The sequence below is a fragment of the Lytechinus variegatus genome, chromosome 7 (assembly GCF_018143015.1).
Source record: "Lytechinus variegatus isolate NC3 chromosome 7, Lvar_3.0, whole genome shotgun sequence".
NCBI classification, from domain to species: Eukaryota; Metazoa; Echinodermata; class Echinoidea; order Temnopleuroida; family Toxopneustidae; genus Lytechinus; species Lytechinus variegatus.
The window spans coordinates 23,915,273-23,987,361 of record NC_054746.1 but is presented as its reverse complement, the minus strand read 5'-3'; the positions used below and the strand labels follow the sequence as shown (position 1 = coordinate 23,987,361).

General features: G+C 35.6%; 1 protein-coding gene across 1 annotated transcript; it reads left to right on the top strand.

The window, feature by feature from the left end:
• Positions 1 to 36,474: 36,474 nt before the first annotated feature.
• On the top strand, positions 36,475 to 70,961 carry LOC121418806 (sodium/potassium/calcium exchanger 3-like). The gene is made up of 16 exons (XM_041612953.1): positions 36,475 to 36,675; positions 48,803 to 48,879; positions 53,596 to 53,670; positions 54,650 to 54,734; positions 57,642 to 57,745; positions 60,415 to 60,515; positions 61,711 to 61,764; positions 62,135 to 62,238; positions 63,944 to 64,037; positions 65,023 to 65,119; positions 65,494 to 65,618; positions 66,636 to 66,724; positions 67,522 to 67,803; positions 68,613 to 68,725; positions 69,709 to 69,774; positions 70,255 to 70,961. Exons 1-16 carry the CDS (start codon positions 36,612 to 36,614, stop codon positions 70,399 to 70,401), a joined length of 1,677 nt encoding a protein of 558 aa, XP_041468887.1. The 5' UTR covers positions 36,475 to 36,611; the 3' UTR covers positions 70,402 to 70,961.
• The last annotated feature ends 1,128 nt before the right edge of the window (positions 70,962 to 72,089 follow it).

Sequence of the window (72,089 nt, the reverse complement as noted above, 5' to 3'; positions counted from 1 at the left end):
ATCTCACCGTCATCCATCAATTAACTGAATCTATGAATAAACAATGTAAACCGATGAGATAAGGACATCATTTTGTAAATGAAGATAGGGACGGTTTGGGTTCATGCCTTGCATTGTTCATTTACGATTCTTCTAAGTCATGTAGATGATTTCATTGCCAGAAAGGTGTCCTTTCAAGGTTATATATCCGTCAAAGAAAGAAAAAAACAAATGTAAAATCACACTGGAAGGACAGATTTTATGCGATTATTATATCTCAAGTCAAGTTGAGGTTGCCAATGCAGCCATAAGTCTTCCAACTATAACGTCAAGTTTCATAACTATTCTGTTAGTTTGTTTCATGCAACAGAAGGTAGGAGCTTGATTAAAACCTGATCTATCAATTACAAATATGAAATTGTCCAATGTTTCTTTCACCCCCTCCATATATACTGATCGTCGGTCTGGAAGGAGTGACTCCTGTAGATTTGAACCTTGGTCCCGCAGCAGTCAAATTTAGAGAGCTTGTGTGGTGATAGGCAATTGAGACGTTTCACACGAAAATTACGTATTCATATCCACCAGTAAATTGTCAGGTGACTTTCTTGGAATAGCTTCTACGATGTAGGTCACGCCTAAGGCAATATTTATGCAAATCTTGGATAGGAAGGAAGTGCGTAATATCATAATGAACTTGTGGTCTTGACAGTGTTATAACCATGAGGGACGGAATGAGGGGTGACATAAAAATTGAAATGAATGGGTTTTCAAATTATCGAAATTACGAGTTGATGCCGTTCACCATGTTCACATGCAACTTCTCAAAAAGTTAAACACTTTGTATTGACATGAGCGCATATGAAGTCGAACCTTATAATGATGCAATCGATAAGATAATCCAAACTGATCAGAATGACAAATATAATGTGATTTACTGATATGGTCTAGATTTATTTCCATTTATAATAGCCTACTGATTGATCAATTTGCTCTTTGTACTGATTGCGTAATGGGAATACATTTTAACGACCCGCGTTCATCAAATTCTGTCTCTCCTCCCTCTCTCTCTCTCTCTCTCGCTTTACGTCAATATTGACATGATCTATTGTTATCTCTACAAACGATCATAAAAGAAAACGTCAGCGAATTTGTTTTGTCGCCATTATTGTATGGTAAATTGGTAATGAATAATGGATCAATGTGTTAGGTTCTGTATGACTTCTGTTGAGGAAGTCAGCACGGGCCGACAACAGAGGCAAACAAAAACACGAGTGACATCCTAAATAAATTTGGTTCGACGAGGAGACAAAAATAAAACGATATCGACTTTTAACCATTAACAAACAATCAATAGGGAACATTAGCTGTACAATAGTTAGGGTTGGACTGGACATCTCTATAGAGTCACTTGGTCGCAATAGCGAGTTCTCTAACCGATCTATAATTTTTACGGTCACTTTAGGTTGAAGAGACTTATTTATTTTACATAGACACTTAGATGTCACCCACGTTAAGTATGTAATGTAACAGTGTAAGAAATAATACCTTGAATGAATCAATTCATATCTATTAAGGCACCATTTATTGTGTATAAACATATGTAACTGAATACATATTGTGTTGATCCAACCATTGGCAATATAATTTTGCCTTTTAGAAATTGTTCTTATATACAATCTCGGTTTTCTGAGCGCAATACTGACATCGACAAACCGACATGGGATCCGATAAGACTTTTGGCAAGCAATGCTACACTACGTGGGGGAGTGATTGTAGAGCAAAAGTTAGTCAAACGTATAAAAATCCCTTTGTATTAAAATGAACGAGATTCCATTTGCATATCAAAGTCAATCGATATATCTATTTCACCCTTTGAGTTATTATTATATTGTGACTTCTCAAATTAGCCTGTTAGCGCTTTTTTGCATGTGATTAGTCCTGTGAAGTTTTTTTCTCTCACTCTCTAAGGGGGGGGGGGCATTTACTTGCATAATGACGTTGAAACAGGCGGCACACATTCCCTCGATCTGACGTATACCTCTCCTTTCCTCATATTCTAAATTCATTAACAAAATAAAGATATGTACTTCTGATTAGTACTTACACTAATTACATTTCTGGTTATGTGTTTCCACCGCCTTCCCTGGACCATGTTAACGATTAAACATTTTAGCGAAAATCCAACTACGCCCGGGGGGGGGGGGTGATGCCATAAGACTTTCATCACCTTCTAGATTCCAGAACCATTAGTGATGCGATCCCATGCACATCTTATGCCCGTCTCAAGTCCGTCAGATGAACTTGGGGATCAAGGGAAATATTGGGTGTATATTGGGAGACGGAAAAATTAGAGGGTGTTTTGATGCGATCACATGCGGCAGTTTAGGTAGAATTGTAGAGTTGGTGAACGTCTTGCTCCGTGTCAATAGTGGATGGGGTTTGGGTGGGAGGGGCGGTGGGTTTTATCTGGCGGGTTTATGAAGGTGTATTGATGTGAATGGGTGATAGACCCTCCCCTTCCTATTCCTACCCCACCCACATCACATGACAGCAGTGTCCTCCGCTGATACCCATATAACCAGCACTGGGCCTTACCCATCTCGAATCACCAGACGAAGGATAAAGCTCGAACGCATAAGCTGCATACCTGGGATACTTGGGCAAGACCAGACCTAGGGATGAAATACAGTGATCGTCCTCCTACTCTTTGTCCGCCATGTTGCCCTGACAGAGAGGACACCGAGAGAGAGAGAGAGAGAGAGAGAAGGAGATATGGAGAAAGAGGACGACATGAAGCGAAAAAAAATAGAAATGGCACCTTCCATACTTTCACGTTGATTTACCATTTTGACAATAATAACAATAGACGGATTGTAATGTATTTCAAAACGTGCTTCAGATTATTAGACCGCATATTTTTACTGTATTGGAGAATCGAATCCTTTTGTCTTGGTTACATAACATTATTTCAACCAGTTTAAATGAATTTTTTTAAGATGACGCCTATTATGATAACACTTCTGCAACGTAAACCTGAATTCTATTTTATAAATCGTTAGTACTTACTAGTATCATTCTATAACAACCTTCAAAAATAGACATATAATTATCATTGATGTAGTATACTTAATTTCTAATATAAAAGAACTTACAAAAACTGTTAAAGCAAGAAGCAAAAAAAAACATAACATCTTAATTGATTTTTTAAATCATAAGATCTAAAGATGTTTCCAATTTTATTTTTTAAAAATCGTGACACATTGACGTTAGTAAACTTAACCTGATGAAATGGTTTTTATACATCAACCGGATAGGGTTGTTTGGATACCAGTTTAGAAATTCATTGTCTCAATGAACACGTGATTTCCTTTCAAAGTCATCCCCCTTTCCTTTGACGTAAATATATCATATTACAAGCAGAAGAGAGGTCTGATCGTTTCTGGAAAAAAATGGTTCGTAACCACCGTACAGGCTATGCGTCATTAAAAAAAAATTGCGTTTGAAAGAGAGATTATCAAAGACCAAGTTCACCAGAACCATGCCAACATCAAGTTTATTACTACCAGTTCTCAAAGATCGCGTTTTATCAAATTTTACGGGATTAGAAAAAATAAATCTAAGAGTAGGCCTTGTATGTTGTGGAGAAATATTCTTTTCGACCCAATTATCACCATTTTATAGGATATTCTATAGAACCAAATATTGAATCAGTGATTCATTCATATCGAAGCAAATTATCAGCATTTGCAAACATCTGTTTTTTTAAGCGAGATCTGTAATCATTTTGTTTGTCATTTTCCGCGTCTCCTTGACATTTGTGGCCTGGCAAACACGTGTGCTTTGCCATATCAACACAATCGTAACTTTTAATTGTAATCGAAGACGCTTGTCTGTTTTTATTGCATTCATGTGATTTTCTTTTAAGAAAAAACAATCATCAGCGTTGTATGGCAGGTAGAATATTCTCTGAATGAATTGAGGACTAAGATAGTTCTTGATTAGGAATTCATATGATTCTTTGAATGTAAAGATGTTATAGAAGACAAAGGTCGATACGTCCCTTGGTTGGCTTGTATATAGTGACTTACAATAAGGTTCTTCCTGTCTGTGTACTGAACGGAAGTGAAACACTTGAAACAGGAATCAAAAACCTCTTTAAATGCTTCTGTATGAAATGGACATGTTTCAATTTTGGAAACAGAGACAAAGAATCATAGTAAAATTACCAAAAGTGATATTGAATAATCTGATTTCATGGACATGGTATTGCTGCCATATATAACGATATTTCGATTCCATTTTCAGACGTCATGATACGAAGAATGAAGCCATAAATATATATCAAAACATCTTTAGAGAAACCCTCTCACATATTGAAGTCTTCATGAAATATGTACTAGATTCATCCATCATCGTCGACAGAATGATCGATGGATTCGACGACCTCTTCGAAGTGTTGTTCGTGATGAAAATATCATTTCGTTTCATTTGTTAATCTTACAGCACTGCCCCAAGTCATATTGCCACTTCTACATGCGTGAATAAATCTGTGAAGTCCTTTTCGAAGGCCTATATTTCGGGGCCATCTTCTGTTTTAAGCCATATCGTTTGACATGTACTGCGAAGTTCATTCTTCATTCTGAAGTCTGACGTTGGTGTTCACGCTTTAATAACTTTGATCTGATTGAGCACAATCCTTGTGAAATCCCATGACGTACAAAATGCATTCTTAATGAATACAGATTGGAACAGTAGGGGATGTTTCTCCTTCTCACAATTCTATTATCAATTGATAGATCGCATTATACGAGGATCTGACTCATGAATTAGAAGATAAATGAAGGGCGATGATTGTTGATCTCTGAATCGGGATCAAAGCTGAAATATTGATTTCCCCAAGTCGATAATCTATCATTGATCAGAGGACGTTCAATTACTGTTCATTTAGCACGCAGTCAACATATATCATGATGTATTATCGCTGTTTGTATAATGTTAACCGTACCAAGTGCTTGAAGTTTAAGTATGTTCATTTAACATCATAAGTAAGTATATTTATGCAATCCTTTAGTAACCAATGTTTGATAAGGAACAAGCAAACTATTAAACCAATGTATGTGTGTTTTTTTCAATAACTTTCTGTGTTTCTGTGTGTGGTAACTCCCGTAGGAACTCGGCAGGACAGCATTTTTTGCTGGTAAACGCCAAGCTGGTATATAACCAATCACCTTGGAAACATTTTACGTCTAGGTTAATCAGCCATAGAGGCTGACATAATAGACGACAGATATCACTCTTGGGCCTTTTTATCAGAGTTGGGAATCGAACTCACAACCTTGCGATTATGAGTCCATAGCTCAAACCACTGTACCACACGACCCGGAGAATTTACCTATATGTTTTCTTGGTTTATATTGATCAAAGACAAATCAGCTGATTATACATAAACAAGCCATTCATTAAATCAATTTTCATCTCTATATTGCATTTCGATATTATTTGAATTTAGAGTTTGTCATAGAACAAAAACAAATATTAAATGGCCTTTTAATGTACAGGTATGGAGATAGAATCTGTACACGTCAATGTCTAGCAGCAATGATGTTGGCAAACGAGGGGGTGTATTTACATCAAAAGAGATAAATCTTAATCTTAATTTCCCAAGTGCTCAATGTTCAGGTTATATGTGGTTCAACCTCCTCATTACAGGCCCTATAATACACACATTCTTGTAGACGATCCGTGACTGATTCATCCTAATCTCCCAGACAAAATACCAGTTTCCCCAGGTTCAAAGGTTCACACTCAATGACAGGGCGTTTATCAAGGACCAATAAAGCCTCATTTCTTTTAAATCTAATTATTTGTTTATTATGTTTACATTGGGCTTGTATGGCTATTCACGATTTATGAAATAATCGAAATAGTGATTTAAACATATTTTTTTAACATATAGACTTATTTATCTCCCTTGTTTAGTAAAATAAATCGAAAAAAAGCATTATCCATTTTTATAGATGATTGCGGTATAAACCTACATACTCAAGACTGGACATGATAGCTCAGTGGTAGAACATACCGTCCTTATAGAAAGGAAGATCGCTTTCGATCCCCCCAAAAATAGTCACTCAGCATTTATATTGGAAAAGGGTAATGATATGATGTTACGAAGGGCCCGCTAGAAGAACGGTTCTATTAATTGAATTGGCTTCCCTATAATAAACGTTATTAATAGAAGATTCTACGTCTATTAAAGCCTTCAAACCCTGTCATGTTTAAACTTTAATAGACTCTTGAGTTTTCCAATTAATGTCTCTTTTGTTTTCATACATTCTAATATCAACTTTAACTTGGATTCACATAAAATATTTTCAAAAGTAAATACATTAAAAATTAACAAACATTCACATTTCAATCCAAAGACAAACATACACTATTCCATACAAAAGAACGTGTTCTATTGACTTAAAAAAAGAGTTTGTGTTCGTTTCGCAGCTTTTAAGTTCAGACATTATACAACATTTTAATTCCCTTTTCCTAATGGCATGATCAAAACAAGACGGTATCGTTCCTAAGGGAATTATATTCTGTTTCGAACGACTGTAAGACTTTTTTAATTGCTGACGGTTTCAATTCGTTTAGGTTTTATTAATGATTTATTTTTGTGTATTTGGAAAATCTCTTTTTTTTAATTGATATTTGACACTCGGAAAATTGAATATCTTGATTTTCATATTCGTGACGTTCTACTCATGTGTCATTGTCTCATACGAATATTGAAAATAATGATTTAATGATATACATCGATATACGAATTATTGCTTATTACTTATACGTCGCATTTCCTATAAGGCCCAAAGCGCTTACAATGAAAATACTTAAAATAAATTACATGTATATAATGCAAAAACTATGAAACTACGGAAGAGATGCGTTTAATGTTTTTTTTTAAATTCCTATTGATAGAATAATAGCAATCATGGAATAATAATACGAATTGATATTGATAAGATTGATATTACCATCTTAATTATTCTTTATCATACAGTTTAAACGAGAAATTGAAATCTTTAAAGGGAAAACACTCCACGATTAGAGAGGGAGGGGGGGGAGAGAGAGACACACACTTTCACCCCTCGCACACGCACATACACACACACACACACAAAGATCTGAGACAATAAGTCTTATTTCCCCAACTCAAAATCCACTTAAGGTTTGAGTAGCTATCAGAATAGTAGTAGAAGAGAAATAGAGACGGAGGCTTGGGATCATAATTGTTGTAATGATCAGGATTCCTACCTAAAATCTGTGCGTCATGTCTGAATTATCGTCGGCTAAGTAGCCTATTGGGATGGGTACTCGATTTGGTCCTTCAAATTATCCCTTCAGTAGCTAATTCTAGCAACCGTGTGAGAGTAATGACGTCATATTGACAGGCTTTTAGAAATATAGTCAAGTATGCCTTGCCTATTTTTAGTCAGACACTCTGATCGATTAAATAGTATTCATTGTGGAACCATCGGGTTGATGCCGCGAGGTAGATTTTTTTATGAAGCACATTAATCGTTTTACGTAATCCATCGATTTTTGTGCAATCTGGGGAGCGTTTCATCAATATTTTCAGCCGACAAGCTGTCAGATCTGACATCTTTCCATGATTTTGATTGGCTGGGAGGCACTTTTCCTATGGTAACTGTCGGCTAAAATAGGACTTGTCGGATAAAACGTCCGACAAGTCCTTTCATGAAACGCCACCCAGTTATCCTTTTGATGCTGAGAAGACTGTCTGATGTGACCAAGCAAATACCCACCTGGTTTGGTTACAGATAGGAGCACGGTGTAACATGTTGAGTAAGAAATCAGTAATAGAAAAAAAACACACATACAAACAAGAAGAGATAGAGATCGAGAGGATAAGCAATGAAAATGGAGTCATCCCTTGGTAGGGAACGAGAGGACAAGAACACCCTCAGCTAGCTCAGAATACATTTTGAATATATTTTTATTCTTTAATACTGCCAAAATAAATGATGACTTATGACATTTAGCATCCCATTCAGAGATGGATCCTGGTAGGTTTATTGAGATGGATTTAAGGTGCTCCTAGTGTCTTGGTGATGTGACTATTCAAGGAAGACTCGATTCCTTCGCTCCCTCACGTACCCTTTAATGTATGCTCACAATATCATGAATATTGCTTGAGATATCTAAAATTTGATTTATGTGTGCACTAAATAGGCATATATTGTAAATTACAGACCTTTAAAGACATATTTGAATGTCATCTTTGCAGGAGGGGGAAGGGAATAAAAAATATATTTAAAGTTTGCCCCTCCTTGAGTAAATGAGAATACTTTTTTTTTTACTTTTGGATTTGCCTGCATCCCACAAAATTCTCATTTTTTTTTCATTTCTCCAATCAATATCCCTCCAGGTGTAACAAGAAAATAAAGTATAGATGGCTTTACCAAAAGGGAATGCGCAATTTTTGTTTTATACCGAAAGGTGTATAAAGACACTGTTTAAACATTTTTAAGGGCCCCCGAATGCATCTAGTTTTACAATTAATCTTTTTTCTCTCTCTCTCAGTTACTTCTCTCCTTCCCTGTTAGATGCCAGTAATTCATAATTCATATTTGCTTCTTCCAGACTGTGGTTGAGTAGGTCGCTGACTTCGGAAGCAGTGAGTTAAATTTTAGCTATGAATATTAATAATTTCCGGTTTTACATGGGCCGACCGAATAAATATATCAAATCTTTACGGCAATCCAACCACTCGAAGAAGTGTGAAGTAAATCCACGAATTGATGATATCTTCCTGTTTAGTTTCCGTTCCACGATAAGTGACTTAAAACACGTGGATCAAGAGTAATTTTTCATTCTCCGAATCTCATTTGAGCAATTAGGCCTTTTTATTATTGCATTTGCATATCTGTCACATCTTTTTATTGATATTTATGTTATAGTTGCATATCCACGAAATACTAGAAGCTACTTTTGTCAGATTTGTGAATGGTAAAGTAATTATTATTTTTACGACGCGCTTGCGACGTCCCGACGTCGCAAGTGCGTCGTGAAAGACTTTGAGCAAGATCGATCTCTTGGACGTCGGTATACAAATGTGGAAGCTGATAATGACACATTTTCTTTATTTCCTGTGTATTTTATAATATGAATGGTATGTAGAATGATATATAGATTAGATCATAGAAGTTACATGATAAATCAAATATTGCGTTACGTGACTGCATGACAGCGTCTACTTTCATAATATTATGTTCATTTTCTTCATAATGTCCATTTGTTCATATGGGCGAAAGTTATTTACATCTACTGTGATGAAATCTTAAGTTATTTCGTTTGATTTCTATTTAATTCAATTCAACTCTTTGTCGGGATATAGACTTGACCTTAAATGACTTTGTGATTTTGACAGATGGGGGAAAAACCTCTCAATGCTATTTACAATAAATGTCCAAGTGCGTTTAGATATAACCCCATCGTCAGAGTATGCAAAGTACGTATTTTTTCTTCTCCTTAAATGCATGGAATATTGATCATGATGGTGATAATGATATTGATATTATCACAAATGAATGAATGATAGATAGTATTGGTAAGAAGAAGAACTACATCAACAAAATAAGATGATGATGATGAATGATGATAATAATACTTACATTCGAATAATGGCATTAAAGACATTTACTTTCATTGACAATTATACGCTAGCTTAAATTGTACGTGCTTTACGGCAGAATACGATGGCTTGTAAATTTTGAACAAGGTAATTTGCACTAAATAAAAGACGACTTTGTTTGAAATTCATGCGCAGTACTTGTAAATCTGGAATCTTGTAACCTACTTTTCGCTCTATAATTGGATATAGTTTAAAGATAAACGGTTTTGACTCGTGCCAAGCAGAAATGTATTAGTTGAAAAGAAACCATAGACAATGAGGTGTCTTCCATGGCGCCACTATTTCGAAATTGGCGGGAGATTCCGTTTTGTAGCAGCTATTTTTTTTACCGTCTATTACGTTCTGAAAAATGATTAGTTTTGTCATCGCCAATTTATTCTAATCACGGCTTTATTACAGAGAAAAATATGTATTCCTACGTATCATATACTTTGATCCATTTATACAATTATCTTCCTGAGAACCTTTTGATCTTTGGAGAGCATGTATGGCAGCAGCGTACCTAGGATTTAACAAAAAAAGGGGGGGGACAAATTTTTTGGAGGATATTTCGTCCGCAAAAAAAAATGACAAGCAAAAAAAGGGGGGTCTTCAACAGCTTATAAAGGAGGTTTCGTACCAGAATAAAAATAGTCAAGCAAAAAAAAATAAAAAGGGCTTTAAGTTCAAAAGAGGGGTCACACGTCTGTTTTCATTGCATTTTTACATTACAAATTATTAATTTTGCTTCTCAAAGGGGGAGGGGCACGTCCCCTGCATCAGTTGTGACTCGTCGCGGGGGGGGGGTGGGAGTCTGCCCCCTTATGTATGTATGGTTCAAATTAAAGGCCCGTCTTCTTAAAGGACATGTCCATCCCAACAAAAACTGATTTGAATAGAAAAAGAAAATCAAGCAAGCATAATGCTGAAAATGTCATCAAAATCGGATGTAAAATAAGAAAGTTATAAGATTTTTATGTTTCGCTTTATTTCCCAAATAGTTATATGCACTTTCTGTTCGGTATGTAAATGAGGGGACTGATGACATCACTATTTCTTTTGTATTTTATTTCATGAAATATTTTTATTTTCTCGTCATTGTCATGTGAAAAAAAACTTTCATTCCTCCCTGAACACGTGGAATTCCATTATTCTAACATTTTGTGGTTCAAGCAAGAGGCCCTAATTGTCAAATTCGTTTAAAAATGAAATATTGTATAATTCAAACAATAAAAAACAAAATAAATAGTGAGTGACATTATCGACTCTCTCATTTGCATATTACTGAGTTGAGCATACAACTGTTTTATGAAAAATTAGCGAAACTATAAAATATCATAACTTTCTTGCTTTACATCGGATTTTGATGAAGTTTTCAGCGTTAATCATATTTGATTTTTCTCTGTTTATTTAAATCAACTTTTTTCTGGGGTGGACTTGACCTGTAAGAATTTTAAGAGATTCAAATCAAATTCAAACAGAGATTGATCTCAAACTGTGTCTTTAGTAGATATGAATATAAATCAATTGTGATAAATCATAACTCTTTGTCAGTTTGGGTCCTGGTGGTTCGTAACGGTTCGTAAAGATACGCACGACTTTACGCTCAGTCGGCCACATGGGGTCATATCACTTAGACCAGCCCCTGGTCTGATGACCTATAGCTCATCTCAACATTCAGGTTTTCGCGTTTAACCGACATATTGATCCAATTGTCGATTTTGGCTCAACTTAACGTAGTTAGACTTGTCTCCATTGTGCTATTGATTTTCGTCAGTCGACCTATATATGCCACATTAGAACATTCAGGAATTCAAAATACCCGACACGGAGCTCACAGTCTGCAGAGAACTCCCCTTCGTAAACTCCAACAGCCTTAGATCAGAATAATTTGTAATGAAAATGCAACAGAATAATTATCAATTATCAGTAGTCCTAAATACGACCCAGTATATGGTTTGCACAACAAAACCCGAACACCCATTCACCCAACCACTATCCGGTCACCATACGCAGGCAATTAGTGTCGTGGTACTAGTATTTGAGAATATAAAAAACTAAGTGGCTGTTTTATTTTCAATAATACAAGAAATTATTCATGAACTTTTTACATACAAATAGGCCTATATAGATGCTTTGTCTGGAACAAAATACATTTATGGGGCATTGCAAGAAAATTGCGATTAATGGCAAGACTATTTCAAGTCCCTTAATTATATTTGTAATTAATTGAAAATTTGTGATTGCTAATCTGCATGCTTCATCCAATAAGGCGCGTAATCTGATTTGCTACTGCAAATATTTGCAACAGAATATTTTGATTGCAAATATTTTCTTGCAACACACCCCTCAGTATCATTCAGGGGGATATCTCGAGAATTTGCCCAAGATAAATCATATTGAGGACTTGTGTTAGGCTTATGTGTTTGTCCTATGTTATGATGAGAATCGGTTGACCACAACGTTGATTTTGATTACAAGACTACAAATTAAGTTACAGATTGATGCATACACACGTGACACTCTCTCCCACATGATTATTACCTGCGGTAAAGTAACCGCCACCACTCTGCATGCTCTATATAACTTTATTTTACTTTACGCACAGTTTTTGTTCTATTTTAAAAAGGTAAGATTTTATCATACTCTCATACAGTTGCAATACTCCAGCTGTCTGAGAAGCATGAACATTTTCAGAAATGATTGTGCCTTTTTAATTCTAGCGAGGTTAAGGTTAGCAGTGAATTCCTCCTCGAGACCGTTATTGTAGTCATCATTTTAGAAATAATTATTTTCATCACGTTTTGACTTTCTCTCCTGTCATATTGCCCCACCATGTTCCTTCCTTGTATGCATTCCCCATACTTCCCGTGTTCCCTGAGAAACTCCTCTTCTTCATTACAGTCGGATGAATATCAGATAAAGTCCTTGATCTAAGGCGGCATTAATCCACTCCGTATTAAACTCATCCCGAGCTTAATCTGCAATACAATCAAGATGGTGATTGTGGAGAAACCGAATCTTGAGACTAGCCCCGCGCGTCATTAAAGGGTTAAAGGATAGATTTTCATTTCCCAAGCAACGGTAATTGTAAGAGTAGATGCCTTGCCTGCACAGAAAAGTACCCTCAAGAAGAGAGAGAGGGAGGAACAGATGCGGGAGGGAGAGATACAGAGGGACAAGGAAAATACATTTTGGCTTGAAAGGATACAATTTTTATCAGATAGATGATAAAAAAATTTAGGTCACGAACAAGGTCAGATTAGTGAAAATTGCAGTTGATCAGCTACGTTCGAGATACATTCTTCTTTCTTAATGAAGGCTATATTCAGAATAATGATAGAGTTGCCTATTTAAATCCCCTCCGACAGAAAGAACGCAAAACACATTCGATTGGGGGTCTCTCAGGGATAAATTCTTGGACCTTTATTTTTAAATTTTTCAAATATTCATTATTGATAAGAAGTTGTGTTCATGGCCTTTCAAACTATTATTCTGTCCAAAAATAGTTCAACAATTAGAACAACTTTTACAATTTCAATAGATGATTTGGTATATTTTGTGGTGATCCTACAATAATGAAATCTACTCGATTCGAGAGATAGCGACACATTAACAAAAAACTGATTAAGGTTTTCCGATTTCCACTCTGTAAAATAAACATTGTTTACAATTTTGTGTCCATTTTTTTAGCACCATTTTTGCAATTTCAATGGCTGGGATTTATGCTACTAGCTATGTACTTTGTAGGGATATTTCCAGAGAGAAATCTTCTGGTTTTCGACATCTTATTATATAAGTCCATAATAATACTAACCTTGTTCCATATAGATTCATGCATGCATGGAAAAAAAGCATGGATGGGAGCACGATTTTTTATTTTTTCATGTTTTGAATTGGATAATATAGATCGCACAAACTCGACGGCGAAGTCACTAGCATCGATTAGCATGGTAGTTCTATGCGAGCGTGCCGTCTTCGACTTGTTTGCTGTGTACTTTGGTAGGCAATGTTGGCTCTGCCTCGCTCATCAATTGAAGATTGTCGCAGATCAGCAAGCAGCTGCCCGCCTGCACGTTAGGTACACACCACCAGAAACCATATCCCTGATCAAGGAGACAAGGGAGAAAGAGGAGTTGAAAAGAACGAGATGATAGCTGCAAAAGGGTAGTAATAGAATATTATTCAAATGAGTTTCCTCAAAATCGGATCCTTTCGATTGAGTATCAAAAGACAGGAATAACTGATTAACCAAGAAAATTAAGTAGGATAAATGTGATATTATCATGCATTTCATTGAATGAAATGCACATTGGAAAAACAGGTAAGATGAAATAGAGAAAAAGAAAGGGAGGGGAGAGAAAATAAGATAAAAGAGATGCAGTAGTTGATTATTAATGTCCCAAACCTTACTTTGTTGATGTTATTCAAAAACATGGTTTATGTTAAGGTAAAGTGGGAGTGATCACTTATAGTATAGTAGAAGTAGTATTAGTGGTAGTAGTAGTAGTGGTGGTAATAGTAGTAGTAGTAATAGTAATAGTAGTAGTAGTGGTATATAGTAGTAGTAGTAGTAGTAGTAGTAGTATAGTAGTAGAGGTGGAAGTAGTAGTAGTGGTGTTGGTGTTGGTGTCGGTGGTGGTAGTAGTAGTAGTAGTAGTAGTAGTAGTAGTAGTAGTAGTAGTAGTAGTAGTAGTAGTAGTAGTAGTGCAAGTCGTAGTAGTAGTTATAGTACAGCAACAGCGGTGGTAGTTTTACTACTGTATTAGAGAGATGGGTGTTCTTCTCTTTTTGTATTCCCCTAAATCTCCCTGGGAAATCTACAAATACTTTGTTTGGTGATAAAGTAAAATACTTGATAATCAGCATCCATAATTTTTTTCAGCCGATAAGCAATGCAGGTTTTGGGGACTGCATTATAAGGAAAAGCGTCTTTCTTCCCATGCGGTTTTTATCATGGTGATCAATAACCAAGCATTTGTGGTCTTCTGTCTCATGATAAACGTGACATTGGTTTTTGTAATACAGTGTATGTACTTTCCGCACTCTCGTAGTCGGTTTTATTTAAATGGCAGATGGTTCAAAATATTTTCTTATCAAAATGTGCGCAGCAAGTGGTAATGCATTATAAAAGTGCTTGATTAATGATGTTGATAAAGTTCGCTGATAAGTATTGCATATTGATATGTAAAGTTAAATGAAAAGTGTAATTAGATTTAGTATGTTACTAAAACTATCTGAGTGAACGGAGGCTGAAGGGTCACGTAAACTAAAGAAGGCATACACAAAACACACACACACAAAAAAGATGAATTAACGAACGAACAAATAACAAACCTGAAAGCCTAACATGTTTGATGAACGGAAGTCATTGTATTGTAAATAGAGTGTTTGTAATTTTTGTTTGTTTATTTACTTATATTTTTATTCATTACATATTATTTAAACAGGGTAGCCCCATCAGTTGTCATATACGGTTGTTTTGTCATTTTTAAGTGCTTATTTTGAGATTAAATTATAGCACTTATCCACGGGAATGTGATGCTTGTATATTATTTTCTCACATCACAGTGAATCCTATGGTTCTCAAATCTCAATGTTTCAGAAGTATATTGAACCTGCCGACCAATATGAGCGACTTCTACAATCCCGCTAGTCGCCTAGCTTCAAGCAGGTGCTACGGTAGCTTTAAAACGCAAACAATATGAATCTTTACTTCCGGGGTAGTGGTAATGAAGTGAAAATGTTGCATTGGTCCAGTACCATAAGCTGGCAGTTGTAAATGTCAAATCAATAGACTATTCGAAAATCGGTAGCCATTTCTTTTATTTCCAAGTTATACCTATCATTAATAGAAGCGAAACACCTGGATCGGAAGCTCATCGATTTTTGTTAGGTTTCAAGGACTTTGCTTTGAATAGACGCTTCTTTAATTCTAAATTCACTTGTTGCTTTTTGAGAAAAAAATGGACTAGTATGGTTTGTGCAAATACTAAAGTTATAGGCTACCATAGACTATTTTTTATAAATACACATGAGAAAACTTGTTATATTAAAGCTTGATATTTTCTCACTTCCTATTCAAAATCAAGATTTGATCCATTGTTGCCCATGTTAAACAAAGGTCTTAGCCCATTTTGAAAAAAAAAATCTAATAAGTTTACATCTAACTTAGATAACAAGATTTTTTCATGTTAGAATATGAAAATTATGAACTTTTACTGTTAAAAAAATCGATTTGCACTTTTTTGTCTACTTACAATATTATTCGTTTCCCCTATTTTTGTCTCAAGAAGATTATGATTATTCAACTTTATATTGAGCTAAATATCTATTTCACCAGATAAGGACATTAAATTCAATTATAAGAATTCCAAAGATTATGTATACCTTCAAGTGTAATAAAGTAATCACAATTTCGAATTCTGGATTCCCAACTAAGTAGGTGAAAAGAACTTTGGAATACCTTAGAAAAAAATAATATCTCCTGCCTTTGGCTACACCATAAAGTTATTGTTTCCTTAATAGGGCATTCGATTGGATTCCAGTTGTTTTTACTTTCTGTTCAGCCTGCTTATCAAACTCATTTGAAAAGTTATCCTGTATGATCCATCTCACGCTGAGCAAAAGGAGAACAATGACCTCGATGTTCCTCGCCTAGAGAAAAAGCTGATGAAGAAAACAAAATCTGCTGGATTATTTCTTCTGATGAGGTCTTTAGGCGTTTGCTGTACAACGAATTATTCCCCATTTCGGTCCTTTATTGCAGATTCAAATACACCGTGATGTTTATACTGAAAATATACATGAATGCTCTAAAAATTATCTGGAAATGATGTAAAAGGAGACAAAAAAGTGGAATAATGTAGGAGATGTTACATGAATCCAATACGTCGTCACAGCTATTTTATTTTAAAAAGTTTGATGATAGACCTTTTAAATCACGCTGAATATTTCAATGCATTCATTGAAAATTAATAAAGTGCGCTTTATTATCATAATTTTTGTTGTTGTTGCACATGCACTTCGTATTCGTTCGCTAAAGTAAATAAAAACCAAACAAACATTCAAAGATAATCATTAGGAAGTGAATTGGGTTTGACTTAAACGTGGAAATGACGTTAAATCCGCCCCTCACAGATGCAAATGTTGATTTAGAAATGTCGTCTCCAACCGGACAGCCATCAGTGTGGAGCTAAAAATACACAGGAGTTGCAAATTACCATCTGGGCGATTTATGCGTTGTATACCTTTGGAAGAAAATAGTTTTACACACTGACAGTTGAATGTATACAATCACTGCGTGAACAAAAGCATTATGCATCATGTAATGATAGTCACCATACTAGCACATACTAGTGCATGTGTTTTAACTGAAGTGTGTTGAGAAATACGGCACAGGTGCATTACTAGCACACATCAAGAAGGAGTTGACAATGGAATGTCATTTGAGGTTTTATTCCGTTGTGAGAAAAATTAATGTCCATGTCAGGTCCAACAAGCTCTCACATAAAAAAAGGTAATAGCGCTATTAAAAGTATATTTTAATATAAAAAGGTTATAATTATGACTACTTTCCGAGACTTTTGAAAACTAAATTATTGTTTCATTGAAATGTTCATAGAATTATAAGAACGGAGGAAAATCAAAAGCAATATAAAGAGAGTCATTTAATATAGTCTTTTCGAATATATGTACATATGTCTGTATGTATATATATATATATATAATATATATATGTGTGTATGTATACAGTATATACATATGTTGGGTGTGTATGTGATTTCATTTTGAAAAGAATTGTACCGTCATCAATATCGTGTTAAAAGAGATTGGTAAAAATATTTTTGTATTTTGTCTACCACATAAAAAGAAGCACTTTAATACGTATTCTTCAAGTGAATATTCTTATAATAGGAAAAGATATCAATGATTTATATCCGTTTTTTCGCGATTTTCAGCTACTTGAGATATCATTAAAAATTTTGTTTGTTTTTCACATAATTCAATATATATTCATTTATTACAATAGCAGGAGATATTTCATGTTAAGTAATCAATGTTATTTCATTATCATTTCATTAAATTTGAACGCCTACATGATACAGTTTAAATGCTCTACGGTGTTGTGTTTCGCAGTGGATATCTCGCTATAATGAGTGGCACAAACCTCACGGAGAAATAAAATGAAGGCGTTCCTATGACAACCGAGCTGAAATGAAATTCAGTATGCGCATTTTTTTCTATTCCATTCTCTCATTCTTTCTCCTTTTCTCTGACTGGCCCCGAGGTTTTTTTCTTCGTTTGTTTCTGCGAGAAAATGAAAATTACAGAGTCGTAGATATTGGTAATTGTGTTGTCTGAAGCCAGTGTTAATACACACAATTTTACTTTGTTAGTACATTATAAAATCTTTTATTTATTTATCTGTTCCTCATTTTGAGAAATTTCTTTTAGAATAGTTGTTTATTATCGTTTGTAAAATAGTGCTTGATATTTCGTTTCTCATTCCAAAGGAGCAGTATGTAAATTGAAACCTGTTAACTTAAAAATCTATTACATTGTACAGAAATGCATTTTAAGGGTTTTGAAGAGTAAGAAATACCTGCAATGCACGGTGCAGATTTGCATACGGAACCATTTATGTAATGAGTCTTAAGATTTTCAAAGCTGATTTGTAATCCAAACTTTTGCCAATACTGTTTCATCGTTTGTCTTGAAGACAAGGCCTAATATGTGTTTTTAAGAAATGAAAGTCAACTTGCATGCGTCTGAATACACGCACGGATGTATCTACTTTAGAGGTTTAGGTGGTGGGATATAACACCGATCTATTTGTTGAGGTTTTGATGCATATGACCAGGCGTTACATTTTCCACATATCATCCATGACAGTCTGTGATCAGACGTGGCCAGAGCTGGAGCCTTCATAGGCAGAGATTTAAAGGGCGCGACTAGAAATTTGCAGTATGAAAAACAAAATTGATGATAACGAAATTGGAATAGAAGTCTTTGTTTTGCTTAAGTAGATTGTTAATTCTAGAATAACGTATGGCGTATCCTTTGAATTGAATGGGTGAAATAAGGAATTCAAATGCGATGGTCGATCAGGGATGTAATTTATATGATTAAGCTGCACGTTCTTAAATGGTCTTAAATCTCCGTATATTAGTCCTTTAACAGAAATATACAGATTCAATAACATGTCAATGATGTTTGTATAAAAACGGTATTATTAATTTTGTGAAATGGGGTCATTTTTGTTCCGTTTTTTTTTTTTAAACAGTTTTAGAGTATGACGGTTATTTTTCTCGTACAGGCGCTGCGATTTTTTAAAATATTTGTTGGCTTTGTTTTTGTCATGGGTGGGGATATGCTTTTCGAATTGATTGTTGTGCAAATTCCAATATTTATGTGGGACTCGTCCATGAGACAGAAAGAGGGAAAGAGAGAGAGAGAATGTGAAGAGGAGGGATGGGATGGTGAAGGCGGTGGGTGATTTCTAAGGAGGTATGGGTTGTGATTAGAGAGATTCATCGAACAAATGGGATATTAAGAAGGGAGAAAAGGAGGATGTCAATGATGATAGCAAAGGGAAATGGTTTGCCAGATATCCCTCAAACGATATCACCATGCGTGGAAATACTCTACCAGCCTCCTGTCTCTGTATGGGCACAGAGAAATGGATAGGGTTTGACAATCACAACAAGCAATTTTATTTTCTATTTCGGAAAACAGATGATATCGTGCCAGTTGCTGATGAGTCAATAACCCAGATATTTCAAAATCTACTTTGGTTTCAATTGATGGGGATATGTATGTTCTACTTGTATTTCTATTTCACATTTTTAAAAAAAATTGCTGGAGATGGGCAGAGTGCGATGTTTGAAAGTACAGCGAATCCCGAGGAAACGACGGAACGAAAGAGGAAGACAAGAAAATAAAATGGCTGCCACAAAATGCAGGTTATACGTGACCAATATGTCATGGTGACATTTAACAAGGAGACAGGACCGTCACCTATGACCTTCTCTCGTCGTACGTAATCATTTCATCTTCCGTGCTGACCACTTATTTTGGTACAATGGGTACATACGCCTTCCTTCAGTGGTTGTTATGGAGACTATACATTCCCAAGAATAGCTTAACCCCGTTTCCCGCCGAACAACTGCGCTTTACTCTTTTCTCGTGTGCAGGGGCATTGGTCATCGGGGCCATTGTCATCATCTGTTTTCTCTCCTTGGCCTAACATAGATACTGGCGGCATTAGTATTGAACTGTTTGCCTTTACTATATGTTTGAAAGTTTATGTTGTATTGGATATTATCGAAACTGTGCTCAAAGACAATATTCAATCGAAAAATAACCAATTAAATCTGTCTGTTGTATCCAATATTTGCATTTTCCGGGAACATAAATATATAGCAGTCGAGTGTCAAGAGCTAATGCATAACATTAAGGTATCTCTATTCTTCCGCCATTGAAATGTGGTATGTTTTTATTAAGATAATTTAAGACGAAGTAGTAGATTTTCGACAGTAATGTCCTCTGTCCAAGGTAAGGGGGGTATGGTTATGATTACGGGATGAAAGAGACAATATAAAAAGTCTTACAACCTGCTTACCGTCCACTGATGAAAATGTCTTTGCTGCATGCCAGCTGAAAAAGATAATAACACCAGTATGACAAGCTAGGTCGAACCAGACGAAATCACTAACTTACTCATCACGTGATCTAGTTTTCTTTATTCAGTTCCTGCCTTGTTTTACCTGGCAACTCTCTTGTAAAGATTGTTTACCCAGAGCCCTCCAAATCGAGTTCGTATGGACCTCCATAGACAGTTGTTTAAATTGCATTCTTATGAAGGAAAGCCAGAGAGTGTAACATCTCTTTCCAGAATAAACAGTTCAGATTACATGTACAAGGGCGTCCTTAATTTTCACAATTGCAGGTATGCATTTCGCATTGCCTTGAAATTATCGCGAATAAGGTGTCATGAAGATGCTGACCATGACTATTGTTTATTTAAGAAATACCTCAAGGGAAACGGGTGTGCATCTCTAATTCTTGCTCCCACAGAATGTGTTTATACAATCAAGTGGGACGAAAGAAGTGGCATGATTGAATATCTTATATGATCAAGAATACTCGACGAATAGCAGATGTGAGTTCGTTAAAAAGCACACCTTAGATTTATTATAATGGTGTTTCAAAGTTCAGTTCACGTTTACATAAGACCATACAAACACATTCTTGGTTAACACTTGATTTGTGAATGGCTTATTTGTAAAACGAAGAAAATCCGACCCATTTCGCGTTCACCTCGTACCAGGAGGCGCTTTCTCAAAAGTTTTGTCAGTGATTTTTACAGACTACTTTGCTCACAGCCAATCAAATGATGTGATTTGCAGTAGCTTATAACATCTGTCTGTGATAATCACTGATAAAGCTATTCAATTAAATGCTCCCTGGTGTCGGTCAAGATATCAGCAGTAGATATGAAGTAATCAAAATGTTGATTTCTTTTAGAAATGGAAGATCGACTCTGTCTCCATGATTATTGGCATTTTCGGTAATTGGATGTAATGAAATTATTTTTGTCCCAGTTCTGCTGGAGGTAGGGGCACGATTTGGCAGAGCTCTGAAGTATAGTTGGTTAGATTTTGTGCAATATTTCTTGCTTTAATGCTGGCTGAGATTTGATCCAATTATGCCCAAAGTGCTTGCTTTTTTACCGTTGTAATAGGTCAAACGCGTTGATCAAGTTTTATTAGAAAGGCCGTCTCTCTTGGGTGTCCTCTTGATATTTGTAGTGGAATACAAATCTTAGCTCGCGACGTGATTTAATGATACCTAATTGATTTGGATGTTTGTTCGTATATTACGGTTAAATGGATTAGTAACAGCCTATTGCCGCCTTGTGTGTTGGTGCATGAAGGAGGCGTTTAGCTATTTTAATACCGCGTCGCCATTACGGATTGAATATTGAACGTAACGACTCCATGACTCGTTGATGGTGCCCTGTTTCTATCCAGACCGTCCACACACAATCTCACACACTTAACGTCTACCTTACCAGTCATATAAAGTCAATTTGTTTTACATTTGCTCATGTTTGCCTTTATTGTTACTTCAGCTAGCGCCAAATGATTAAAAAGGAACCATGGAATGAACATTCGGGTGCATTGAACTTTGGAAGAAACTCTGCGTGAATATACAAAACAATTTACAAAACTACTCTAGAATGATGTGCACCCGCTCGAAAAAAGTTGCACCCTAGTTGCAACACACCTGCTTGGGAGCAATCTTACACCATAAGTTAAACAGGCAAATAATAACATCCTCATTTTACACTCTTTAATGGTGCACATTTCTTAGTAAAAATGGTGCAGAAAAATAGTTCAAATACATAATTCGCACCATTTACCTGCTTTATGGTGCATGATTAAGTTAATTGTCTAATGAAAAATGCGAAAAGCTTCTTAGGATGCAAAGTTGCACTCAAAGAAAATATTTTCATTGCCAGAAAATGCCCCTTTTTGCGTATGTCAATTTGTATGTAGATTCATGTTTGAAGTAATTATAACAAATATACTAACGCTCTTGTCCTGAAAAACGGGTTCTTCTATATGTCTTTTTAATCTAAATAACAAAGGTTGACCCATTACACGACTGAGAAGAAAAATGTCAGTGTTGTTTTATATGATTATCAGTCTATGCACAAATTCTTTTTGATTAAGTAATCAGTTTCCTTAAGAAGACCGATTTCAGTTCAGACGGTTTTTCGATTAAAAAATCAATTACTAGACGTTTTCTCTTCTTTATATCGTTCACATACTGTATATCTTAACACATGCTTTACAGAAAAAGTATTTACATGGAAGAAATGAGAAGGGGTGCCAAAATTGGCGCCAAGTCTTACCCATTACCGTGTAATGATTTTCAGAAGACCAGTGATGTATTGTGAGAGCTTGCATAATATAATGCACAATAGTAATCTCACACTCGTGATGTCGACGAAAGGTGAGGCTACCGACTAAGCGTTGTCATTCCAAGAAGGCATCCATTTAAATCAATTGAACCATCAATTACCTTCACAGACAATTGATCCCAAATAAATTTAACACATTAAACAAACCGTGCGCTACACAAACTGCACCCTTCATTATCATCATGCTCTCCAAACGTATATTGTTAGCATGATTAATATAAGGCAGTAAAAGACAAGTACTATTTTCGGAGGTGCTGCTGGTTTAATTCAATAAGATTTCTTCGTAATCCATTCGAGAAAATGACAGATGAAAATGTACGAAACTGTTAAATGCTTTAACTTTAACAATGTTATATAAACGAGTACAGAATTGAATTGAAAATAGATATAATATATTGGGGAGTATTGTTCAGATATCTTCATCAAGTCTTGTTAATGACTGCTAAAACAAAATTGATGTGTTTGTTCTACATTTCAATCTATACCATTAGAGAATCTTTTAGGATGTGTAATTATCTGGTAATCCGTGGAGATTGAGAGTATGTTTGCTGAAGACAGGATGTTGTCGGTAATAAGATAAGGGTAAAAGGTCAAACCAAAAAGTTGTTGCCAAGCAAGAGAGTGTGGCTGAAGAATGTAACGTGTAGTGAAAATAATTAGAGTGGTTTGAAGAGCACTCAGTTGACAGAAGAAAAAATAGAGCAAAATGAGAACAAACGGAATGTTTTTATGGTGACTGAATTTAGATGGGGAAAAATAAGTGAAATAATATATCTGATTATTGGTATGAGAATTGAGGTTGTTTTTAGAAGAAGAAAAAAATGGGTGACGTAAAACACGAGTAAATTAGGAAGAAATATCATGCACTTAAGCTTAAATAGGGGGGGAGTAGGGTCTGACAGAGAAAGATTGAGAGAAATTGAAGAAGGGACAGATGAGACATAGAATACTGCGTTTTAATCAGCCTTCTCCTTCGTTTTTCAATTAGCTTTGTTTCCGGTGTATGATATTATTGAGATTTGTTGAAAATAAGATTTCCAAGGAGTTTGAAATCGATGGTGCGACCGGATGACGGCATGAAAGGCGTTATTGATTGGCAATGGGCAATCAAGCAGATTAAATCTCTATGAGCTTTGAATAATGGAGATGCTTAGCAGTATTGGTTTCAAGAATGTTGCAGTTATTTGAATGATTTGAAAACGATTTTCGCTCACCTAACATGGTAACCTGTTCTACAAAGTCTACTCCAATCGACATAGAGTCTATGTACCTATTCAGGGTTTATCATTTCATTTTCATGACCATTATTAAAAACGCAAATAAACACGACGAATATAAGACTTTGCACGAAATCATAGACTTCACCAGAACAAATGTGTTTTTAAAACTGATGGCCATGAGATTCAGTTTGTTCTATCATGATTGTCAATAAATTGCAAGATAAATTGCAAGTTTCGAAATTCTGCGATAATGAATATTCAAAAGAACGAAATATTTTGTAATATTTTTCAGAGATTAGCTACTTTGTCGTTAATGTAATTATAATCATTACAAATATTTATCGTAATAATAATTATTATTATCATTCTCATTATTCAACCAGTCATGTACAAAATCACCGAGTAGGACCTCCTAACTATTGCCTTTTGGGGGGGACAGCTACGACGTTGCTTGGCGATTAATTACAATGTCCGGAGTTTTTTTTATATAGAAATGTTTGTTATTTTCTGTATACAGGCGTCTAAAAAATTAGCGGTCAAGTGATATTAAAATCATGGCACTGATTTTGATAGATGACGGCAATGTACATTTTACAAGGCTGCCTTTTTATCAGTTTTGCCTACCAATATCATTTACACACTGCAGGCTGTTTTACCCCTTCATTCCCAGTTGCATGGCCTTATGCAGTTCCGGTCGCCTTTGGCTTGTTTTTTAACTTGTTAGCCTTCGAACACCGTTTTTCCCTGGAAAAAGAAGCGGATAAGGTAATGCTGCTATTGGCTTACTGAATCATTCATGGTTACTAAGGCTAAAATATATTATGCCATTTCCTCTACGTCAGTACGAACATGGTTTGTATTTTCGTCCGTTTTGGTTAGGTGATTTTTAATCAAAATGGGTGCATGCTCCAATTAATAAGAACCAGGTATCGTGAAGCAGTGACAGACAGTAAATATAGATTACCTTTTAAAAGTGGAACAGAAAAGATACAATAAAGGGCATTTTATGATACAGTACCAATGGTATGGATTTGACATGTAACATTTCCTTTTCCCCTATACTGTACATTTTGTCTTCATTTAACAGATTGATTTTGTGATCACTGTTCATTTCCCCGTGAAGATTAAGATCTGATATGGTTCATTGAGCTGATGGAATGTTAACCCATCTTTGATCCATCAACATAATAAAGTGGAGATGTTACCATTCTATGAAAGGATGTGGGCCAAGTACTTTCTTGTCAGGAATTATCAATTTCAACGATCGCTTCTGCTTTTCCTCATGTTTTTTTTTTCATCTGAATATGGCATTATCAGTTTTATGGGCTGTACCTGTTCTCTACGTGACTGGAAACACAATTTTTTGCAAAAATAGGGCTTATGTGTTTTTGAAATGTCCACAATTTAGAATGTCATAAAGATTTTTTTATATCTTTAAAGTCATTTGTTAATTTAGGTTCATCGTTCATTCTGTGTCACAGGAGTGAAGCCACTCTCTTAGATAAGCACTGTGCTGTTTCCTGAATATTGTAAAGGGTAACCCTCAAGTCAATTCATACGCCAAATGATGGACACCCAAAACCAATCTTCACTATTCCGTACACTTCTGTGCACTTAACTTGCTTACTATGATACTATCTGTTCCGTGAAGTATGCTGCAGCATGTTGCTCGCAATTAAATATTTACAATTGATTTGTTAATCTTTAAAACTGAATATCAAACTTAAGGAATAATGCTTTGCTTGTTTTGTAAACACGTCTTCGGTTGGAAGTGGCGTTTCCACCAGGTCAGTCTCTGAAGTCAATGAAAATCATAAGAGGACGCATACAGCAAGGCATAACTGTAGCTTCTTGATCTTCTACACTCAATCTTATTTTCTTGAGGAGTTTTAGGGGATGGAAAGGAACGAGTAGTTCCCCGATGTACGATGGTTTAAATGGCGACTATCAATCATTGTCTTCGATTGACTCTCGCTCTTCGATCTGAAAACAAGGCCGAAGAATGTTCGGCATAATTTTTAAGTTTACCCTCCTGTTCTTTCTTCGGGGAAAAAGTCTTCGTTCGGGAAGAATTTTAAGTATCCCCTGAGACCGATTGCACGGTAGATCGTAAAAAAATATTTATTTAATTTGTTTATCTATTTATTTATTATTTTATGGGGGTTATGACTAAGGTATTTTTTATGAATATTATTCATACATACATGCATGTCATTTTTTTGTAAATCGGTAGTATACGAAGCATATTTAGTTGGCCAAATACCTTGTATTGTGCTATGAACAGACGGTTTCATTTAAATTTGTTTTGGATGTTTTGAGTTGATTGTAGGCCCTGGATCGGTGATTAGTCAAGTATCCGTATCCTTTAAAGTGTCGGTTTCGCTGTAAAGTATTGAGCAGTAGCGACACCCATCGTTTGACTAAACGCTCAGAGTCACAGCCCAATTTCAAGGATGATTGGGTATCTTTCACACGGATTAAAGACGATGTGAGGTCTAAGAACCTCCTCCCCCTCAAATGAGAGAGCAAAATATATTGACATACATTTCTCCTTACGATTTAGTTCAGGGCTGTCCAAAACATTTATACTGATATGTTTCCCAAGTTATAGGTTTATATAGGGTACATGATCATATATATAAAATTCACGGATAGCAAATAATACTTTTCTTAAAATTGTAAGTATTCTAGAAAAATCAAAATAAAAGAAGTAATGAATTCTCAGAATAAAAAAGAATCATTTAAGAAATCGGCAACAAAACTGAACGTTTTGATATTGTAGTAAAGGAAAAAGAAAAGCGAGATGCAAGGGCTAGCCCATATACCTATTTATATGCAAAGTTTAAGTTTTAAGTTAAATATTTCAGTTCAGATCCAAAAGGACACATGATTCAATAGTTCAACTTACTTTTAAACATGTAAAGATAGTAAAACAAGAAAAAGAAAATGAAAGGTCTGAAATCAGAATCATGCTAAGCGCTAAGATATACGAGTTTGTAAGTCTGAATATTACTTTGGCCTACTATACTTGGAATAGAAACATGAATTTTAAATCGATTGCGACGGGTGCATTTTAGGAGATGTCAACGTCATTGTAAGGGGTAACGGCAAAGTTGTCACGACGAAACTCTAGTCCATCACTCTATCCTAAACACCATGGGTAGACGGCTTAAGTCATCATTGAAATTCCATTATCTGTTTGATGGCTTGCAGAGAGACCAGGCCTGACTCTGCAAGGAAAGGGCTTGTTACGTAGGAGGAGAGACCTCGGTAAAATGGCTACAAGGAGAAAGTTTTTACCATTAGTATAAGGCTAACGTCAAATAACAATGGAACTTTCGGGGGACTTTTCAAACTCGTTCTTGACATACGCTATATAGAGAATTTCAGGAATGCTGTAGGTTATGTAAATAATTAGGTTACAACTTAATCCTTCATTGACGAAATTAGGTTAAATTGCATGCACTTTTTTCAGATCAGATAATAATACAAGCCAGCCATCAGGTACCAAATGTAATTCTTTTCTTCTGTAGAGCTTGTATCAGATAAATAACATTATAAACTACCTTACTCCTATGCAAAAAACGCATATTGGAACGGAGATTGCAATCACTAACAGTCTAATACCATTTTCCTAGAATGAATACATATGACTACCCTTCCTTTGATAAAGTATTATAATGAAGAGGAACACCATATAAACTTCCATACGGATGTCAAATGAAATGGATTTTACCTCTCCCAGATGTCCCTTGGGAGAAACTGGCTATGGTTGACGTCACAATGGGAACAATATCTTACTTCTTACCAATCACTAGATATAAGGTATTGTCTTGTCAACCAACATTATTTTCATTCGTTACTTTCACAAGGGATTTAATTGGATTGCAGTTATGATATGCTTTCCTATTGGCTGACATTGAAACTCCTCTCCTAGATGAAATTCATCCTGAAATTGGAGGTCAGTATCTTTCTTCAAAATAGATTGGAGGGAACACTCGTAGAGATGAAATTCTTAGCATGGATAAGTAAACTCAAATGAAAACCGGTAAGCAGTTAATGTTGCCATGGAGACGTTGCTCTAATCTGCATTCAAGCCAGAGAGAATCGGGTTATGGATTTATTCAAGATGAATACTTTCAAGCTAGTGATTAATGTCCAAGTAATTAAATGGATGACTTTCTTCCTGGGAATGCAATGCAGTAGGCCTAGAGATAAATAGACTTTCGCGTCACAGTTTTTCCTCATCTACAGTAACAACGTTAGATGCAAAAAGTGCGGTGAAATTCACATTTAATTTGTCGTTCTGCATTGAAGAACCCGCCATTGTAGAGATCTCCTTGTTTACCTTTTGCTTTTCACTTCTCGCTGCATGAGTGTGACGGCCACGCCATCTTGGCCATGCTTACCACATACCAGCAGGGGATCCCGAAAGGTCGTGAATGATGAAATATTGAAGCGATTAGCGTCGCTTGTCGTATCATACACCCGTATCACAATGGCCGCGCCCGCTGCCAACAAATTGGAAATCAGGTCTAGGGACTTCATCCCTACCCAAACACAAATTATGCATGTTTCTTTTTAAAAAGAGATGGAGAAGCCTATTTGTCAAGGGATTCTTGTAGATAGGGACTTGGTTGACGTGCAGAGATGGCATCGACTTCAATCGTACAACCCTGGGTGATATAATAGATGTCAGGGATAGGGACCTCATATTACTGCGTGGTCGATGTTGAAATTACTAAAGTACGTGAATGATCTTGTTTTCTTGATTTAATAACAACGGAAGATTTTTTCAGTTGCGTTCAAGATAATTATCGTATAGTTCCTTTATGTATAATCAGTTTATGAAGAAACTGATATTTAAGGTATAAGACAGCAGTTGCAGCAAACGATTATTTCATAGGAAAGTCTTTAAAATCAAGTACATTGCCACAATATTATCATAGATCTAGATCTGGTACTTTGAAATAAACTTATCTATGTGAAATTATGAAATTTTTGCTGAAAACCGATAATATTGATGATCATTAATACAAAAAACATAATATGTGGGACAGTGTACTAATATTGTTTGAAGAAACTACCCCGAAATCTGATGAATTCCTTGGTTATTTTTCTTAGCAATTACGCATTTTCTTCCAGAGCCACTTGTCACATATTTTTTTTTATCTATACATACAAACACTTGGGTAGTAATTTTAATGGATCCTGTTCGAACTCATTTTGAGATCGTTACTAAAAACTGGTATTTATCTTTAATTAACCAACCTTATCACTAAAGCTAAAAATAATGAAACTCGTAACATACCTGTAAGTGTTAGCATTAAATATTTGACCTTGACTTGCAAAGTTAATAATTTAATGGGTAACATGGGGAGGGGGTTCAGAAATACCTACGGAGGTTTGTAAAATCCAGATTGCTCTTGGACCTCTGTATATCCCATTTTCACATGATAGTCTCACTTGTTTTCGAGACTCTCATTTTGTTTGATTTTTTTTCTCTCTGTCTTTTTCTTTCTCTCCTGTCTATTTTTTTCTGATCAAGCCTGAATGTTAAAGGAGCCTGCCAAAACAACAGATCAATAGCAAAGACATTAGAGCCGCGTCCACGATTTCTTTAGCATAATTGGTGAGGAATTGTTTATGTAGAATTTATTCAGTGACTTATTCAAGCAGTTTGCTGATTTTTGGAAGTGCAAAGTGATCGCTTTAGAATTATTTAGCAATGGTAAATCAAATATAAAGAAATCAATCGCTTTACTGTATAGTATACCCACGATTGGCCATTTTTTCTTAGTTATATGGATTTGAATGAATGTATGAAATCATATCTTATTGAGCATTACTTCAAATTTCGTCAACAAGGCTGTGGAGGTATACAGCATAATGGTAAGATGATGCTTACAACAACATGCATGGGATATTGCGTGAAGAGTTCACGATGTGATTGAGATCACTTTGTAAAGGACAAAAGCTATTTAAAGATCAATAGCTTTGTGTGCTTGTCTACGGCTCCATCTTACTCCTCCGCTTTGCACTTGTTTTGATTTACCTCTGTGTACATTTTTACATTCACATCACGTGACCTGTATCATGTTATTCTCACACAGTACAAATGAATGTAGATAATTTGCTATTTTGTGATGGTGATGTATTATTGAAATATCCAATCTTTCTGTGCAAGTATTGTGACTATATCTTATCTGTTGAAGTTTGAAATAGATAATCACAGAATTTTCAGGAAAATGGGAAAGTTTTCTTCAGTCAAACCATTAATGATGATGTGATTGTTTACTATCCTCTTATTCTAAATGCTATTCATATAAAAAATATTTTATTATTATATACATAGACTTTGTCCGATTATTATTCTAACGTTCTAATCGTGCAATCGCCGTATTTTGAGATAACCTTTGTTCACCAATCAAAGATGATAATAAAAAGAGCATTCACCATATTTCAGCTACCTTATGGCATTTACTCTACTTCGAAATGATCAAATCCATTTGGGAGGTGTATGCCCTCTCTATGTTTAGACAGTTTCCCCGAGTAGATTTGTGTAATTCAGGTTAAAACAACAATCTAAGATTTCCTCGCTACCTACCCATTAGCGATTCCCGTGAAAAAGGCGAGAAAATCCATTACTTCACTTTTTGCTTTAATCTACAGGGAGCGCCTTTCAGTGATAAGGGACTTTAAAAGGAAAAAAAAGTAATCATGTCCTTAACTCTTAAGCTTGTACTTTTTGTAAAGTGTAATGCTGTATCTTCAGAAGATATGAAAGTATTCTGAAATGTGATAACATTTTTATAAGACTGTTTCTCTTTTCGGTTTATATAGGCCAATTCTTTTTTGGTATAACATTATACCTACAAGACATAAATTGATAATCTGTGTGTTAATTCAATGATGCATTAAACATTAGATTTATCGAAGAGTGTTTGATCAATGAAAGTGAGGGACCGACATCAAGATTTTATCTTGTTCAAATTATCGACATGAATTCTGTCAATCGTCTTCTTAAAATTCTCTCATGAGATAAGCTATTTGGACCAGTCAACTAAAATTAATTGGATTGTGTCCATCCTCTGAAAATACCTTTTTTCAGTTGGAAATCATGAATATTCATTTCACCGCGGGTCCAGCTGACCTACTCCGAGAAGCGGAAACAAGCAAATGATTGATCAGTGTCCGTTGACATACAAGTGAAACAAAATGGCGGCGCAATTGATCGTTGTTTGTTGATTTCATTGTAAAATATGCTGCCTAAGTTCACTGTTCTTGGAAGGCATCCCGACAAACCCATCTCCATCCGATTGTGTTTCGGGAATGGTTCGGTGTGTTGATTGGTGTCTGAAGGCATCTTTAAGACCTAAAATGGCGGAAACCTTCCGATCAATAGAGAAGGCAGTTAGTGCCGTCGGCAATCTACCAAGCTCGCTGACACGTTCGATCGAACGACATGGAATCGAATGTCGGATGGCGATTGGAGGTCGACGTTGATTCATGTTATTTATTTGGAAGGTTATCCCGGTGACTGAAAGATGTGGCATTTTTAAGAATCTGATTGCAGTATCACAGAGCTATTTAAGTAAATACAAATCAAAAGAGAACTTGAGAAAGTTTAAGAACTCATTAAGCCCCCATCCCTGTTCATGGTATATGCATATTTTATGATTAAGTAAACTGTTTAACATTTACCCCTCTCCCTCCAAAACACGATGTAAAACAAAATTGTGAAATGACAATTAAATACCACCGACAAATTATTGAGAGTAGACATAATACTAAGGTGAATTTCCTTTTAAACCATAGTAAATAAAAAAATGAACCTTATAGAGAGGGATGGGTGATAAAGAAACCATGTACATGTAGTTGTACAGTATTGGTGAATAATCCAATCGTTATGTTTCTTGTCAGAGGAGCGTTGTGTTGATGTAGAATTGCTGGTCCATTTAACTCTGAACAAACTGATATCACGCTGAGGAGATCGCTGACTCCATACTCGCAGCATTTCTGTACCTGACAGGTTCAGACATTATGGCGCACACATCAATCACGGACATATTTTGGCTCAATCGCGATGTAATCCAATGGCTAGAATAATACGTCAAGTTCTATATTTTAGTGTTAAAATAAATCGTGATAAGATTATTGTTAATGTTTCTAATTGAACAAAACAAGTTTTAAACTTTGTTGAATCTTTAAGGGACTTGATATGCGTGTGTGCTTTGGGAGGCTTTGTAAAGTGCGTGTGCGAGTTTGGGAGGGTGTGTATTCTGGCGTGCGTGTGTGGGTGGATGCGTAAGGGTGAACATAACCATGGGTTTTGTGGGAGGGTTAATAAAGTGCGTGTGCGAGTTTAGGAGAGTGTGTATTCTGGCGTGCGTGTGTGGGTGGATGCGTATGGGTGTACATAACGTGTGCTCTGGGAGGGTTAATAAAGTGCGTGTGCGAGTTTAGGAGAGTGTGTATTCTGGCGTGCGTGTGTGGGTGGATGCGTAAGGGTGTACATAACCATGTGTGCTTTGGGAGGGATTATGAAGTGCGTGTGAGAGTTTAGGAGCGTGTGTATTCTGGCGTGCGTGTGTGGGTGGATGCGTAAGGGTGTACATAACCATGTGTGCTCTGGGAGGGTTAATAAAGTGCGTGTGCGAGTTTAGGAGGGTGTGTATTCTGGCGTCCGTGTGTGGGTGGATGTGTAAGGGTGTACATAACCACGTGTTCTCTGGGAGGGCTAATAAAGTGCATGTGCGAGTTTAGGAGAGTGTGTATTCTGGCGTGTGTGTGTTGATGGATGCGTATGGGTGTACATAACCATGTGTTCTCTGGGAGGGTTAATAAAGTGCGTATGAGAGTTTAGGAGGGTGTGTATTCTGGCGTGTGTGTGTTGATGGATGCGTATGGGTGTACATAACAACGTGTGCTCTGGGAGGGTTAATAAAGTGCGTGTGCGAGTTTAGGAGAGTGTGTATTCTGGCGTGCGTGTGTGGGTGGATGCGTAAGGGTGTACATAACCATGTGTGCTTTGGGAGGGATTATGAAGTGCGTGTGAGAGTTTAGGAGCGTGTGTATTCTGGCGTGCGTGTGTGGGTGGATGCGTAAGGGTGTACATAACCATGTGTGCTCTGGGAGGGTTAATAAAGTGCGTGTGCGAGTTTGGGAGGGTGTGTATTCTGGCGTGCGTGTGTGGGTGGATGCGTAAGGGTGTACATAACCACGTGTGCTCTGGGAGGGTTAATAAAGTGCGTGTGCGAGTTTAGGAGAGTGTGTATTCTGGCGTGCGTGTGTGGGTGGATGCGTAAGGGTGTACATAACCACGTGTTCTCTGGGAGGGCTAATAAAGTGCGTATGAGTGTTTAGGAGGGTGTGTATTCTGGCGTGTGTGTGTTGATGGATGCGTATGTGTGTATATAACCATGATTGAGATTCTGATAATATAAAACGAAACAAATTTTACAAGAAATGTATTTCACATCTTTGGTAGATAGTCCATGAGATTTTTCAGAAGCAGTCGTCGTAATTCCGGATGATTTCAGTCTAGATGAAAGAAAAGCACATTATTAAGATGAGTTTTGGTGTGAGTAAGACTAGTAATACTATATAGAAAATCAGTTCCAAAGCATTTTGGTCGGAGTGATTCAATTCAAATCGCAGCTGATATCAAGATTATGATGACACCATGATTATCAACTAAAATTGCTTTTATTCCTCCAGGAAGGCTCGCGGTTGACACGAATTACGATTTTAGTGTCTTTATCAATATGCGGAACGTCTGAGTGATTCATTTGAAATGCGACTGCATTTTATTTCCTTACTTACTTATTTGACTGTATAGTGTGTGTCTGTGTGATGGTCCCAAGTCTTTTATTTGATATAAAAGTCTTTATTATCTTTATTTATATTTCAGTTGTGGTTGAGACATTTCGTTTTCAGTTTCTTCCAATCTGGACTTTTGACTTGAATAAAATGGTTGTCAATGGCATTGTATCTTCTCACGTCGAGTGCAAATGAAAACATAAAGGAACGCCAAGACTTAATTGCACGCTGTATGAGGTAATGGGAAGAAGGTTATGGAAAGACTTCCCGTGGCGGGTTTTATGATCGAATGATTAATATCACGGATTGCCGCCGGAGGTATAGTGTTACGTTCTACGAAATGTTCATCTTATATTCAAACATATATAGGCCCCTACCCCAATCTACTTATCTTCAGCTGACGGGATGGATACGGGTTCTAATCTCAATTCATTCTTCTTTTAACTCTTCTGTACTTCTTTCATTTCTTCTTTTACTATGTCAAACATCAAACATAGTGCCCTTTCCATCTCTCTTACATATCGTTTCTCTCTATATCGCAGAAAAGAAATATTTCTCTGTTCCTCTTTCTTTCCCCCTCCTCTCCTTTGTCTTTTCTCTTTATATCACTCACCCCTTTTTCTGTCTCTTACCACTATCTATCGTTACCTATACCTTTATCAGAGAGAACACATTCCGAGGCACACCTTTACATCAATCAAAAGCTCAGAAACTTTTAAAGGTATAAAACACTGTCTCAAAGTACATTGTATATTGTGTTTTTTCATAGAGTGCTGAAACCATAACAAATGTGGAAGTCATTTTTTTTTCCTTAAAGTAGATTAAAGTCTTGCTGTATAACGCTTCATTTTCTCATTCATGAGACCAATAGACATATAACGTGTATGAGGGGACAATGTGCGTCCCCAGCGTGATCATCTGGATATTCACATAGGCAGGAGAACCGTAAAGATATTTGAGTTGAAGGTCTCATTGCGAACACGAATCTATATTTCCTTCAATCAATAATTCATCAGGTGGGAGATCGACCTAGATACTTCCCAGATCTAGGACATAGAATTAGCTATCTACTTTGGTGTCCGGTACTTCCTACTCTGTTTAAAATGGATATTGCGGATGAGAATTTTCATTATATTTGTTCCACTAATAATCTCTTGGCTATTATCCTCCTTTTGACCAGATAAATCGATTTATTACAACTCATGATGAAAATAAATTGAATTACAATCTGTGCATTCTGACATGACATGATGTAAAGACAATTTTCGTCAATGTCAAACGGTCTTGGTACTTTTGCTTCTCATCAAACTTGCCCCTTTTTGAGAAAAAAAACGAGCCAACTGCAAATCACGTGTAAATACCTTTAGTTGGAACTTTCTTTTCAAAGGCTGATGTTTTCAGCATGACTGAACTGCCGTCCGTTCAGCCTCAAGAACGCGACACAGTGGAAAACATTTAATGGAAGGAGATTTGCCTGATATCGATTGACTACTTCGATTTTGCCTGCCTTGAGTTGTTGAAAACAGGGGAATAGCTAATGCTTTGCTCATGTCGTCGGTTTGTGCACCTGGATCACGCGGTTTATCAGAGATGTTGCTTTCTGTTGTCGAAGAAGTAGCAAACAGAAAACACAACGCATCTTTCTGGGCCTGAATTGTCGAACACATTCAAATCATTTGCATTTGACAAACCAGCCTTCTGAATTAGCTGGTAATTAATGCAAACGTGGTTCTGTTTGGGAAGTCCGAAAACTGTAGCCATCGGCATTGACGCAACATCCATAACCTCTTTATTTATCTGAGAAAAAAGAGATAAATGTGTTTGTAAAGATAACTTCTGTCTGCTATTTGTAGCTCTAGATCGTTGCTTAAGGCTCCTATTTCATCACTTTCTTTTTATTCTATACTTACCTTTATTATATATACGGTTCTATACAGTAACAATCGGCTCCCTTGTTCATATGCGTACGTCAACTGAATGATTTTCATTGCATGACAATACCTGTGTACAAATATGTATCCAAAATGCATAAATATTTATCTTCAAATCTTCGAATAAAAAGCAGTCATCTACAGTTGCTTCATCGTTGATTTTTTTCCAGTTTTGGTGTGAAACGTAATCAAATTTTCAGCACTAGAAATGGTTTATCTCTAAACTTTTACATTGAAAATCCCATAGACCTTGCTAATGGCATCCTTAAAAGATGCTTAAAATTCCCCAGAGGAAGATGCAAGCGAGCAGAACCTTGACCTTTTTAAAAATTATACTTAATTTTGTGATTTTGACATAGAATTCGGAAAAAAAAGATAATATCTTACCATCTTCCTTTCATTGATTTCCTTTTCTCTCACATTTGGTAGTAGAACTTTAAGGTACCCCGATCCCTAAGCCCTCTATCTTGACGACGGTACTTCATTGTACTATATAGAACATAAATAAGAAAATAAAGGCAGAATCTGAAATCTCTGTAATCAGAAGGGTGAGAATGTAATTGTTTTCCCCTTACTAGTGAATTATCAGTTATCCTTTTCAACACATGTTTATAGACAATTAAACTGAAATTTAAACAACAACACATAGTTTTTCCGTTTGTGTTTGGTGAAACCCTCATTCCATGCGTCAAATTGGGGTTTTCATTTTAATTCGTTACTGCGTTACTTTACCTAAAATCTATAAGCTATTATCATTATGAATGACTTCTCAGGCCTATTAGCTTACCTTTAGAAATGCACCAAAATTCTACATTAAAAAATGTATAAACTTCTCCTTTTATTTTGCAGTTGGTGGTTACAGGCATCATGCCGGAGCTGACTTCGCAGCCAATGATGAGCTCAAGATTTATGACGATGTTGGAACTGGTGATCAAGGACGTGGTCGATTACGGCGTCGTTTGCTTGCTGAAACATCGAGTCCTGGCATGGACTATTTCACCGATATTACCAGCGGCGTCCACGAAGTGGAGATGAACTGTACGCCTTCAAGTAAGTCATTTAGTAAAAAGATACTTTTAAATATATGAGAAATTAAGTTATGAGGTTTTTTTTATCAAAAATTGTTAATACCGCAATGAGCATAGCTGTTCACATGATTTGTAGCCGTTATTATTTTGAAGGATGACGAAACTGTTTTAAAAAAATGGCAAGTTCTTCACTATATACGGATTCAGTTCTAAAAGGAAAGGAAAGAGTATGTAAAAAACGATGGGTTATCCTGCTTTACATATGTGTTATGTGTGTGTGTGTGAGGAGGTGATAAATGTAGAGAGGGAATAATAGAAATAAAAAATATATACATACATATATATCGACCATCTCTTGTTATCATCGATCAGAAAATAAATAGCTAGCACAATGTCCAAAGTTGTAATGTATTTTATTTTTCGATTATCGGAAATGATAAATGCCGAATTGCTATATGTTATGTAGATAAAATCGATACACACTCTCTTACATACACACACCCACCCACACACCTCTACACACATACGTATATAGGGAGAGAGAGAAGGGTAATGTAGCCAGTTTGATTATTCTAGTACGGTCAAAAATAGTGAACTATCAGACGAATGACGTATGGCTTCACATAAATACGTTGCTCACTTATTCGTGTTAAAGCAGGTGCATAAAACCAAAGCAGGAAACTTAATCATTGGTAGAATAAAATCACGTTCATTACGAAACCTAATTTCATATTACGCGAGTGGAGAAGACTGGGGTTAACGATATTTATACAGATGCCGCATTTTTTAACAGAGTTGAAACAAGGATGAGCCTATAACATTTCATACCATCTCCCAAGCCGGATGCCGGAGGATGGTGTTTTATTATCGGGTCATCTTTATTCGCTATCCCTCCGGAACAGTAAAGCTCCGATGTCACATGATTGCGCACTCGTCATCGCATTTCCAAATTAATGATTGTTACTGTCAGGGTGTTACTCTTGGAGAAATATAAGGAATTTAGGTGCTTAATCGTTTGTAAATGTCGACTTTATTCTACCTCTATCACTCAATTTACGCCTCCTCCTGCATCTCTTTATCTAAGGCTTACAGATATTTGTTTTTGTTTGAGTTTTGTTTAGCTTATCTTTCCCTCACGCTTGCCTATCAATCCTTCCATCTACTGTCTACACAGGCTTTTTGTCTAGCCATCGATTGAAGATCCTTATCTGTCTTTCACTTCCTGACAAGTCTGACACATTAACTCATTCACAACCTCTATCCTAAGGCTCATCCTCTTTCACATTCATATTTTTTTATGTTTCCATGTTCGTATTGTTTGTCAAAGAACACTTGAGCAAACCTTGTTTATTTCTCTGGAAGTTGATGATGTCGTATTCATCAACTTTTATACAGATTCAAAACGAGGTGTCAGTATTTTGATGTAGCCATCGTCCTATTTTATGTTGTGGGATAAAAGTGCAGGAACGTAGCATAAGATGGCATGATACTTTACTAGATGGCAGACCCGCTGGCTCGTTTTCAAATTCTTTGTACTGCTGAATGGTAAAATGCGACCCATTTTTTTACAGTCGATAGGCGCCTATTCAAGTTTGATGTTCAAATAAACATTGTACGTTAATGATAACTTCAATCGTCTTTCTGCAGGAATAAAGCACGGAAAACGAATACAGTAAACATATGACATATATACAATGCAATAAAAATACGTTTTTTATAATTGTAGCGCAGACCTAGATCATTGCTTTACTTTAGCCATGGTTCAAAATATCCACCGATATGTTCATATCTTCTCAAGACGAGCCTAAAAAGTTCAGATCACCGTTCACCTGTAATCTGATATGGCCGCCATTTCCCTGCGCAAACAGAATAAAGAGGATGTACAAGCACAGAGGGCAAGCCATTGCAAACAATGGCACACGAAACTGTGTTTTCTCTTCAGTAATGTTTCCTTTAAAGGATTTCCTCTCAAGGGGTTGCTTAGAGAGAAGGAAGATTTGAAGCGAACATTTTAAAGTGATTAGATTTTTTATGAGAATTGAATCTATGTACGATAAGAATGGGGAGTTGTAGGACTAAGATGGCAAAGTATTTTTAACAAAGGTCAGTCAGAAACAGGAAAATGGAGTGAGAACTAACTTGATTAGCTGAAAAGATTGATTACTCTTATGTAGCCCTATGTATTAAAAAAAATGAATTTACAATTTTTTTTAGCGAAAAGAATCTTTAATTCATGTTACTGTGAGTTCTGAGAATGAGCTTTCAAGATGAACACTATGTAAGTGAACTTAGGCATTTTAGGAATTTATGGTGGAAGAAAGTGGTATTTTTGTACAGAAGATACCTTTATCACTATAGCATCATGAACTAACAGACATGTGGTAACTCAGTGAGAGGGAACACTCTGTTCCAGCTGCCTGTTTTAAATTTTCTTATTGTCATTTTACCGTTTACAAATACAGTGTTAATTTTCAAAAGAATCTATAGTCCCTAATCACTGTAGCAAAGTGCATAGTGCTATGACGATCAAAGAAAAATGAAGATGAATGGTTTGTCAAGATTCCGTCTCCATCACGAGTCTTTATTAATTGCAGTATCGTTTATTATTCCAAGCTTCCTGTGTACATTGCTGCGTCAAAGAAAAAAAATAATCCCTTGAAATGAAGCTTTACATACATCATCCCTGGATGAATTTGAACATCAATCATTCGCACGTGAACGAATCGCTAACAACAACGTCACGTGATGTGAAGTGAACATGGAGAGAATCCAGGGGAAACAGCTGATGTTCTATTCAAAGAAACCTCAGGGTAATATAATGGGGGATTTCATCGAAGCAAACAAGGGAACACTGCACTGTGATTCGAAACAAATGATATGGTTTTCCCCTATTTAAGTAACAATGTTAAAGTAACAACGGTTGTAGAAAAAAACCTTTAGGATTAGAAATTATTGGGTTTTAGCTAAATAGTCAATTCATACCCACTTCCTCTTCCCCGTACATGTACTTTTTTCTCGATCATTTCTCCCCGTTCTCACACTCTAAAAACACTGAGTAAAATTTTACCCAATATTGGGAAGAAAGGGAACATGCATGTTTGCTGGGTATTATTTTTACCCATGGGCTATTTCAACGCAACATTTCGCAAAATTTACTTAATATCTTTTTTACCCAACCAACATGCATGTTCCCAATTTACTCAATATCGGACAAGCCTTTTTTCAAGAGTACATTTATCTTTCTTGGGTTATTTACCCATTAAGTAATTTTATGTTTATATCAAATATTATAAGTCCCCCTTTTCTCTCTTTCTTTTTTATATCGGTTAAATCCATTGTCTCTCCATTTGATTCATATCCAGGTTTGTATTCTTTGTTTATTCGCTTTGATCCGAGTTTATCTGCATATTTTTTTTTCATTTTTTAAAAACACATTTGCAATATTTTATTGATAAACGTAAGCCAGCAGAGATAAAATGTACAAGATAAATATCTATAATTAGAAGTGCTTTTGAATAATCCGAATAAAAAATACTACCGTCAACACTCTAAAACAATAAAGTTTAAGGTTTATATCTGGAACACTGGAACCATTTTAGTTTGAACGATAAACGCAAATTATTATTTCAGATCCCAGAAGTATTAAGACGAAATAACAAACAAAAAATGAAACAATGATGATAATAAAGGCTAAAAGGTGACGATGATTTATTTATAATCATTTTGGCGATGGTTCATCGCACCACGGCTTTTTTTCGCACAGTTTTAAACATTATTTTCAGATACTGATGAAGAAATGTTTATCGGAACAAAAGCTACCTATTTCTGTAAGAAACAACTGAGATGACTCTTAAAATTCACCTAATACATCCGCCTACGGTGGTGAATTTATTGGATGAGAAAAAAAACCGATTTAAATGTCATGATTATTGGGTAGACTTAATGGAGTCGAGAAAAAGTATAAGAAAATTCCCATCTCAGCTTGCGGCGTGTGAATTGATTGGTGAAATTTGTTTCAAAGATGTATTAAATAAGATTCTTATATATTATGCTATTGGTGGTTGTTTCATGAAGGTCACGATTACGTTATTAGTATTCGCTTTGTGATTTCTGTTAAAATCTATCGAATGAAAACGATGTCGCAGGAGAAATTCCGACGGAATAATGTTACTAATTTCGTTACGTAACTCTTACTATAAAATTGGTTTTTAAACTACATATTTTGAGTAGTAGCAAGTAGATGGAATGTTGAACATTTCTTGAGTAATTGATTAAAAATAAGTTTGATCGGTAAATATCCACCTAGTCTACACCCGCTCCGCTTGACTTACTTTCCGTTTGGTATCACCTATCATGATCTAATCGTCTACAAGAAGTAAACAATTCTGTACACAGAATACAAAACATACACTGCAAAAATTCCGGTGTTGATTTAACACCAGCCCGGAAGCTATATATGTACACACCAGAAAAGTATTGAAATAACACCAGTTTTGAATCGAACCGATGCTGTTTTAATACTAATTGTTGTTGTAAAAACACTTGGTGTTAGACCAAAACCAAACTGGTTTTGTTTAACACTTCTCTGGTGTGGACATATATAGATTCCGGGCTGGTGTTAAATCAACATCGGTTTTTTTTTTTCAGTGTGATCATTGTCTTTGCCATTTCATAAATGCTCACATGAATGTAATATTGTCCAATCTTTTTCAGAGAGGAGTTACGGTAACATTCACTAACAACAACTTTGCTTTATAACTCAAGAATTTATCACATGGAAGGCGGTAGAGTTTTCATTTTTGGTTGAGTTTAGTTTACAAATCACCCAAACATGGTCGTTTTTTAAGATTATCCTCTGTCATATGGTCATTTTTTATTGTTGCTCTGTTTATATCAAATCATTTTATCATTTGGCCATCAAATGCATGATGATATATTGAGCCATTATTCTCCAAACACCAATGTTCTGACCAACCTCTTAGCATGAGGAAAAAGCGATATATAAGAAAATAAGATATGTAAAAGAAAGAAAATATCTTAAAAATTTACGCTATATTTTCACAATTTAAATATTATCAGAACATTGACAAGATAGTATCTTTGGAGAGAGTCTGTTTTCATTTTCATTTAGAAATTCATTCTCTTCATAATCGGCTGAATAGCCCTCTTCAAAAAAGTGAAAATGCGCCTCAAAGGGGCATTTTGTGATTATAATGTATCCATCCTCAACTGCATTCCTTCACTTTGCCTCTCTCCACCCAGATGTTAAATGGTAGAATGGCATGAATGGGGAACCAAGTTTACATTGGGGAAAGAAAACAACAATTGTTTATGGCAAGAAAGAATCTGATGACCGGGGTAATCTCTTAGAGACGTCGTCGGGATGTAAAAAAAGAAGTTCTTGCAATTAATATCACTATTATTCATGCATTGTGTTAAACTTTAATTTCATGCAATTATGTAGACCTTGCGTTTCTCATCTCTATGATGAGAACGATAATGGCATGCCAGATCAATTAACATTGTTAGAAGAAAATGAAACACGTTCAATTTGATGAATATCATAAAGAAATTTGTTTCAAATTTTGAGGTAGGCAGTATGTTGAGGCACTCAATTTATCAGTCTCTTATTTTTTCTCCGAGGGCTATAATAGTCAAGTGGTGAGCGCACTGCGCATGACCACAGGGGGTAGCAATACCCTGGATTTGGCCGTGACATTGCATACAATCGGTACAAATAGTCACGTGACTACCATTTTCCTGGGGACCTCTTTGAGTGGTTAGTTTCCTCATCTGTTGGTTTCTTGTGGTACACCCTCTTATTACTCGATACTAAGCACATGACTTGTTTATTGCATGTTTAATTCATTCACTATTTTCAATTCGATCTTATAAGTAGTCCGACGTACATGACTGTACACTGCAAGAGGTTTGTACGTCAAAATAATTGTTTAAAGACTTTGGTTATTACTCCATTTAAGCAGATATTTAGTTCCGTTATCCCTGGGATTCTGTTACATGTTCATGAATCAAAATTATGCTCCATTCCATTAGTTGCATCTTTAAAATGACGAACTGTAATGATCAATACTTTCGGGACAAAACAAAGCCCATCGTTGAAATAAAAGAAAAAGTTTTAACCTGTCTATATAATTCAGGGAGATTATTAGTTTACTGGTATGAGAAAAACGGGAAATTGCACTTTTAAATCGTACTGAGCCTTTACCCCCCCCCCCCCTCACACACACATAGAAATATACAACAGAATAGGTATTTCCCAAAAGAAATCCACCAAACCTAATAGTATTGAAGCACGATTTAATTGCTGGCTGTTCGAATAGGGGGGCAAGTGTCTTGCTTTTGTAATAAAAACATGTAAATTATATTTTACTCATTCATAGATAGAGTAATTAAGAATGATGTCGACAGATTAAATCGTCGGTAGCCATACGAAGAGCTGCAAATAGAAGCGTGAAATTGCTGTAATAAATCGAATTTGTTCTATTGCCCGTAGTTCCTTAAGCCTCAAGGATGGTAAAATGAAGTCGGTACCTCGTCTCATTTCTGTTGACATTTGGATTTTGTTCGAAGGAAGAAAGAACACAGTTTTTTTTTTCTCATTCTATTGGTCTTTGATTATCCATCACTTGGAATTGTGCGAAAAATAAAGATGCACTGGTGCATGTTCCACCCCTATTGTTGATCATTATAAGGGGTACCCACCCTGATATCAAATTATTTTGAATACATAGAGCATGCACAGAAAAGGAAAAATATGAATTCGCTGTAGGAATATGCGAATCCCTTAATGCCATCGAAAGTAAATTACTTCTTTTGGGGTCGTCTTGCCACTTTTCATTAAAATACCTTTGCGCCGCCCCTGCAACAGAGTGAAAACATACTGCCAAAACAGCGAAATCTTTATTAATCAAAAGCATTAGATATAAGAATGTTACGAAATTCGGCAGTTTTGCATTATGATGAAGAAAACTCTCATTACTGCAACATACTTTTGAATGCAGATTAGTGAGGCGTAAAATTATGTTTGAATTATGTGCGTTATTCATGTGAAATTACAAAAACAAAATGTTTTCGCCAAAACTATAGAACAATATGATTTCTCATGAGATCATCACCATCAGTAACATAACATGATATGAAGGTGACAATGTTAAAGAATCTATTGAAAAAAATAATAACTAAGTCTGCATATAAGAAACTCGCCACAATAATTCTAATCTTTGGAAATAGTGGAGGTGATTTAAGTCGGACAGTGCGCTTTTTGAAACACCCGTATAAAGCGCCCTATAAATGTTATTATTACTAAAATTGTTATTATCATTATGATTATTAGAATATATTTGGCTGTGGCAACTATCATATCGTATATGTCCAGAGACACACGCACATTTTGTTGTGGCTTCAATACCATGTTTAAAATATAAAACACATGCTCTCTGGGATGAATTGTAAGGCAGTAAGACATGAAGACACATGTCCATGGTCTGTCCAGACGTACAGATATACATTCTTAACAATAATCCAGTTACACATCCGCCAGTTCACACTCACAAACACATTTTCACCACAAGCACCTTAACACACTCGCACACACACCCACATAATCAGGAAAATATCCCGCATCCATGAACAGGGATTTACTGTTTGATTGGTCATAATCATCTCAACCTTCGTAAATTTATCTTATTTCGAGCTAATTTCTACTGAACGGAATAGCACAGCATTACTGCAGTGCAAAGGCGTTTTTTTATGCTGGGTATTTTTGTATTTTTTATTGTGTATCTTTGCTCTACTTAGGGTATTCCAATAGATGCCGGAACGAACAATGTCAAAACAAAAACATCGGAAAGAGGCAAAAGATAAGTGCCTGGGTAAAGACCTTTTAGTGCAATTATGTGCGCTAAATTATATTATGGCAGGGTTCAGCTAAGCTTTCTTAAAATATGACCAAGATTCTATTTAACTGAGCACATTTCAGTCAATCCGTCACGATGTACTGGATGGATTCGAGATCGCTGAAACCAGGCAATCAAGCGGACCATACTTCGTCAAGTCAAGGACATGTAGCGTTAATTTATTAACAATTATGAATCTATAATGCTACTAAGAACAAGATCGAATATGATTGCCGTGTGTTAGAACAGTGATCCAGTGTTTAACCATGTATGCCCTTGTGGTGAAACGAAAAGGCGGTATTCAATTTCTTCTGTCGTGCTTTATCGCGAAGAGAATAGTACCCAATTCTTTTCGCCAATCGACCAAGCGAAGAAGAGCAACATCTCAGTTCACTCATAAATCTTTGTACAGCTCTTCAACAACAAGGGCGTGAGCAAACATAATTCGGAAACCAAGACTCTAATTGGGGTGTCACTTTTTGGCTTTTTACAAGTCAGAATTTCCCATTGATTTGTTATCTTAGCTCGCATATTTAGAGGGGAGAAGGTTTTTAAACCTGTATTTTCTAAACAAACGTGGTTAAATTGTAAATGAATGTGTTTGTTTTGTTAATTACAAGCTCTGTGGATATCAGTAATCCTCACATCCTTGTTTCATTCATTGCTGAAAGTTGATGTTTTATTTGAATGTCAATACTTAAATTCTCTAAATGCGTTCCATTGCTTGCTAGGGAGTTTTGCGGGATTTTTATTTTTGTAAAGATCAGTACACCCTGTGATGTGCAATATTGTCAATTAGATTTCACACGTAGGCGTTAAGCCACTGGAAAACCACTTTTGATATAACGGAGAACGCCCCCTCCTACATTTTTTCCGAGGGACTCTGTGTAGCCAAGGAGGCTTACCTTCGTCGGTCTCGCTAGCATCTATCATGTTCGTTGTTGGTATCATTATGTGGCATTTGGTATGTCATGTGTGGGTTAAAAATATTCTTTATTATGTTTTATTCAAAATACCAGGGACTTTGCTAAAGAGAAAGAATGAATAAACATGTATGCACAGGCAATGGCAGAGAACGTTGATCGGTGGCGTTATTACATAGTCAGAGCATGCTGAATGATGGACTAAATCTAATGGCGTATACTGTTAGGTTTTCGTAACGGGATGTGAGGGGGTTGGGGGGTTGTAGATCGTCCACACTGTTTTTATTGAATATCTGATATATATATTACACTTATTTTTACGGAGTCCGCCGAACATTGTTCCTGAAATTATCATAGTCATGTTGACACATGCGCTCACAGTTTGTTGGACAATTCTCTTCGTTCTTTCGTTCATTACAAGCCATATTTTTCGTAAACATACGAAAGTAATATAAATAATCATTTATAATCGAAAACGAAATGATGGAAATGCTTTTTCATGCGACATAATTGAAAGGTTTACATCATTTTTTGGAGATGCTCTGTCAATTTCATTGTAATTCTAACGATGTTGAGAAAGACAAACCTAATGGAGGACTGATTTATCCTCATTGAGATAACCGTAAGAAAATGCGATAGAGATACAGTTAAAAGAAACAAATTAATAAGCAGATACAGATGAATAGAAAAGAAATAATAAAGAAATTGGTAAATGAATAAATCGACAATGATTATGTAATAAACTAAATTTATCATTGTTAAACAAATATAAAGATACACGACGAATGAATTAATAAATTAAATTGGTATTGGTATTTATTTTCCATATCACATTGTTTAAAACAATACAAGGTAAATGTATGTACAGAAAAAAATACAATGAAATGGCTGGATAGACCCACTCAGCTTTGTGAATATAATCACGCTGTCTTTCCCGGGGTCCAGAACATATATAACAAAAGTTTCTGAACATGATTAAAGAATGAATATAGAATTGTAGAAATACAATCGTAAAAAGATATATCCATAAAGAAATAAATAAGCAAATACATATGGCAAATGAATATGCCATGAGCTACACTGCTGAACAATTCGGCGATGGAATCATAAAATAATTCTGCCACCCCAACCCCCTTCTCCCGCCTTCCCGCCAATCTCGTCAGGTGAAGGTATCATTTGATTGTTGGAGGCAGTAATGAAATGCTAGTAATAAGGAAAGTCAAGCATGGGTCAGCGGCTCCAGCTGTGGGGCATGGCTTCTGTGTCAAGTTTCTATCGTGACCTCTGCGGTATGCCTTAGATGGGGAGGGGGTGGGGTGTCAAGCGAAAAGGGGGCAATCATAGGATGGTATATATCAAAACGAAACGTATAGGACACCCGCACACTGACAGTGATCATTTAGTCTACAAAACTTTACACTGTGTCACATAGCGGACGAAGATGAAGTAATTGGCCCACCTGACTGCACCCCCGCCATACTCTTAGATTAGCCTACGCCTCGGTCATTCATAAATTTGGTCAAGATTAACTTCGCATTACATGCCACCTTTGATGGCTGAGTACAAACTAATCAAAAGAAAAATTAGATTAATTAGAATTCCTAATGGGTCAACATTCTCTACGCAGCAGATAGAAATGGCTTGTGGTATGTTCATTGGCCTGCAGGCAAACCTGTCGGAGTGATATTGGTTTACAAAGTCGGTGAACTCATTTCATTACATTTGTACACTATTAAAATCAATAATGTACAATCAAATTTCGATTGATTTAAGTTAACAACGTAGACATGAAACAGATAATTGGTTGAAACTTAGACAGTTACGTTTCGGGCTCGGATTGCGGGCTCTAGTTTAATAAAAAAAAATTTAGTAGGATGGATTCGTTACTTCAACATCTAATGAAGATCATATATCACATGATCAAGAAAAATGTTAGGAAATAGCAAGTCATGGAAACCATTTGAACAATTTAAAAAAAAAAAATTTGGAAGCACAGTAATTGAATCACGGTATATGAATGCTAGAACATCGGTCATATTATTATGAAATTGTTTATCACCTTCAGTCTTTGGAGGCATAGTTTTCTCCGTGCCCAAATCTCTGGGAGAGGAATGACAGTTCTTGGCCCTCTAGATATTTGTCTAGAAGGTGCCATCCAGGGTTCCGTTGCGTACAAGTTACTATTATGGTAACTTTGCCATCCAATGGTACCTTTCTTTGAATCCTTTATTTTGATTGGTAATGAGCATTGTTAGTTACCACTGGATGACAAAGTTACTATAACAGTAGCTTTTATACAACGGGGCCCAGAAGGCATACGATTCTAATAGTCGTTCACATTGTTAAAAAAAAATCTTTGATTGAAGTAGGTATCCATGCGTATGAGTTAAGCTCACACGACAGCTCTCGTCTAATGAAGGCAGTCATAGGTGTCAGTGGGATGTTACTTCCCCGAATATGTAAACACGTTTTCATTCTTACTGGCAAAATTGTTTTTCTTCAGATACCATTTCGTGTGTCTTGAGTACATAGATTGACTTTACTCTCTTATAGTATCGAATAACCATGTGTGGATACACAGCAATCGTTCTATAAATGGTGCACATACATGGACGTCATTCGAAACGTATTATCTTGGCCCAGAGTGATCAGAGTATATCTTTGTTGGGAGGTCTCTGATGTATGATTGCATTCTTTTTGAGTGATCTCGGTGACAAAGTATGAAATAAACTGATAAAATAGTTCCAGGTTTGACCCCATGCTACTATACGTGCGTCATAGGGTTTTCTTCTTTGATCATCGACACATAAAGCCACAGCGATTACTCAAAATTTATCAAATAAATTTACGTTCCGATAACTAAATATTGCACTGAAGCACATTCTCTTGTGATGCGGTTTCTCTTGAGACAGAATGAGTTTTATTAAAAAGGAAAGAGTCTTCTTTTAATTCACTTTTTGAAAACATGAAAAATCAATTACCGACTATGAGTAAGGGCATGCATTGATCTCTGGAAAGGCCATCAGATGTTTCAATTCCCTTTTCAGCTGCTTTCACAAGATACTGCAAGATATTAGTTATGTCCATATTAATGGGTGAGTTTGTAATAGTTCATGGCTGAAAAGTAAATTGAATATACGTGATGAAATGGGATCCAATATGTCTAAGAAAAATTGAAACCTTTATCAAAATGAATAAAACTATTTGCATTTTATCTTTGTTTCCAAAATTACTGTCACAAAAAATGTTCAGTCGTCATGTTTGAAGCACAAATGGCTTTTAAGAATTTATGTTTTCCTGTATTTTCCAGCTATCGAGGAATTCCCTGGGGATCTTTTCACAGAAGAACAACGAGAAAAAGGAGCTTTTATTTTACATGCATTATGTGTAAGTATACATTTGTTATTTTAGTAAACTTATGATTTATACATAGATATATTCTTATATTGGTAGATATTATGGGTATAAAGTGAATTTTTTTTCGAATCACTGCTGATAAAAGCTGCGAATATTTGTTTAGTTTTTGGGTCCACATCAATTTCTCATAAAACGTTGATATCTGTATGGAAAATTCTCTATGGTTAGAGCATCAATAATATCAGAAATATGATTTATTCCATGTATTCTGAATTACTTCGAGTTATATAACTTTAATAACTAAGGTAATTACTTAATACATTACTAAGGTTAATTACTTAAGTACTATTTTTAGAACGAAAAGCAAATTGTTTGTCTTTTTCAGACAGTATATTTCTTGTTGGTTCTTAGATGTTTCCTCTGCCGTTCGGTATTCGTAGAACCAGAGATGATTTGCTTTCCAGAATAGATCAACATATGTTTGCAATGTAATTGTTGGTTGAAGCATGTTTAGGCTGTTACCGGCTCGTACGAATGTCAAGAAGACATTGGCATTACGTTCAAGTGATCTACCAGATTGGATCTTTAATGAAGTAAGGGATCAAACGACTAAAGTCAATTGACACCAGAAACCGTAATGAACCCAAATGACTAGATGTACCAATCTCATCCTCCTAGAAATCTAAATTGATTGACTGCAGGCCGTACCAGTAACGTCACATTCTAACGACGCAAACACGTGTGACATTTCATATCCAACCCTAATGTTAGGTCATGGGTGTATCACGTGACCTAATCATGCCTCTGCGTGTGTGTCTCCACACGAAATTGTCTTATATGATTACCTCCATCTTCATGTATTGCAATTGTTTGCCTCTTCAACAGTGAGGATGATTAATTTATTGGCGTGATGTACGGGGTTTGCATGAGTTCTTTGAACTTCTTGAATGGAGAGTCAATATTTAGCGGGTAGTCAATGAAATGTCATACTGCTTATTTGGCATTCCAATACCTTGATTGATAGGTAGATCATTCGGTGTTTAGGTTAACCGGATTGCTCTGACTTGTCTAAAGGCTGTTGTAAACTTACTCCAAACATACATTAAGTCCATAAGAAACGTCTTTGGCATATCCTATAGATTAATGGCCTCATTTCTACATATCTTGAATGAATATAAAAACCAACGTTCATTCTAACCTCGCCTATTGATTTATATTAGCAACTTACCTAGGCATGTGATTCATACTTTGTTTCAAGTTATTGAAAAGGGTTATCGATATCTAATCATGGACCTAAGTTCACCCCAAAAAACTCTTAAGAATAGTGAATCAATGTTCGACCTTAAAAAGTATTCCACAGCTTTTCGACTGAAAGCGCTCAAGGTTGAAGTGTTAAGTGTTCGGCAAGGTGTCTGCCATTCCTCCATTTAATATTTTAACACACATCAAACATTAAAGTAAACAAATAATGACTTTTCAAGTTTTTCAAGATGGATCAATTTATCTGGTGCCCTGTATACAATCCAAGAACTTCTTTTCCATGAAAACTCTTACTACGGATTATATTTTTATATTGGGAAATGTCGACCCTGAAGGTGACATGAAAGAAAAACAAATTTAAAGGATGCATCAGGTCGACAGGAGGATCTTGGTGAACGATTCCGCATTATTAAGACCTCGGGCAATGCATTATCCACTAAATTGCATCAACTTCCCAACAGATGAATTTACAATACAGCTTAGTGCTCAGGCGAGGTTGTTTTTAATGTTTGTATCCATATTTTCCCAGAATGTCATTAAAGATCGCTCGTCACGAAGGTCTTCTGATGTTTCAATGAGGTACCTATACACAGGTTTTAGTTCGGGGTTAGGTTATGCCACAATTATGCTATCAAGCTAATAATATTTTTTCAGGAAGGGTTTCTAAGATATTTAATACATCCCAACACATGATGTTATTGAATTATTATATTGATTGACATGACAGCAACAACAAATGTCATTTCAAATGAATGCAACTTTAATGTATGACTTCTTTTCTGAAATTGGCCACTAAATCACTATGAATAGTATTGTTTAACGGGCCAGGTGGGTGTTTCATAAAGCTGTTCTTAAGTTAAGAGCGACTTTAAGAACGACTGGTGATCCTTTCTTACGCGCGTAACCATCGCTAATGAATATGCCATTTACCACAATAAAGGATCACCAGTCGTTCTTAAAGTCGCTCTTAACTTACGAACAGCTTTATGAAACGGCCCCCAGGCTGTTTCCTGATTACCCGTCAACAAAGTTTCAAAGGTAACCTATTAGATGAAATTAATTTTACTTAACTGCAATAAAGATAATGATGAAGAATGTGAATTACTGTTACCATTACCTAGAATTTTTGGCCTGGTCGGAAATGAAGAGCAATATCGTAATTATATCCGTCAGAGCTTTTTACTTCACCAATTTCCTCCCTGTCCTATTTCTATTGCAAGAAAAGTATGAGCATTCATTCTTGCAAAAAAAATATATGAATGTATTTCCTCCGATTAGAATGATATTTTTATTCTAAATTTGAAACACACTGATAACACCGTATTCAAATAAACCAAATATTTTTTATGGTATTAGATTGATTGCAGAACGAGTTGCATTTGATAAATTTACAAAAAAATCTAATTCAAGTCCCAAATGCGCTTCAAATTCTGGTCATGAGAATTAGTCATGTTTGTGTAGATTAGTTTGATTGCAACTCTTTCCTTATCCTTGAAGTTGGTTTCATCCGTTTGATTGTGATATCGCACACTCTAAATATAAACGATTTCAAGTTGGTAAATCACCCTTTAAAAGAGCTGACGAGTAACGGCGTTTTTTAATAAGAGAGGAAAACGCTGTCTGCCAATTTCCACTCTCTTCGCCTTTCGTATTTTTAGAGTATATCAGGAGCCATCGTTACACACACCAATCAAGCTTGATGTTCAGCCAATCAGAATTCTGTATGATAGAAATTACATTTGAATTTGCGCGACAGGCACCAGAACATGATGATGTCTCCACCATACGTCTGCATAATAGTTTCATATCTACCCCTGATCTTCAAAATGGCACACTTACATCAAAGAAATTGACAAACCTGATTGTTTATTTGAAAAATGATGCGAATAACCAACAATGCCTTATTTATTAGTTCATGTCTTACATAATACATTTCATTTTATGCAATAATTGGGCCGATGCAGCTTGTATACTAGAATGCTGCAATTGAGCTCAATTTACGAGTAATTTCGCAGTAGACAATTCAAGATCCTTTGTTTTTGAGGATGACTTTTGTGAAGCTCCTTTCACCTTTTCACGGGATGAAGAACATGAAGTGGCTGGTCGAGATTCTAACCCTGGGAGTCTTTGATGTCGGTGCTCATTAGCGGAGTACCGCACTGTGGTTGATGCCTATTACAAATCATGTGCACGACAGATATTGGCACCCAAAATAGCCTCAGCTACGTTTCACAGCTGCCACGTTCACTCTGAGACGTTCCGGGTTGTGCAAACCCTGCGATTGACACAGCAAACATGATCAGCCACTAATGATCCGCATTCCTGATCCGTTGGCACCCTTTCTCTCATTAAGTGAACATTTTTGTGTGTTTACACGTACCAATACATACTTCTTGGACTCGAGACAACGGCGCTGTTAGCATTCAAGAAGTGGACCTTAGTGTGTTGGCCCATGTTCTCCCGCCGTAGGCTTTGTGTGACGTGCATTTGATAAAATGGTTCATCTGTACTTTTTAATTCTGTTGCAAGATACGATACCTTTGAAGGTATCGGTTTGGTTACTATAGCATCAATAGATTCCAAACTTCAGAAGCAGCTTTTTAATTGTCTCCATTGAAAGGTCACATCATTTTAATTGTCATAGTGGTTTTAATTAAGTTTTTTCTTGAGAATTCATCCCTACAGAATGATCAATTACTATCTCACTAGAATTAAAATGCATCTGCCAACAAGAATAGATCACTGCTTCAGACGTGTAGAATACTAATTTTAAAAAGGACAAAGTTGAGGCCCTTGCTACATTGTGCAATATTCGAACTTTGTTCAACATTTATTACTTGAAGATTATGCAATAATATTACCATGGTATTGTTACAAAATTTACCACAATAACTGAATATGATAATGTATCCAAATAATGATTTCAATCAATTGGTAGAGAATTAGTATTATCGATGTGGTCCGTCCTTTATTTTTTTCCAAATGTATGGTAGGGTCTCTATGGATGTGAATGAATTGTGATTAAAATCATTTCCATTGTTCTGCAAATCTCTGTGACTGCTAATTAACTTATACCTTCCGTTTCTATTATCATGTAATCCGAAAGTACCTAACATGATCATCAGTGATCCAACATTATTATACAACAAGAGTCTCTCCAATTACCTTGATTCATCCGTTTGAACCTTTTACATGTTGATGCTTCTCATAATACTGCTAAAAATTGTCCGATTATTTCCTTCCGTCTTTCCGTGTTGATTAACTCCATGTCTCCTACCATCCAGGGGAAACTGAATTGTTTGAAATCGTCAAAAGGCCTACTATGTCTCACATTGATAATCTATACACAGTAAGCATGCCTGACATAATGATAATATATGACTAGTAGCATGGCCCAGTGCTTTCTAAAGATTTTTTTTGGACAATAGTCTGAAAATACATTTATTACCGAAACTAAACACCCTTTATTTTATTTTTGTCTTACAGGCCGTATACATGTTTATTGCACTGGCCATTGTCTGTGATGACTTTTTTGTGTCTTCGCTGGAAAAAATATGTGAGGTAAGATTCAAATAAGCCAACAGCAATGTGAACAAGCAAGATATTAAATAAAGTCACAAAGGCCACATGCTGCTTAAGTGTAACTAATTCAAGTACCTTTCATTCCAATATTTTTCATTAATTAGACATTATAATGACAAAAATGTAAATACAGTACATTATAACAATTCCATGTTGGTAAAGTGCAAATTCCACTTTTGTTTGGAGACGAACAAACGTTATATCTGAGCAGATTGGTTTCAAAGATGAAACGGAAATTGTTTTGATAAAAATTCTAATCTATGATAAACCACGTCCCTTATGTCTTTTTATCATTCAATTGAACGGTAATATACACGTTCCAGAAATAGGGAACTTTTTTCTTGAAGTCGATGGATCTTCTTCGATTCTATTAATGTGCACAATCAAAACAAGATCAATAATGTAAAAAAAGTCAGTTTTTTTCGAAACAAGCAGCAAGAAATTATCAGCAAGAATTAATGAGATAGCAAATACCTAGCAAAGTACTTCAATCCCCCTAAAAAAATATAAATTTTAGGGCATATGGTTTTTATCCCTTGAACAGCCTAGGGCTAGGATTTGAATCTTATGGAAATATTGGATTATGTATGCATTTGTGTTAGAGTTTATCTAGATTCCGTCATTACATCATTCTTTTCTTTTCATGTAAATTTCAGAGTAACAATTATAAGTAATCTCTATAACTTGCAATAGGACCCGTCTTTAAAAAGGTGCATTTCTTTTAATCAGATAAAAAATACAATAACAAGAGTTTAAAAGATGGCGTACGATGACTTGGTATTTGGCGTTGTTTGTCTTACTGTATGTACATGAATATATTGTAAACGTACTTTGTTGTGACGGGATTGGCATTCATTGCGGGTTGGGTAACATTCTATCCCGTCTTTATCTTTTCATTGTAATCATCTCCCACACGATTTTCTTCCTCACATCACATTTTCCCATCATCTTTATTCAGAGACTCAACTTAACGGAGGACGTTGCCGGGGCAACCTTCATGGCTGCCGGAAGTTCTGCACCAGAACTCTTCACTTCAGTAATAGGTAGCCACCTAATGCTTCTTATCTCCAATCATACACACATGATCAAATTCAATTTGTTGCCTTGTTAAAGAGGAGAAAGAGGGGGAGAAATAGAGAGAATGGGATGTAGTAAATCATAGATTGATATTAAGACAGATTGTGTTCATTCTGTGGTGCCATCACCAGTTACGTTGTTGGCTTCAATCGTGGTGAAGGCGTATTTGTGTTTTGCCTTACACAATTGTGATGGTGATGATAAGTTCCTCATGACATTATCCAAGGTATATCGTTCGCAACTGACATGTTCTATGCTAAAGTAATATCACTTTTGCGTCCGATACCAATGATGACAAGTTTTTACCTTTAAAAACCTCAATGTATGCTAAGGAGGGTGTCATATTGTTTCTCTATATGACCATCCCTAGGTGCAATTGAAGATCATGTACCTGAATCATTGACCATGTTTCCCTCACAATTTGGTGTCCCTCAGGGGTCAGTGATTGAATCCAAATGCAAGTTGTATCACCATTTGCAGACATAGTAAAACAGTATCCGCTCTTTAAGGAGGAGGTTTTTTCATTAGTTTTCCCGCTTATTGTATGCTCATTTTACCTAGTTCAATGTTTCAAGGTGTACATGTATTTTTTAAGTAAATTGCTATGATGCAAGAATTTGGTTAATAAAAAATACTGGGCTTGTATTTTTAATATTTGTATTACTTCCTCTGTTTGAACAATAGTTATATATTGTTTAATGGAATAAAGCTAAGGAAGTGATATTTTGCTTTCCATGTAACTTCATAAACCTTACACCAATTAGTACAATTGAACTCGTGAAGTGTTTGTGAGATGGTTCTTCCGACTTCCGCAACAAAGGCAAAATAAAAATAAACATAAGACAGGGATGTGGCATGATGAAGAAATTGGGTGTTTGCAATGATCTATCTGCGCAGGACTACATTACTCCTACATTTCGTCAAGCCCAATGTCCAATTTGGCATTTTAGCCGTGTTGGGAGGGATGCAGTGAAAACATTAAGTGGATTACGATGAAGTGGCGTACGCGACATAAGAGGATGGCATCCTTAGAAATCCATCTCGTGGGAGAGCAAATTTCAGCTTGTTTAGACGGGAATGAGATAATAATGCTCATGGCAAAATTGCTCTCGCGTTCTTGGATCGCTCCGTTAGTGGCCAGGCTCGTTGTATATTGGTACCTGTCCTCGGGCTCTATTATGAATGTTATTTTGGCTAAGGGGTGCTCCGTCATGTTGTTGGTGTCAAAACACCTTAAAACCGACAAAAGGGGTGAGCTTATTATGAATCAATGTTTCCGAAGTGTTTCTAAAGTCTTCAACAAATATACAATGCACAATTGATTACATAGGAATCTGAGTAAGTCTGCGGAGGGTAAACCAAACTTTTGGTGCTCAAACCACCCCCAAAGTAATGACAAGACATTAATAGACCAACAATTTTCCACTCTGTATCATGTGTTCGATAGGGGGAAAAGTAGATTGTCGTATGGCCTGCAATATTACTCTGCATTGTGAACCCGTCTGTCTGAGATACCACATATCGTGGGTGGAGGATGCACATGCTTTATCCAAACTGTATTATGTACAGGGAAATAGGAAAGTAAGAGTGACATTATGGGGCAATTATCATTTCTGCTACATTCCCGGATGTACCATAGATGTGGTGCAGGATGAATATGGAATATTGTCACATCCGCTCGACGTTTTTTTTTTAAACAAATCATCAAAATCCTTTATGATGTAACTCGTATTTATAATTTTGGAAAATGACTTTGCTCTTCATTCATTTTATAGTGAATGAATAAATATTCTCAGTGGAGAAGGGATTTTGTAGATTATTGACAATGTTTTAACACTTGAATCATCATCAAGTCAAATGTACCATTATTAAAGAATTTTTGTGTACACGCATTGACCATTCCTAAATGATAAACCCCAAAGTAATGATGATAATGCCTATATTCTTTTCTGAGAATAACCAGATTAATGAATGTATATCGATAGTCAAACTCTATCCTCAAGAAGTTTAGCTTATGATGTCTGAGATAGTGTAAATGGACATGGAAGATATTCATATATTAGCTCCAATCAAATATGTAACCACAAAACATAGAACCTTGTGCACTTGTTTTTTTTTCTTATTCTTCTATATTTTTTTAAACAGAGAGGAGGGAAGTAAAAGAGAGAGGGGAAAAAGAGAGAGATGGGGGAGGGAGGGATAGGGAGAGATCATTAAGCATATGTTATTTGATTGATGATACCAGTAATGTTAATCTCATGAGGGGTCCCAGATGATATGGAGGCGAGTCTTCCGTGGTGTAAAGTGGTGAGAAGATTGAAGAGTTGCATCTTCATGAGGAAAGAATACCGAGGGTACAGGATAATGCTTGATAATTAATTGCAAACAAGCCAAACATACCACCGCGTTCCATAGAATATGGGTCGATAATGAAACCACTTCTCTATTTTTGTTTTCACTTAAGCTCTACGAATATGGGAAATTTATCTATCTTAAATTGGGTATTTCTAGTAATAGTGTGCGTATCATTAGACGAGTGTGTGTGCGTGTATGTTTTGGGATGTGGGTGCATTTTATGTTATCATTCAAAATATACAAATACGGGATGATTTGATTAAATGTAGCTTGAACTAGGTGTTTTAAGTGATAGTGTATGTGTAATATTTATCATTCATTCCATTAATAACATACAATTTTTATAGTGTGTAACAACTTCTGCTTCCTCGTTTCCATACAACTCGTGTTTGACTCCGGTGAAAATGAAGCAAAACAACTTCGAAATGTCATAACTTTCTTACTAATTAGATATTTGGGGATTCTCTGCTTATTCAAATTTATGTATCCTTATATTGCCTTTTGATTTGTTTTTCTAGGTGTCTTTATTGCCAAAGGAGACGTAGGCGTTGGAACTATCGTAGGATCGGCTGTTTTCAACATTCTTATTATCATTGGTATCTGTGGGCTGTTTGCTGGTCAGGTGATTAATTTTGTTAAATTTCTACCCAATATCATGAACACATGCTTTTATGCACTCTATTATAGCTTTTTCTTTTCTGTACATTTTTTTTATGTTGGCATAGCAGCCTAATAGAGCTTGACGACGTCTTAGCTTGGCGTGTGGCGTCGTGATAATTCCTAGTAGCTAAACGTAAGCGCAATTACCATTCAACGTGGCGTCGCGTTTTCTTGGGAAGAAATGCCGCTAATGTTCGACATTGTAGGGACCTTTACTTCTATCTTCTAAATTACAGAAGATGAAGATCCATTTTTTTCATTCATTCATTTCGGTTTATTGTACACAATACTTCTTAAAACAGTTGGGAGACTGATACAAACAAAGATTACAATGTAAGCATAAATTTCATAGTTACATATAAAGTGAAATGAAATAGTCAAATAATATAAAGTAACAATTAATTAATTGATGTTGGTATATTGCACTTACAAGGTAATTCTAGATGAGAGCACGTTACAAAATTATTTCCAAAGATGTTTATAAAAAACTATAATATGGTAATGATAACTGAAATACATGCACTTAATTCAATAAACAAATTTATAAGTTGTGGAGAAGGTTGAGATTGGGATATAGAATTAAATCGCAAAGTGGAAGGTTCACATTGAGAAATAAAAATGGAATTGTGTTTTTAAAATATAATTATGAGGCTAATGTAAAATATCTGACATACGGAAAATGAGGCATAGAGTACTGTAAATTTTATTATCATAGATCATATCATTATTGATTATATCATTATTATCATAGATTATATCATTATTGTCACTGTATCCAGAATTGCATTTTCCTTTGGAATGGTATATTTTTTAAAATATTTGTGTTTTTTTTATGGCCAGGCAAGGTAAATAGGAAGCAATGAAGAAATAGATATGTGAGAATATTCAATTCAATTAAAATTTGTCTTTATTGGTGATTAAACATGTAAATAACGGTCGCAAATGAAAAAAAAAAAGCCGGAGCTGGACAATTCATGTTAACAAGTTTGTGTTGTCACAATGAATTACATGGTACAAAACATAGTAAAATGCATTAAAAAGTATATACAGTTTAAAAGCGTTAATGCAATTTCAGATAAAGCATAAAAAGCAATGAATGAATGTACTATGATAATGGCTGAGTTGAAGTTGACGGAGAGGAGACTGGCACTTTTTTTAATGACAAACGTGACTGTATGGTTGTGGGAGGGGTGACCATTGTCTGTTGCTTTTTCCAAGTCAACACATTCATCAATAATGTGAAAAATCAATTATTCATAACTTATACCTTGCATCCGAATAGACATCTATCCCTCATGGATGCTGTCAAGTTTAAAAGTTAATTTGCTCAATCCCTTACATTTATTTGAGCTTGTAACCATTTCAGATTGGGTGGAATTTGTAATTGGATAAATTCTTTGTTGTTTTCTCTTAATAATACTGGTAATTAACATAAAATCCACACTTTGAGAAAAGGAATAGATTCGAATCGATTTATCTATAAATCAAAGTTAGCTTATCAACAAAAATGTCCGCTCTGCATTTCAGATGAGTTCATGCTACATTATAAAAATCTAAGGCTTATTTAATTAAATCAATTGAATGCAAAGCAGATAAATGAGGTAGAAGTAAATTTTTATACGAATGAACATAATCCCATTGCGGCAAAACCGAAAAGCCGAGATTATTGTGCTTGAAAGTACCCCCCCCCCCCGGAAAAATATAAAACTTAATTCGTAAAAAGGAATGTAGGTAGGTCGGTAGGAAACATAAACGTAATGAAACTAAATCTTTATTTATAATCAAAGTATGTTCAGCGTTTCGAGGTAGTTGTTCGAAAACTTTGAAATCCCTTTTAAGGGTTACGTTCATGCGTGATATAACGCGTAATCAATACCATTTCCTGTTTTGCCACCGCATTTAATCTGATCAATACAATATTATTCACGTAAACCCATTTTCGTTCACTGAGATTTTCCGAACCGAAAGTGTCGTATCAAAATCAATGTTTTATTCAGGATAATGATTTCACTGTCCACTAAATATGTGATTTTTTTCCGTATGCTTAATTTAATTTCTAATCTGCTCTTCAGAAATAGTTGGCATTATAGAATATGTATTCACAAAACTATTCTTATTTTCCATATTTCTTAAGATCCTACATTTAACAGGATACAGTTCATTCCAATCGGCTATAAATTATCATGCTGTATACAATTAGATATTTTTGGGAGATATTGGGGAACTGATCGTTGATCAACGTTTGTGGGAATGAAAAAAAGTAAGTCAATGTTTGTGACTTAACTCTTGTAAGGATGTGAGAAAATTTTCGGGAATTTGTATTGTACTGCTGGAATCACACAGGAAACACATGATGTTGTGAGAGTATTGAGGCTATTTTGTGTATTGTTCAATGGATTTTGTAACTGATTAAGAAAAGGCTATGCAGGCACCACCTGAAACGAATAAAAGATTAAAGCTCTTGTACCGTTATGATGTGGTTTCTTCCAAACCGTTGGCGCAGAAAGTACTTATTAGCTGTCTTCCGAGTCATATGTACTTGGCGCAAGCTTATGAAGATTTTATCCAAAGTGGCCCTAGGTTACATAGTTGAGCTTTCTTGACATGCTTGATTTATTTTTTTCTCGCCAGGTTATCCATTTGTCATGGTGGCCTCTCTTCAGAGACACATTGGTGTACTCATTGTCTGTAGTCACTCTTGTCTTGGTCATTAGGGATGGCTGGATCAGTTGGTAAGTTCTATGATTATTCACTATAGGCCCTTTCTAACTCTAAGAAGTAAACATTGTAAGTAAAATGATTTAAATAGCCATATCCACGTCTACGTTCCCCCTCCCTTGTCTTTTCCTTTTTTTCAATTGGTCTAATGCCAATTCGTCCAATTGTCAACTCGTCTACTATCATTTAGTTTACCATCAGTTCGTCCACTATCCATTATGGTCTAATTGCCATTTCGTCTACTTACCATTTCGTCTAATAACCAGTTGGTCCAATAGCCATTTATTCCATATACAATCCGGTCTAATTGGAAAAAGTGTTAATCAGGTGAAATGAATGAACAAAAATAGATATTAGACCAACTGACCATGAGACGAAATGGTCATAGACGAACTGGTGATTGGACGAAGTGATGATTGAACCAAATGGTTATTGGACCAAATGTTTATTGGACCAAACGGTTGTTAGACGAAATATTGATGGACGGAATTGAATCAGAATGAATTAAAGTAGACCATGTGGTGAGTGGACACACTTTCATATACACCCAAGCAAAAAAATTGCACATCAGTCTCCCACTCTTGCTCCAATTTTGTTTCCAATTTGTCACCTAATTTACCCACTTCCCTCCATTCCCTCTGTTTTTTCTCTCACTCTCACTTCTCTTATATTGCATTTATTAATTGCACATACCCACACACATCCGCACACACACGCCGCTGCACCCACCAAAACCTACCTGTCTTATCTCTCTTTATCTTATCTTTTAATTCTATCTCCCGAAATTCATATACATCAGTTCATCTTCCTCTCCCACACTCACGTGTTTTGGTCACACACACCCCCCCCCCCACACACACACAATTTTTTTGCATATTCATTTAGTTTCATATTTCATATCAAAACATGATTACACAACCATACTATTTATTTGATGATTATTTTCTTGGAATTTATTATTTGACTTCTCATCTTTGTTAAAATCACATGAGGCTTTAAAATCATCATAACTGCCCTTTTTATTTCATTTTCATATTAATTTCGTTTATTTCCATTTTCAACAATTGCATTTTGTTTAGTAAATTTATGATTGTATATAGATTATCATTATAAAGTTATATTATTATATTCATGATAATCGATTGTAAATACAGTGCCTGATAATTATATCTTTCTTTCTGTCTTTCTTTCATATTCATTTCTATCCAGGTATGAATCATTAATCATGCTTATTATGTATCTTTGCTACGTAATCATTATGTGGTGAGTACAAGCGGTTACATAATTTCTATCAATTTAATAATGCAGCAATATGAAAATGAGACAAGAACTATAATGGAGAAAAGAATCACGGAAAACTCATACAATGTCGAAAGAAAACCTTTTATTTCAATTCTATCATCCAATACGTGGTGTGATTTGATGTGAAGATGTGGACATGTGAACTCGTGTCCGTTTTGAATATCTTGGTAGAAAAAAGCTGGTATGAATAGTTATACGATTTCTCACGGTTGACAGACTGTCCGTTACTATATGATCAACTACACATTTTTCCTGATTCCTTAAAACACAAAATTCACGCATGTTAAACACATGATATATATTTATTCATTCTTTTGTTTTTACCTCCTAGGTGCAATCCTCGCCTGTTTAAACATGCTCAGAGGTTAAGCGAAAGGAGAAGAAAGAAGAGAGAAACGTGCAATAATGGCAAATCTGCAATTCAACTCGAGCAAGGTATAATGGATAAAGCAATTAAAAGAAAAAATTTAAACTATTTAAAATGTATACACAGATTAGTTTTTGTGACACTAAATTGAATCGCTATAGAGGAATCGGAACGTACCATACAGCGCTTAACACACGAAATTTAGGTTTGTATAAAAAATAAAGGGTATCGCGCTGGTCAATCGCGTCAAGAAGCGCATATTGTGACTTCATGGAGGGAAAAGAAATAATTAGAGGAGAATTAAGGGGCACTTTACCCACCCCCGCTTGGGATATATCAGGAGTAATGGTGTTTGTTTTTGCAGCTCTGTAGACCCCGTCCAGATAGATATTTGATCGCGATGACGTCATAAGCAGATTGTTTGCTGTAGAATGAAGGCATGCAAAGTAGGGCAGTGGGGGAGAAGCGCTCATTCGAAGAAAAGGCATCATCAATTTCCTAGACGAATCCCTGAACGTGCCTTTCATACAGAGGCAAAATCAAATTTCTCCCTTTCATTTTTTTATTCTTTGACCAGTTAGAAATAGAGTAAAGTCTCAATTATTTTTCTTTTGTTACTGAATTCCTTATAGTAAAGGGGAAAGAGTAAGTTGATTATTCCATAAACAATCAGATTTAAAAATATATTTACATTCATCGGAAGTTGTACTCCGTCTGTGATACGTACCGACAATAGATGGCGTTGAACAACAGATTTGTTGAGGTCTATTTGATTGGAGAGACTAGGCTTGACGGCTAGTAAGAAAATTAGGAAGATCAAAGTGTTCTATTCTAGAAGAGAATATTGTAGGCCAATTTCAAATTCCTAAAATAATATGAATAGCCTTTCAGCAACAATTTTGTGGGTCTGTTTCAGACATATACAAGTTTTTAGATACATTATGTTGTGACTCATTTATTACTATTGCATATCTAAGAGAGCTATCTTGTTCTAAAACTATAATTATATAAAAAAAAGTAATCATAATTGAGAACTAATATGAAAAAGGAATATTACAATTTTGATTTACCAGAATGCAAAAAACAACCCCTCATATTTTTATAGATATCTTACTTATACCACTGACACCACACATATGGACGAATGAATTCATTTGAAAGACAAGAGGTGCAGATCTCGGATTCCCAAGTTTCGATAAAATTGAAAAAAAGGTTTTAAAAACTGCTTTGCCGTCATTAACATGATGTGCATATAATGCTCTACATAGGGTCCTTTTTCAGTGACAAAGTAATCACTTATCTGAGGATATCAGTAAGGGATACATGGACATCTCGACCTAAATTGCCAAAACTTCATTTGGGAAAATGAAATTCCTACCTGATGATTTCAACATAGATCAGTTGACACAAAAGTGGTGTAAGAGATGTAGGTTGGGTATCGATTACACTATCTGATAAATTCAAATTGTAATATCCAATAATCTATGAATATTTACCCCTCGAAAATCGGATTACCTTTTATGATACCCCCGGTATTACTATTTGTACCTTGTTTACCAGTTTATCATACAATTTTAAATAGATTCGATGTACATTTGGAATAAGCCATTGTTGGATTATACTGAATAATATCACTGTAGTTGTCATCATTACCACCACCACCACAGCCACTATCATAATCATCGTCTCCACCACATCCTCTTTATCATCATTATTCTTATCATCATATTGTATTTTGATATATATCCGAATTTCCCTTGTTTCACATCACAGTTACGCCGCTCAATGCCACAGAAGATATCACGACGAATGGAGAAAAGAAAGACGTCGAAGATGTTGATGAAGAATACAGTAATTCACCCAAAAGGTACATTTTCCCTAATCTTATGTCAAAAGATAATGCAAATTAGGTTGTGAGTGCGTTCATCATATCTGCACCGTCATTATGCAGACATATCCCGCGAGATTTCGAGGGTGGCTCGTAGCATTACCTACCCCATGGACCTACTACTCTGTCAGTGTAGTAGATCCATGCCTACCCTAAGTCGGCCAGTAGGGATTAAAGAATAGGTTTCAGAGACAATTGTTCGTTTGCCGTAGGTCCCTTTGCAGAAATATCTACGTCTAAAATGCAAACTCTTAAAACGAGTCAAGCGTGTGTTTAAAACAAAGGCTATTTCATAAATGTTGTAAGCACCAACAATTAACGTTAATTATTCTCTAAAAGTTCTTATAGTACGTAGTTCGAGGCCAGGGGCTTTTTTCTTAAAACTTGTTATAAAAGCAAATTTGGAATAACAGTTCAGCTTCTGAAATCGTGCATTTGATATTGTAAAAATGTTTATGAAATAGAGTCTCCCGCAGCAATCAACCAATCATGGAGATTAGTCATCGGAGGCAGCTGTCTGTGGACAGATTTTGATTATTTGATTAGTTAAAGATCAATGTACTTTTTGATTTAGAGCTGCATTTGGTGTCGACTCTTTCTGCAACTTTAATATCAAAAGTAGTTCAATAATCTGTCGTTGAATTTACCTTTTAGAACCTTGGGTGTGTGTGTGTGTGTGTGTGTGTATTTACCGGAAGGTTTATTAAGGCTTTCGATCGGTAAAGTAGACAGTATGCTAGATCAAGATTATCTGTATTAGATTCAGTTATAGTTAGCTTTCTAATTTCATGTAAAATGTCACAAGAGGTATCGTTTATTGGAATGGAAGTGATGTCGGTATAGGTGTCCTCACCTTGGTATTATGTACAGTGTTCTTTTGTCCATTTTATTTCAAGAACTATGTGTAAGAGAATTGTTTTATTTCACTGCTTAGATCAAATCATGGTTATTATTTTTGTTACAGGTTAACATTTTCTGATGCTGGTTTGAGGTTGATGTTGACCAAACAATTTCCTGCTCGCACGCGATTGAGGACGGCGTGTTGGCTCATCATCACTGAGGTATTAATATGACATCTGAATGCACTCAAGTCAACTGATTGGATAATTTTCTTTAATATATGGATTAGAGATCACTTTAGTTGTCATTACATTAAAGGAAAATAAGTTGAGTACAGCATGCAACTTACAGAAGCATAAAGTTAGCCCAACAATTTGACATCTGCATATACGGATGAATTGTTTCAGTTTACTAGGGTTAACCAGCATCTAAATGTTTGTGTGGACTCAATTATTAGTAGTACACATGCCACTTAATATGCATACGAACGTGCAAAGAATGATAGTCACTCCAATTTAAAAGAATTTTGTCCCTCACACAGTAGGTCTATATGTTTGAATCATATTAAGAACCATTACTCTTCCTTCCACGGCAGCAAAAACAAATGGAGGCTGAAAGTGGCGGGAAGTTTCCAACAACGTACACCCACCGTCCAAGTCTACCAGAGACAGAGAAGAATGGAAATGTACCTCGGAGTGACTCTATCTGCAAAGATGAGAGGTAAGCATTCCTATTCTAATCGATCATTCAGTGGTTAAAGAAAAAAAATCACTAATTGAAGCGGGTTGATTACTTTGAAAAATCAAGCATACACTGAAAGCAATATGATGGTTTGGAAACATCTTTCTTGGATGGCTCTGGGAAGCGGAGGTGCTGGTGTGTTATTCTCCTTGGGCAACACCCCTAGAATTCTGGTAGATGTGGCAAAATGGAGAAATATAACCAAAATTACTTTCATTTTTTAGTGAAACCTTTTTTTGTCAAATTTCTCGGAATCAAAATGACTTTTATTTTGTAGTGAAACTCTTTTCCCCTTATTTTGTTGCCTGTCAAATTGACATCAGCACCCCCTGTAAAAAAAATCGTTCCCAAGGCCCTGCTTTCTTGGTTCATTTCATACCATATTTTTTGTGGAATGTGTATATGCCTGGATGAAGATGAAACCTTATGCCGACAACGCAAATATCTGATTGTGCCTTCTCATGCTAATAATGCACTGAAGTGAACTGCAGTTTTTAGTTTCAAAAGGATTTTGACCTCTTCTTGCTGATCTTGGCTGCGGGCGTATTTTGTACTCTCGCTAACAATTCCTCTTGTAAGAGTATTAACACAAGATACTACTCAAAAGTTATACCGACATACCGACATTAATATACTTACATTTGATTTGAGAAAAATATGATAATGAAACATTTCAAAGATTAATTCAATTATTACAGATGCCAACATTTGCAATCCAGAACAGCCACATTACGATCCTCGATTACTGAAAGAAATACCTTGTCTCGACACACACTGGTGTTATGGCTGTTTCTTTGTGTCAGTTGATATCCATAGTCTTGGTTTCAATATGATGGTGTTGTCTTTGGGAAAATATTTCCAGGAATCTCAGATTTGTCGTGACTAAAATAATTATTTAATTGCTGTAAACGTTTTATTTCGAAATGTCTTTTTTTTACTAGAACTACTGATTAGACTTAAGAGTTGTTATAATTTGTTTTTAAATTATTATCACAGTGTTGATTTGTCAATCGATAAAGATGGAACAGAAGATGTAATCAGTGAAAGAAGCTTTCCAGAAATAGATTCTCCTTTCAGTGTACCAGGTGGGTTATTCAATTTGTCTTTTCTTTTGTTAATTTTTCCAATCCTGAACAATGATTGGTCAAACGTGACGTCATAATTATGACCAAACTTAAGGTCGCTATAATGTAACTATAATCCTATGAGTGAACTGACACATAGATTTTTTTTCATCAGGTGAGCTCTTTACACATTATTCCTTTTTAAAGCATGTTCCGCTCACTAAGTACAAGCGAATTCCAATTACTTTAAAATATAACGATTCATGTAAAATGTCTCGTAATGTGAAATTCTATGGGGTGTTTTTTATTAGAAATGGAATGTTTACAAAATTTGGTTAATGAAAAGCATCTCAATAAAGCAGGCTTAAACCTTCTAAAATATACCTCCATCAAATAGCAACTTTTTTCCTTGCACCACTTGTTTTCAGACCTAACAATCTGAGGTAAAAAGAAGTCGCAAGCTATTATATAGATTTTTTTTTTAAATATGCATGATACCCTGATAATCTAGTGTTGCCAACGGTGGTTGTACCTCGATGGATAAACCAATGAAACTGACCTATTGAAATTAATGGAAATTATACTCTATACATCAGAAATACTCATTTCCGTTTCCATTTATGCTCTATATTATACTGTTTGTTTTTGGGGGGTCTGTTTTACGAAGTAAGAATGCCCTTCTGTAAAATTGTACTTGATTTGTATTGCTTTATATTACTTTGTATTATGTTTTGAATGGAAATGAAATAAAGAATTGAATTGAATTGAATACCTATTCATCTTTCGTTTTTTTCGCACCACTTTCATTCCCGTTACAGATGGTATAATGAACATAATCAAATGGATCGTCACACTGCCTATCTGTATTCTACTATTCTTCACCATACCGGATTGTAGGAGAAAACGTTTTGATCGTTGGTATATGGCTACATTCTTCGCCTCTGTCGGTTGGATCGCAGTCTTTTCCTATGTGATGGTTTGGATGGTGGCTTATATTGGACACACACTTCACATTCCTGACACTATAATGGGTATTACCTTCTTAGCGGCTGGCACTAGCGTTCCCGATGCCATCGCCAGCTTACTGGTCGCCAGAGAAGGTATGAAGCTGAAAAAAGACATGCTTATATTATTGTCGTATGCATATACTATTGAATGGTTATTCCAATCAGATATACAAGTATTGATTCCCTTGTTATCAAGAAAGCAACAACTATTGTCGAATCGCAAACCACTTCATCTGCAGTCAATATTCATCAACTAAAGAGTGAAGGCAATCTCTATTTCTCTATTTTTTATGCCATCATCACTTGATTTGAAATTGCAAGAGTGTAATTTTACATGTACATATTCATCCGCTCTATATTACGTGATGTGCTTTCATATTGATCTTTGAAGACCTTCAAGGTTACGTTAGAATCTGGACTTCATCTGATATTAATGATTACGAAAGTACAAACGAAACAACACCGCCATGCCCCTATACGCCCCCATTTTGGCACCATTTTCATTCTTTCCAATAAAACTATATCTTAAACCTCAAAATCCGAAAGTTTCATCATTTGCAGTGATCTTTTAAAATCGTTGCCTATTGAATTTTAGATCATTAATCTCGTTATGAACTTTTCACCTCTCCCACAATACAGCATTTCCCCAGAAAGTTGAGAATCGTTGGTGTTTTATCAAAGCCTAATCCTAAATATTATTTTTAAATGAAATATTATCATTAAAATAGAAGTCTTTTCCTTCAATGGTGCAACTGTAATGATGTATTCGTTTGTACTTTTTATTTTAGCGCCTCTAAATATTCATTATTATTAAATATGAAGTAATATGCTTCAACTCAAATATCAATTCAGAATAAAACCTAAAAGTAACTTTCATACATGTATGTTTGTTTTATGATCAGGTTTGGGTGATATGGCAGTATCTAACAGCATCGGTAGTAATGTCTTTGATATTCTTATTGGTCTTGCCCTTCCCTGGTTTATTAAGACAACTTTCGTCAGCTATGGCAGCAGAGTAAGTAGTTTATATTATTTTTTATTCTTATTTTTATTAGATTGTCTATCATTGCTCAAGAAGTCAGTATTTATACAAGTTAAAAAGATGTTACATGGTCAATGGGTGAATTCAATATTAGATGCTAAAGAAGCCAATATTACTTCCAAAAAGCAGTATCACCATCTTTAAATAAAATTCATGAATCATCCAAGTATAACTCCCTTTATGAAGTGCCAAATGGAATAATCATATAAGGTTTTTACTTGAATGATAGTATGTTGATGATTATAATGATTTGATGATATGAATAAAAATAGTAATGATAAAGAAAAGAAAGAGCATGATTGTGATAAATTTTTAAGGCAATCCCTTCCCAGCTCCTTAATAATGAGTTTGTAGTAAAAATAGATTATTTTCTTTGTTTTCTTCTTCTTCTTCTTCTTTGTCATAAGTAGCTTTTAAGACCAGAATCGACCCTACTACACACACACTCACACATACGCTCATATACCATAATAAAATATGCATAATATGACGCTCATACCATAATAAAATATGCATGCATATTATGCATGTTGAAATCATCGTGAAGAAGAAAATCGATGATGGTTGTTCGCCCTTTTTTATTATTAGTTGGTGATTGCATTGAAACCATAAAGTCTAAATGATGAATGTGTGCCATTTTCTTCACAAATTACCAAATTTTCTTGGCAGAAAATGGTTTTATATAGGCCTTATGATTATTTACTTGTACATAATGAGTTTTCCAGTGTGTGGGCTATGTTATCAAAAGAGAAAAATCATATATCATTGGATATGCTTTTTCCATTTTCTCTTTGAGAAAATCTCTAGAAAGTTCCATTTGCACGTCGTAACTTCATGTGTTTTCAATGTTTAATTACATAGTTACTTTACTGTGTAGGCGTATGTTACTCCTACCATATTCGCTCCATTTTTATATTTTGACTAAATTCGCTGGTATTTTCATTTTGGAAAAACAGATCAAGATTAACAGCAAGGGTCTTCTATATTCGGTTCTTCTCTTATTTGCATCTGTGACTGCAACGGTAAGAATAATATGTATGTTTTTTTTTCTTTCTGTTCTCAACCCATTCTACAGAAGTTCCTTGTTATACAAACTGTGAGTCAGTACACAACCCAATTTTTGTAAACTGTACATGACATAGGAGGAAAAATATCAGATGCTAACACTTCTAATTGTGGTTACAGTTCCCCTCTTGTCATTTGTTAATATTCATATAATCTGATGTATTTTCTATACTTTGATTCATTTCATTTAATAATTCTCACGTTCTTTCGTTTGTCAGTCAATCTTTCTAGTATATTTCACTAATTCAAATTTATCCTCCAGTTCATGAACATTATCAAAACGAAACTTGAAATGAGGGCAACAGAAAAATCATTGGGTTTTCTTTCTGATGAGACAGAAATATTTTTTTTATTCATCCTGCAATAAACGTTAAATGGCATTTTGTGAGTTATGGATAATGACAAGTTCGTACATTCCATTTTACTTTTAAACGCAGATACTGGCGATTCATTTCAACAAATGGAGGTTAGATCGACGACTCGGTGTTCTACTGACTTTGTTTTATGTGGTCTTCCTCTCATTCTCAATCATGGTAGAAATGAATGTATTCGGTTATGTGAACCCACCGATATGCAAAAATTAGCAGCATCTTAAACCATCTTATATCTCATTCATCGATGCCGAGAAACTTTGGTTGGCAACCAGTTGCAATATATTAGAAGTTTGTTTCAAAGATTTCATTGTGAAGGAAATCTCAGTGAAAAAAAGAGGACATGCCAAAAAGGTACTTCATCAACTCATCATAATGAAAGGAAGTACACTTTAATCTGATAATGATGACTTATGGATAGTTCATTTCGGAATGCTGAGGATGTTTTTTCGCTACTTGTTGAATGGAGTCAAGCAGGGTAGTCCGGACAAAACCCCAAAACGGTGGAATAATCCAAGATTTATGAACATCACAACCAGCATTATTCGCCAACGATGCTACAAGTGTGCTCACCTATATGTGACGTCAATGCTTAAACTCAAAAGAATAATTAAATTTATGTGTACTGGTGCATAGAAAAATATATGACTTAGTACCGTAATAATATTCGTTTGCTAAAGGGATGCAATTTTTATAAGTCTTCATATTCGGTTATACAGCGTTAAATTCTTTATAAACTCCAAGGTACAATGAGCAACATTTTTTTTTCAATTTGTTAGATCGAAATTGAAAAACGGATTATGGCAAACATGCCTACTAGTTGTTTTTTTTTTCGCCTGCATGCATGGCTGAGCAAGACTATAGGCGCCGCTTTGGCGACAGCGGCGGCGGCGATGTCGTCGACATCAAAATCTTAACCAAGGTTAAGTTCTGGAAATGTCATCAGAACTTAGAAAGTATAGGATACTACAGTTCATGAAACTTGGAAATAAGAGTAATCAAGTATTACTGAACATCCTGCCTGAGTTTCAGGGCACATGACCAAGATCAAAGGTCATTAGAGTCATTTAACACATACCGCGTTGGGGGGAATAAGCTTTTGAAATATCGTCATAACTTATAAAGTATATGGACCTAGTTCATTTAATCTTAGACATAAGATCCTGCCTGATTTTCAGGTCACATGACCAAGGTCAAAAGTCACTTGGGGTCTACGAACAACTTTGGCTATGTTGGGATATTTGCGGAATTGTCATCATAACTTTGAAATTGTATGGATCTAGTTCATGACACTTCAGTGGACATAATAGTAATTAAGTATCCCTGAACATCCTATGCGAATTACAGTTCACATGACCAAGGTCAAAGGTCATTTCGGGTCAACAAGTTTTTGTAATGTTGGGGGTATTTGTGGAATTGTCATAAATTTAAAAGTTTATGGATCTAGTTCATGAAACCTTGACATAAGAGCAACCATGTATCCCTGATTATCATGTGCGCGTTTCAGGTCACATGACCAAAATCAAATGTCAATTAAGGTCAATAACTTTGGCCCTGTTGTGGAATTGGCATCATAACTTAAAAAGTTTTATAATGTAGTTCATGAAACGTAGATATAAGGTTAATCAAGTATGAATCATTGTTTTGCACACGTCTTAGGTCATATGATCGTGATCAAAGGTCATTTTGGGTCAATGGACGTAGTTATGAAGGTTTCCATTTGTGAATAATTATTCAATAATTGTTTTATAAGTCAGCACTGCTGCTATATTGAATCGCGTAATGCGCGCGAGACTGCAAGAGACGTTCCACTTGTTGTTTCATTTAAGAGGAAGATTAACGATCATTTGAAGCACGATACTTGATGAAAGGTTTATTGAATTGTTTGACTGAGAGGGATG

Bases quoted from the DNA above. Each gene is read 5' to 3' on its own strand.
- LOC121418806 (XM_041612953.1), top strand. From the start codon at position 36,612: ATGGACTATTTCACCGATATTACCAGCGGCGTCCACGAAGTGGAGATG. The intron at 65,120-65,493 runs GTATTAATATGA...CTTCCACGGCAG, and splicing joins GTTGGCTCATCATCACTGAG to CAAAAACAAATGGAGGCTGA. The intron at 67,804-68,612 runs GTATGAAGCTGA...TTTTATGATCAG, and splicing joins CTTACTGGTCGCCAGAGAAG to GTTTGGGTGATATGGCAGTA.